Here is a 70990-nt window from a genome sequence, read left to right as displayed (position 1 = left end):
TGCTGGGGGAATATCTGAATTCCTTTATTTTTCAAGTTAATAATGATATTCAGCATGATGTAGCATGCTGCTAACTTAGGACTTAGTCAAGTTGGTTGCCTGTGTTGCAGCAGTTCCTTTGAATATATGGGGTTGAATATCCTTTATTACTTTCATAATCAACTGAAACATTTTTATGACATCTCCTTTGCACACGTAAAATAAAATGTCTTCGAAGAAAATTATGACAAATAAATTAGAGTAAGAGTTGAGGTAGAAGTGGAAGTAATTCTGCAAAGCATACTTATTATATTTATGATCAATGCTGCTTTTGGATGCAAAAATATTGATTCCCTATAAATATCCATAAATCTTAAAAATGTGCATTGAGGTTCTCTTATTTGTTTATTAATCTCCCCCCCCCCCCGGTCAGTTGTATGCAAAGAGCAAAATATGACATTGGAGAAGAGGCAGTTCATCGGTTTTCATTGTCTGCAGAAGACAGAGCTACCCTTGAATTAGCTGAGTGGGTTGATAACGCATTTGGAAATGTGCATGTAAGTGCCAGATCATTTACCGGCTAATTTCTTTAGATTTATTTTCACATTATACTCTTTATAACTTAGGGTTCTTGTTATGGTACTTGTGAATTGTTCTCCCTGCTTTTCTGAATTTAATCAACTTGTGGAGGGTAATCTTATTTTGAATTTAGTTCGAGTCAGGTGTCATTTCACAATGTTCTATGCATATCTGGCTGTGGGTTTTCTTATGCCAAGTAGGTTTAAACAATGTCTTAACAATGATTGAGAGATGAAGAACTTAATCAAATATTGTTTTGGCATTCTTAGTCTGTGAGAAAAACCTTGTTTGTCCAAGTGGTCATGTGTCCCTTTAGCAGCATGTCTGGAAGGATCTAGGTTCAATCCTTGCCTCTGGAAAATGGCCATGGGGTTTTGTGCTCAATTATATTCTTTAAGCTTCTTTTTCTAATATAGTTGGTTATATTTTTTTCTTGAAGATTGCATCTGAAATGTTCCTAGGTCTTGGGCTAAAAATATGACTTGGGAAGGTAGAGCCTAGTTTTCAAATCTTATTAAACTTTCTTACCTATAGGTCATCAAATAAAATGTTGCATGTGCGTATTTCCTAGCAACATGATTGTTTCCCCTCTGGTTGGCCGTGATATGAAGATGATCATATGGGATCTTGTTTCTGTTGTAGATATTGTGCTTTCTTTTGTAGATGTCACTTCTTATCACACTATCGTATTTTAATGAGAACTTTTAAATGATCAATCTAGCCATCTTGATCCCAGCAGTTTTCCATATTTTGAGTGGTGATTTTGACTTTACAAAAATTACTTTGTTTGGTGGTGCCTCCTCTGAGGTCATCTGCTTTAATTTAAATTGAAAAGAGACACAGGTCATTTGCTAATACAACTTAATGGTTCTTGTGGCTCATGCACTTGGGTCTTATCACCCCTGTTATAAACTTCCTAGCTCATATATGTGCTTTATGCAGGTAGAAAATGCAGTGTCTCGGGCAGCTAATGGGAGTTCTCCGGTACAGGATTTGGATTTTTCATTGTTGTGCTCTCAATTGGGTCCTTTGGCTACCGTAAGTGCTTACTTACATTGTTAATTCTTTCTTCCCTTTTCATATCTCTAGTTTGGAAAATATTAAACCTTTCATATGTCCTGCAGATTTTTCTGTGCATTGATGTTGCTGCAACGTCAGCTAGGTCTGCCAGTATGTCTCTACTGCTTCTGGATCAGGCAATTTTCATTTTACCTATGAACTTAAAACTTTGAGTTTTTAATAGTCAAGTGTTATCTTTTTCATTAACATTGGTGGTTTAGCATTATTGCTGTAATTTAGTTGGCCGTATTGATTACAATTTTATTTTTTCAGAATTATATGAGAACTTGTGGAACTACCTTTCCTCTTCTAGTTCTTTTTGCAATTTCTTACAGCGTTGACTGATGATTACAACTCTAGCCCTAGCTTCCAACATGATCCCAAATAGTAGTATGTGGAAGGGCCATTGTTAAGGCTAAAACAAACCAAGTTAAACCAATGTGGGATTTAGAAAGATCATTTAACATGTTCTTGTATTAAATATGGCTTGATAAGTGATATTTCAGTGTGAAACAAAATAGTATTCTATTTTCGTCATTATTCATGATCTTATTATGTTCTCTTAGGGGAAGAAATCTTGTAGACTTTAACTTCCCTTTCTACTTCTAATCTAACAAGATTCTAATCTTAAGAGATTCTAGTGTATTAGTTGATGCGTTTTGTGGTTATGTTATTGACTCTATTCATGTTCAGGCTCAAGTTATGTTATCTGAGATATATCCAGGAGGTTCACCAAAGGTGGGTTCCACTTACTGGGATCAGATCCATGAAGTTGGAGCTATTTCTGTATTACGACGTGTCCTGAAACGTCTGCATGAGTTATTGGAACAGGCAAGTGTTTGAATTTCTTGGATGCTCATTTTGCCTGCATTTTCCTCTTTGCTTCCTTTCCTGTGTCCTCTTTTCTAGTTGATATAGGAAACAAATTATTTGCTTTTCAAAAATTGCATTCTGTATTTCCTTCAAAAGTTGTCTGGATGGTGCTTTATATATTTCACTGGAGAATTTCAAGTATAGTTTATATGGTGTGCTTTTCTTAGGAGATGATTGTAGGATTTCTGATTGTTCTGTGTGACCTTCCAGGATAGTCCTCCAGTTCTTCATGCCATTCTGACAGGGGAGATCTCCATTTCAGCAGCTAAGGACTCTCATCGACTGGGACAAAAAGAACGTGCCCTTGCACTTCTACATCAGATGATTGAAGATGCTCATATGGGCAAGCGGCAGTTTCTTAGTGGTACTTGTTCTTTTTTAGGTTCTTCAGGGAAAAGGGATCCTAAACTATTTTATTTGCAGTGCCTGTTGTTATTTTGATTTTTGCTGCAGTAAATATGTTCTATTGCTTCTCATGTGTCCTTGTGCTGTGAAACCTTAGGTAAGCTTCACAATCTAGCCAGAGCTATTACTGATGAAGAAATGGAAGTCAATTTTGCTAAAGAGGAAGGACCAGGAAGTGATCGCAAAGTACAATCCATTCTTGACAAGGATGGTGTTCTTGGGCTTGGGCTAAAAGCTGTCAATCAGACATCAGTAACTTCCACGACTGGAGATAACAGTGTGCAGTCGGTTGGTTATGATATGATGGATGCTGGGAAGAGGCTTTTTGGTCCTTTAAGTGCAAAGCCCACAACCTATTTGTCACAATTTATTCTCCATATTGCTGCAATAGGTGACATAGTGGATGGAACAGATACAACTCATGACTTTAACTTTTTCTCACTTGTATATGAATGGCCTAAAGATGTAAGGAATTTTCTTACCTTCCTTCCTATATCATTTTACTGAAGCTGAGGTTCTTGCTATGCGTTTCAATGGTTTCTTTTTTACTTGCTATATATTCACTGTTTACTATTTTGCTTTTCAGCTTTTAACTCGTTTGGTCTTTGACCGAGGCAGCACAGATGCAGCTGGAAAAGTAGCAGAGATAATGTCTGCTGACTTTGTTCATGAAGTGATTTCAGCATGTGTACCCCCGGTTTATCCTCCACGGTCTGGTAATGGTTGGGCATGTATTCCTGTCATCCCCACATGCCCTCGTAGTTGTTCAGAAAATAAAGTACTTTCTCCTTCTGCTAAAGACGCTAAGCCTAGCTGTTACAGTCGTTCCTCTGCAACGCCCGGGATCCCCCTTTACCCTCTACAATTGGATATTGTGAAACATTTGGTTAAAATATCTCCTGTCAGGGTTGTATTGGCTTGTGTTTTTGGAAGCAGTATGTTACACAGCGGCAGTGACTCTTCTATATCTAGCTCCTTGGATGATGATTTATTGCAGGCACCTGATGCTGATCGGTTGTTTTATGAGTTTGCTCTTGATCAATCTGAAAGGTGCCCAGCATGCCTTGCAGAATGTTAATGCGCATCTATCTCATTTGCTTCACAATTTTGTTTAATTTCCATTTTTCTGAAACAGGTTCCCTACTTTGAATAGATGGATACAAATGCAGACTAATCTTCATAGAGTTTCAGAATTTGCCGTGACAGCTATGCGAAGAGATGATGATGGCAAGGTTAAACCTGAAACAAGAACTGTTATTAAAAGACTGCGAGAATCTGACAGTGACACTGAGTCAGAAGTTGATGAAACTGTCAATAATTCTAACGTCACAACATCCTTGGACCTAAATGTTAAAGATAACACTTCTCCAGACCCATGGCATGACTCCTTAAAACCTGAAACAGCTGAAGATAGTACAGTTTTTCTTTCTTTTGGTTTAGAGAATGAAGATCCATATGAGAAAGCTGTGGAACGGTACTATCCCTTTGTCTATGTATTTGTTGCAAATTGTGACAGTTAATATGTTACTTTCCAGCTCCATATGATTGTTAACATTTACAAGTATCACCGTATGAGGTTTCAGTTTTTGCACTAGCACCCTTATTTGAGGAGCAAAGATTTGAGCTACTGGTAGTTAAAAATAGTATTTGACACTCGTGATTAGTGTGTCATACTACTTATCATTTTGTTCCCTCTCTTAGGTTGATTGATGAAGGAAAGTTAATGGATGCTCTTGCACTCTCTGATCGCTTTCTGCGTAATGGAGCTTCAGACCGGTTGCTTCAACTACTAATTGAACGAGGAGAAGGAAGCCATTCAGCCTCTGGGCAACCTCAGGGTTATGGGGGGCATGGCACCTGGAGCAATAGTTGGCAGTATTGCCTGCGGTTGAAGGACAAGCAACTGGCAGCTGGACTTGCCCTCAAGTATGTAAAAGCTCCAATCTTTTTTTCTCTGCTGCAATGATGGCTGCTTAATGTAATCTATTAAGAGATGATTTTGCAGTATGAGGGTACAAAAAGGGCTAGAAAGAATGTTTTGTTTCTAATCCATTATAGTTGTTATCTTCATAATATATGATACCTAAGATCTCTAAACTTGGACATTTTGCTTCCTTGCATGGTAGGTTTGTCACTTTATGGTATTGGGTACATACTTTTGTATCAAATTCATCATATGTGGGCACACTTTCTTTTGCTTTTTCCCCCTGTTTTAAGTTGTTTCATGTCAGAATTTCAAAATATGAAAATCACTATTCCTCTTTTAAAGTGGCTAAGGTATTGTTTGTTGGCCTTGAGGAGGCAAAATACACTAGTCAATTGGTGTTGTAATAAGGTGGCTGTTCTAGGTTGTTTGGCTACTACGACATATCTCCCCTCTTGACGTACAGCATGGAACAAAACCCAGCGGTTTGCTTTCTACAAGATTGCCTGAATAAGAGCAGTTGAAAAAGTATCTTATGGGCCCTACAATGAAGGGGATTGAGTATAGTAATCCGTGTCTTGTAGCATTATTTATCTGAAGCCTGTTTTAGCAACTGCCAATACTTGCACTTCATGGAAGATTTATAATGTGCCTGGACTCGTGGGCTCTCAAATCTCAATTTCTTTCCCAGGTACATGCACAGATGGGAACTTGATGCTGCTTTGGATGTTCTGACCATGTGCAGCTGCCACCTGCCTCAAAATGATCCAGTTAGGAATGAGGTTCTGGATTTGATAGTAAATGCTTTGTTTTTCCCTGGATGCTTGAACTTGTGTTCTTATTTCCTCTTGATATGATTTCTTTGCTTTTTTGTAATAACTTATTGGAAAATGATACGTTCTTTGGATCATGCAGGTCCTGCAAAGGAGACAAGCTTTGCAGCGGTACAGCCATATATTAAGTGTAGATCATCACCATGGAAGCTGGCAAGAGGTTGTATTCTTTTCAGTGCCTGAACTAAGTGAGAAAGTACTCTAGTCTCTAACTAACCATCTTATGCTTCTTTCATTTTCCTGAAAATTTCAGGTTGAAGCTGAGTGTAAGGAAGATCCTGAAGGCTTAGCGCTAAGATTAGCTGAGAAAGGAGCTGTTTCTGCTGCTTTAGAAGTTGCTGAAAGTGCTGGATTATCAGCAGAACTGCGGAGAGAACTTCAGGGCCGACAGCTTGTGAAGCTTCTCACAGCGGATCCTTTGAATGGTGGAGGACCAGCAGAAGCTTCCCGTTTTTTATCATCACTAGGTGACTCTGATGATGCTCTACCAGTCGCTATGGGTGCAATGCAACTATTACCCAACCTACGGTCAAAACAACTTCTTGTAATTAATTGTTTTCATCAGCCTCCTTTTTGGGATTTGACTGTCCTGTACGTAAAGCTTATTGAGTTTGAAAACAATCTGTAAATGATTCATTTCTGTCCATTTGTAAAGGTTCACTTCTTCTTGAAGCGAAGAGATGGGAGTCTGTCAGATGTTGAGGTTTCTCGACTTAACTCGTGGGCTTTAGGCCTTCGTGTTCTAGCTGCCTTACCACTGCCTTGGCAGCAACGATGTTCTTCCTTGCATGAGCACCCACATTTAATATTGGAGGTTCTACTGATGAGGAAACAACTGCAATCTGCCTCACAGGTATTACACTTAAAGAACACTTTAGATGCATTTTATGGCTTTTAATTTCAAATTAAATTCTGTAGTTTCTAAATGATACTATTTGTGATCTCATGGGAGGTTGACTACTGGTTCCTGGTTCCTCATCTTGAAACTTGAGAGCAAAGATTATGGCACCTTTTGATTCTTCTTTCACTTTTTTTTTTTCTCCTTTGAACTTGTTTTTTGCTTATATTTCCCATTTATATGAATCCTGAATCTTATCTTTGATATTATGTCTGACAGATCCTTAAAGAGTTTCCTTCTTTGAGAAACAACAGTGTTATCATATCATATGCTGCTAAAGCTGTTGCTGTTAGTATTAGCTCTCCAATTCGGGAGCCTCGGATATCTGTTTCTGGAACACGGCCAAAACCAAAACAAAATCAGGTGTACCTGCAAGGTCATCCTTCACTAGTAGTTTAAGCAACTTGCAAAAGGAGGCTCGTAGAGCTTTTCCTGGGCTCCACGTAATACTGGAGACAAGACTGCCCCAAAGATGTTTATCGGAAAAGAAAGAATTCTGGTCTGCCACCTTCTGAAAGAGTTACTTGGAGGCAATGGCTGGGATTCAAGAGGATCGGGTATCAGCGTATGCGGATGGGCAAGAGCGGTTTCCTTCTGTCTCAATTGCTGAGGAATGGATGCTAACAGGTGATGCTGGTAAAGATGAAGCTGTTCGAGCATCTCACAGATACGAAACTTCCCCTGACATTATTCTCTTCAAGGTTTGGTAATTGAACAGGCAAATAGTTCTAATTAATGCGGTTGAACTGTGTATAGGCATTGTCTATTCGTTGCTAGCTCAAAAATTATGGTACAGATCCTTGTAGAATGTCAGTTTTCTGGGAATGTTTATGCTATCGCACTGTGGGATCAGTTGGGTTGGATCTCTGGGGTTGAGTATTTCTGTAACAAATTTCTATGCATATCTGTCTAGAGCAGAACTCATGTCAGGCTTTCTTTAATCAACTATGCTAGTATCATGTGTGATTTATAGCGCTTTTTTTTTTTTCTGATCATTGGACCTTTTGATCTGCTGATTCTTCTTTTTGCTTGTTTCTAGGCGTTGCTTTCCTTATGTTCTGATGAGTTTGTGTCTGCGAAGAGTGCCCTAGACTTATGTGTTAATCAGATGAAAAATGTTTTGGGCTCCAAGCAGTTGCCTGAGAATGCATCAATGGAAACAATTGGTCGAGCATATCATGCTACTGAGACATTTGTCCAGGTATTTGGCTATTCCAATCCCCTTCAACTGCCAATAGCTAGAAGTAGTTATATAACTGATTGTGGGTTTATTGTTCTTTAAATGCCACCTCCACCAAATCAATGATGTATGTTCTTTTTCATTGTCTTCTTTTTTTTTTTTTTTTTTAACTTGCATAATGGAAGAGTTAATTATCCAAGGTAGTTATCAATCTTTCTTATTTTGCATGTGCAGGGACTAATATATGCTAAATCGCTGTTGAGGAAACTCACTGGTGGCAACGATTTGTCCAGTAATTCTGAAAGAAGCAAGGATGCTGATGATGCATACTCTGATGCTGGTAGCTCAAGTGTGGGTAGCCAGACGGATGAGTTATCTGAAGTTTTGTCACAAGCAGATGTTTGGCTGGGACGTGCTGAGCTTCTTCAAAGCCTTCTGGGATCTGGCATAGCTGCTTCTCTTGATGATATTGCTGACAAGGACTCATCTGGCCGTCTCCGTGACAGGTTGATTGTTGATGAACAGTATAGCATGGCTGTGTATACTTGCAAGAAATGCAAGGTAACTATTTTGTGCAGATATTGCAGTAATTGATTCTAATATTTTCCTCAAATCTACTCTATTTGGATGTCTTGGAGTTATGAATTCTTTGATCTCGCAGATTGATGTTTTTCCTGTATGGAATGCATGGGGACATGCTTTGATTCGGATGGAGCATTATGCGCAAGCGCGTGTGAAGTTTAAGTATGTCAAGCATTATGTAGTATGCTAGGAGATTGTTAATTCTACGCTGGGTTCTTGCAATGCTGAATTTCTTCTTATTCTTTCGCTAATTTTATGGCTCAGGCAAGCTCTTCAACTTTACAAGGGTGATCCTGCACCTGTCATTCTAGAGATCATTAATACAATTGAAGGAGGACCACCTGTGGACGTGTCAGCTGTTCGTTCCATGTAAGATGACGTGCAACTTGAGTCACTATAGATTAGCAAGAAGCTGATTGTTCTGGTCCAAATCTTTAACATGAAGCAGGGTTCAATTATTGAATGATGGACCCTGCATCTATTTTTCTGAGGCCTCTACTTCCATACCTCTATCATAGTTACATTTCAGCTATTGATAACTTGATCAGTGAAAAGAAAAAGTGAGATGAAACATTTGGTTGTTTGTGGTAATGGAATTGCCTGATGCAATTTATGCTGCAGGTATGAACATTTGGCCAAAAGTGCACCAACAATCTTGGATGATTCTCTTTCTGCCGATTCATATCTCAATGTTCTGTACATGCCATCTACCTTCCCTCGTTCAGAGAGATCAAGGCGGTCTCTAGAATCTTCAAATAGTAATTCTCCATATGGCCCTGACTCTGAAGATGGACCACGTAGTAACTTGGACAGTGCTCGTTATACTGAGTGTGTTAGCTATTTGCAAGAAGTAAGTTGAAATTAATTCTTTTCACATGCTTGGTTATGTGTTGGTGTTAAATTTGTTGCATTTTAACTACCATCTATGATTAAGCTTTCTTGTCATTTATGTTTCTCTTTCCATAAATGTCACAGATACCTACCTACATATGCATTGTTTTAGTCAGTTTCCATCCCAGTGATAAGATCTTTGATTTGATTGTCCTTTTTTTGTTATTGTAGTATGCTCGTCAGGATTTGCTTGGATTTATGTTTAAGCATGGTCACTTCAATGATGCATGCTTGTTATTCTTTCCTCCTAATGGTGTTCCTACACCTGCTCAACCTTCAACAATGGGAGTAGTAACTTCATCATCGTCCCCTCAAAGATCAGACCCCTTGACAACTGATTATGGAACCATTGATGATTTGTGTGACTTGTGCGTTGGGTATGGTGCTATGTCAGTTCTGGAGGAAGTGATTTCACAAAGAATTTCAGTTGCGAAACAGCAGAATGCATTGATAAATCAATATACAGCTGCTGCTCTTGGCCGTATTTGCACTTATTGTGAAACTCATAAGCACTTTAATTATCTATACAAATTTCAGGTAACTGATATGGAATGTTAACAAGTTCTGTACATGTTGCTAAACAGCTGCATTTACTTTTTTTTTTTTCTGAACTTATTTGATGGCTTAGGTAATCAAGAAGGATCATGTTGCAGCCGGACTCTGTTGTATCCAGTTATTTATGAATTCTTTGTCTCAAGAGGAAGCTATCAGACATTTGGAACATGCTAAGGTAACTGTGCATTACAAACTCCTCTTTTTTCATTATTTCACTGAAATGCCTATTATATGTAAGAGAATCCACGAAAAACCAACACTAATGTAGATTGATGTTCGAAAAAGTACAATCCTGAGAAAGTTGCATGGTATTATAGATTGTTTTTTCTAAAAGTGTAATTATCCAAAAGAAGAAGAAGAAGAAGAAAAAAGGTGTTTCAAAAATTACAATTCAGAAAAACTTACTTAGTATTGTAGATTGATTTTTCAAACAGTATAATTATCCAAAAAAAAGAAAAAAGAAAGATGCTCCAAAAAGTAAAAGTATTAACCGTTGAGATATCTCAGGTATTAGTAAGGCTAGTTGGGCATACAAAATCACATGAAACTGAATGGTGGTAAATGCTCCTGTTACTCATGCTTTCTTTTGTTACAGATGCATTTTGATGAGGGGTTATCAGCACGATACAAAGGTGGAGAATCTACCAAGCTGATCACAAAGGGCGTTAGAGGAAGAAGTGCCTCTGAGAAACTTACAGAAGAAGGACTTGTCAAGTTTTCTGCTAGAGTGGCAATCCAGGTAATAATAGCTACAGAAAAGATATTCTGCTTGTAATGAATGGATTTAGAAAAGATATTCTGCTTGTAATTGAATTCTTTTCCTTTTTGAAAGTCTAAATACACATATCACTACCTTCTATTATGCTGAAACCCCACCTTTGCCTACACCAAAAAATTGAAATAGAAAATATGAAACCCTTTGTGAAATAAAATTTCGGCAGCTAAGGAACCTAGAAATTTCTTTTTTTTTTTTCAGATATTGAATTTGTATGAACAAGTCCATGGCAATACTCAGTATACTGTTATGTTTTAGTTGCCATCTTAGTAGCTTGCCAGCATTTGATTAAACTGGATATCAGTTACTGTATTTCACAAAGAATAAATTCAAGCTCCAATTGCTTTCATTTAATGTCAGTTTAATTGGTAAGTCTCATGTTTAGTTTATATTTGTCGGGCTTTGCAGGTGGAAGTTGTGAAAACCTTTAATGACGCAGATGGACCACAGTGGAGACATTCACTTTTTGGGAATCCAAATGATCAAGAAACCTTTAGGTTATTCTCATCTTTAATTATGTTTAGGCATGAGAGTAGCCAAAATTTTTTTCTGATGTTTCAACTTGTTGGAATATTTGGTTAACAACTAGGCAACCATGATTGGCTCCTTAGTTAATTATTATTTATCAGAAATGAGAAAATGCAGCTAGTTTAAATATATTTCAATCACTGGTGTATATTACTTGAAGTTTTTTGTCTAAGGCATTTTAATTCAAACAATAATGCATAAAGTGAAAAGGCCTTTTAAGCTTTATTATTATTTGGGGAAAAATTCAATTCAGTGGTTAGTAATTATGTCTTTGTCAAATAATTGCCAGCAGTGGTGGAACATTAGTTGTATCGTGTTATGCTGAAGTTAATCAAGGCTAATGAAATTTGCTTACTTGTTAGTATCCATCTCATAAGGTGGTTAACTATATTAATTACATTCATTAAGCATCCATATGAGGATGCTATACCATGCATAGAATTACTCTACACTTTAGAATGTATCACCTTCTTTGTGCGGATCCATTGTTAGTGGAATGCACATTGCTGTCGATGTTGACTGGTTTGTGATGCTTGCTGCATTTCAGGAGGAGGTGTGAGATTGCAGAAACTCTTGTCGAGAGGAACTTTGATTTGGCATTCCAAGTTATTTATGAATTTAATCTTCCAGGTGGCTGCACATTTTTTCCTTTTTGTCAATTTCTTAAAGTTATCTAAGTTAATGCAGTTCTGCTTTTAACATTTGGCGTATTTTCCATGCAGCTGTTGACATATATGCTGCTGTTGCTGCATCGCTTGCTGAAAGGAAAAAGGGCAGCCAGTTGACGGAATTTTTCAGAAACATTAAAGGAACAATTGATGATGATGATTGGGACCAGGTAGTGCACTTTCTTTTGATGTGGTCTAGTGAACACAATAGTACTTACCAGAGGGCCAACACTTTTTGAATTTATGTTCTGATAGTTCCAGAGGTCCTTTAGTTGAAAATACAATATTAGACTTTTTAAAGTTGTATGCTATGGAAGGAACCACAGTAATTAAGAAATTAGTGTTTGGATTCTGTTGGCAATATTGACAAATTAAAAGCACTAAAAGGCATTCAGTTGAACTTTTGAGCTATAAATTCTGTCTATTACCCATTAGCTTGTGCTGATGCTCTAAATCGAAACTTTTATGAAAAACGGGTCCCACTAGCATCTTCTTGGTATACAAGTTACTTAGAATATTAGTTCCTACTGAATATACTTTATGCAGATCAAAATATTAAACAAACTTGCCAAAGGCTGGTGCATGCTCTGGTTATTTGTATTGTTTAGTCGTCAAAAGGCAGAGGTGCCATAAGCATGGTTGCATGTTAGCTTCTTCATTTGAGTTCAGCCAATAAGTTCTTGTTGTCTAGCTGAATCTGAAAGGCGATCCAATCCATTAAATGAAGCAAGTTTATTCAAATTGAGCTCAATGGTGACCTTTTAGTGTATTTGGTAGTTTCTTGATAAAATGAAATAAGCAATTATGTGAAACGACCAGAATATAGGTTCCCCCCCGCCCCCCAAAAAAAATGTTTCTTTTGTTTCATGAATGAGTGATCCTGTGACTTCTGGAATTTGTAGGTATTGGGGGCTGCTATTAATGTGTATGCTAACAAACACAAGGAACGCCCAGACCGTCTCATTGACATGCTGACTAGTAGTCACAGGTAATCTTTTTTTGGATATTTCAAGTTTTTGTTGTTGTCACTTTGCATTTTTTTCTAGGTACAGCAGATCATACACAGTATGTATTCATTTAAGGCTATTGTATTGGATCCTCAAATAGGTGGACTAGTCTGCTAGGTAATATTCTAACTAGAAAAAGGTTTCTAAAAGGCAACTGTTCGAAGGACTTGTGCCTGGCAATCCAACCTTCACCCACTGAGCTAGTCAATGTTCTATTTATGAAATAGATTCATGCATGCTATTTATCTCCAACCTGTCCTTTTTCTTCCTTGCCTACAAAATAATAAAGCTGGTTTGGCTCATTAATTTAAGTGAATCAGTTGAATATTGTGATGGTCACCTGATAGTAGACTCCTCCAGATGTACTGTTATGTTTTAATTGCAACTGAAAAAGCGATAGGTTTTGCAGTTAGTTGTCACTAGTTCATTACGACAAAACCCAAGTTAGTTGATAGATGGTTAATACTTACAGGAGATGCCTCACTTCTAATATTCTTTGCTGTTATATCCATAATCTTTTTCTTACAGCAATTACCGAGAAATAGAAAACTTTGAACTGGGAATTAGCCATTTAATGGGAAAAGGGTTCATCTTTTGTTACTTTTTAGTGGAGATTTAGAATATTTATAGTTTTTAATTTCTGCTAAAAGATGTCATATAGTTGGAGGTAAGCAGCCTCCTTGGTTTCATTACTTATATTTGTATTAGTTGCTAAAAACTGCATCGGATAACTTTTGTGTGCTTTTCAATTCCTAACTCCTCTTTGCAGGAAAGTGCTGGCATGTGTGGTTTGTGGTCGCCTAAAAAGTGCTTTCCAAATTGCATCTCGAAGTGGAAGCGTGGCCGATGTTCAATATGTTGCACATCAGGTTGTCCTCCTTTTCTCTAGTGTCACAATTTATGAGTTAGTCTTTCATGAAGGTCCTCTGAAGTTAAAAACTGTAAATGTGTGACATTCTTCAACCGATTTTCGAGTGGTATCTTATGCCCATTAACTCTAATCTGATATAATCATTCAGAGCTGACGAGAAAGTGCCGATGTTGTTTTAATACCTTTCAGGCTTTACATGCCAATGCTCTTCCCGTGCTTGATATGTGTAAACAATGGCTGTCTCAGTACATGTAACATGTATTTCTGCTACTTCATATTCACGTGTTTGCTAAGTCCACTATTACAAGAACCCGATTTCACAACTCTGGAAGCGGATGCGATTGGCTGATTCAGATTCTGGCAACCATTTTCTTATAAATAATATGAATATATTTTTTTGTATATATATTCTCCAATTCATTGGGCAAAATCAAATACATGTATTGATTTCTTTGAACTTTAAAGTTTTGATGGCTTCTCGGGCTTATGGTCATTGATGAGTTCTGTTCAGAGGGGGTGTGTGTATGCGCGCAACTGGGTTTTAATTTTATGTACTAAATAATTTTGTAAATTATTATGACATGAAACCACCCATCCAATAAAGATAATAGGATAGCATGCAGTAGCTTCATAATTTTTAGTATGTGGAGCTATTTGCATGGTTTTATCCATACCATATTATAGAAGCTCTCAATTTTCAATCACCTTTTAAAGCAGAGGAATTTGTTGTGGAGGAGCTTAATTCTGTCTTTTGCTATGTAAAGAATGAGAAAGAAATAGGGAACATATGGGGAAAAATGAGAAATATGTCTACTGTTGTTCAATTATATTTAAACTATTAAAAATTTATATTTTTTACATGCAAATGTTTAAACCATTAAAAGATTTTATCTTTTTCGTTCTGTTCATATTAATGCATTCGATTTTTTTTTTAAATATGTGAAATTTTGGTTTTGTATATATATTGATAAAATTAAAGGGATATGATTACGTAAATAAAACCGTGGTTGTCGGCAGATTAAAAGCAGTCGGTAAGTCTCGCAGTTTAATCGGTATTATATAACTGGAAAAGAAATGTATGAGTAAATAATCAATAAAAAGAATTTAGAATTTTTTAAATGTTTCATTTTCATCGTTATAGGTTTAAAAGGGGGTGTTTTATTTCATTCATCTAATTTTAGAATTTTTAATTTATTTTTCAAAAAAAAAATACCAATTACATCATAACTATTTTTGGTGTCATAACTATTTTTGGTGTTCTTATTCAATCTAGCTACACAATTCAATTTCATTATTAATGTTTTAGAAATTTTAATTTATTTAAAAATATATATCAATTACATCATAAGTATTTTTGGTTAAGCCAAGCATTGACAACCATGTAACTCTTGAACAACTTTCGTGGGTGAAATTCAAACAAATTTAATATTTCATCACTTTATTGTTAAATAGTTAATTAAACATAGAATTAATTTTTTAATGATATAATAATAAATTTAATCTTTTAAAATTTATATATATTATCAAGTTATATTCTTTTTGCTCATTTCTTACATTTCAATCATTAAATTCCAAAAAAGAAAAAATGTTATCAAATATAAAGATAGAGAAGTCAATATATAAAACCAATGCCAAAGAGATCAAACCCAATGACTTAAAACCATAAAAGAAGTGAAACCTAGTTTTCATTAAAAATCTTGGATATTTACAATCTTTTCTATGCATTGAGGTCAACATAATTCACAATGAATCTATATTTTTTCAAGCTATATATGTATCTAATATTTTGTTTAACCCAAAATGCAATGCTGTAAATATACGTTCTTATGTTTTTATTTTTTGTATAGGATTCTGCTAAATCTATTATTAATAAAATTATATATCGTTGCGTTTTAGAAAACTTTCATATTTACATGTTAATAAATCAGTTCAACCCGTATATGTTCCTACAAGACTTCATTAGCAAGTCATAAAACAACTACTTTGATATCTTAAAAATACAACTCATAATGAATTTTGATTTGAATTTTTACATTTCATAATGTATCAATATCTATATATATATATGTGTGTGTGAATGTCGATTAAATAAGAAGCCTCAAGACAAAATTTTCATCTCTATTAATCTATTATTTTGGTTCTCACTAAGCATATGTTTAAATTTTATAGTCTATCATTCATTTTGAATTTGTTGATAGTATCATTTGTTTTGAATTTTGTTATTTGTTAGGGTTATCGTTTTCTTTTTTGGTCATTGTGACTTGCATTTATACCCCTGTGTTTCAATACACTGAGATTCAACATAATTTACAGCTTGACCCGACGAATTGGATTGGATCATAGTGGAAACTCGAAAACAAAAATGAGTTTTCCAACATATAAGTGGGCCTAAAAGGCCCATAAACACTCCCTTTACTCTATCATTAACGTGACAGGCAGAGCATGGTTAAATTCTGAAATTTGACAGTCCCATATGAATTTAACCCTAACCACGCCATCAGTTTCAGTATTCTGAGGTAATATTCATTTAGGCGGGAAAAATCCCTTACTTCTCCTCCACCCACCCCTAAACCCTCACACTGTCTCCAACGACCCTTTTCTAGTTTTCTTATGTGAATCTTTACTCTTCGTTTTCTCTATCTAGAAATGGTCGTTGATCGCCGAAAACCCTCTCTCGGACCAATGCCGTCTCTGGAAGGCAAAGAAACCCGAGACGACTCGGTCTTGATTTTGGACGACTCGTTTTTCAATTCGGAGGTCACCAAGCTACGTAACAGATGGGAACTCGCCTCGGTTCTCAATTTCCTTATTGTAAGAGAAATCTTCTTTTTTTCTTTTGATCATTCTTTTCCTTTAGGAGGCAACGTTTAACCGTAGATCATGAGATGAGAGAACATATATTAGTGTTTGCAATTGATATTGGGTTTTGACAGGTTTTTGAGCCATTGATCGGGACTGATTTGAAGCTGACAGCGGAAGAGATCGAGTTAGGGCTGGTTAAACCTAATACCTCAATTGCCGCACTTCATGTCAAACTTTTGAAGGTCCAAACTTTCTTCTTTGCATTTGATAAATCCGCATTAAATCTTTTTATTGCTTTTCCTGAAACATGTTTTTGTTATAAGTACATTGAGTCTAGTCTTTATAGAAATATTTTACATTACTAGCATTAGACCACCTTTACTTATGTAATGTGTTTGTTCTTTGTTGGATTGTGGAGCTATTGCTCCCTGGTTTTGGCATTTTCCCCTGTAATAAAAAGTTTCGTGTCTGGGGATTTTTTTTTCTTTACTATGTCTTAAGTGGAACTGTTTGTTGACAGGGGACACCACCTATGAGTAAATTGTTGAATGTTTCTGATGGATGGGTGACCGTACTTTGCAAGAAACTTGCCGTGTGGTGGCCATGGGTGAGGCAAATTTTTTCTATTGGATGTGCCACCTTCATGGTAATCTGGATGATTTGATGAGTTTTGTACTCATTCATCTATTACTGCAGGTTGCTGAAGGAGAGATTCCACTCACTGCTCGCAATGGGTATTAATGAATAAAACCAAAGTTGCTTACTTAATCCTTGATAGTGGATCATGCTTTTAACGAGGTTGTTTTGCTTTGTTATTTTATTGTTTTGCAGAGAGGAGATATCTAAATACAAAGAACTTGATCCAACTAGCCGCTTGCTTCTCCTAAAAGCACTTTGTGAAATTCGAGCAGATGTAATCTATCATCCTTTTGAATTCTGTTCTGTTTTAATTGAATTAGTGATTGTGTCTCTATCTATCATCATGTTCGTCCATGTGCTTTTGAAATGGTTTCTTTGTATCATCCCAAAATCAATGTCTAATTTCTATTTTTGTAAGTTTTGAGATGAATGTTTGTAGTAATTCCATATCATTTTGACTTTTCTTTTATGGATCCTATTATCCTACAGCAAGATGATGCAGTGTCATACATTAATGATGCTATGAAAAGTAATAAAGAAATTTCTTGCTTCCGGAAAGAGAAGATAGGGGCGAATGGAAATGTTTTGTACTGGTAATTGTTGACTGTATTCTGGATTCTGTAAAATCAGTTGTGTGATTTACACTAATAAGTTCAAATTTGTTTGTAGGTATGATGGAAATACAGTCTTTGGTTATAGATTGTACAAGGAAATAAACAGGACTGAATCTAAATCAAAAGCAAAGGGGAAAGCAAGTTCAACCTTACCAACTGTCTGTTCTCACTGGGAAACACTTGCAGTGGATTTCAAGGAATTCCGTGAAGTTGTGGTAAGTTCACAATAGTTGTTTTTCTCTCAATGCTGAAATGCTAAGCAATTATTTTCTTTCATGCTATAAATGGCAGGATAAACTCTTGGCTAGCAGGACTGCAGCAGAAGTTGCTATTGGCAAGACTATCAATAATGATGTCATTCCTGTTGTGGAGAAATTTCAAAAGGTAAGCTTGACAGGTCCTTTATCTTCTACTAAATCTTGGTGTATCTCACTGTTCCTATGCTTCTGTTTTATTTCTGTTGGTAAACCTGTTCAATTTATTGTGTTATATAGAAGAAAGACAGGGCACTGAAACGGAAGGAAAGGCAAGAAATGCTCCTAAATGACTTGAGAAATTCTTCTGGTACTGAGATTACCCGCTCATGTCGCAATCGTAGGCCTGTCAGTTACACATTTGGTATGATGGAAACTTCTTTCCTGCTATTGTTACAATCCGATGATCCTTTTAGCTATAAACCTGTAAAAATTGCTTTATCTTTATTTGGACATGCATTCTATAAAGGTCAAGTTAATAACTTCACTTGAATCTATGGTGATTGGAAATGCTGAAAGTTCCTACCTGAGTTAAGCTATTGTTGATTTATGTTGAATTTACATTCTACTTAATATTTTAAAAGGAAAAACAAAGGGTTTATGTTCTCTTCCTCTGTAAACTTAACACTATGGTAGGAGAGAAAAGATGGATGGTGAGAGAAAAAACTGCCTCCTTCATTTCCTTCATTTGGTAAGACAGCAATAGGAAGATGGAAGGAAACTGAGTAGATTTCCATTTTTCCTTCATCCAAACCCAATCCTTCCAATTGTGGGATGAAAACACTATTTCAACTTAACAATTTTATTTACTGCTTTAACCTTGTTTTCTTTATTTCCTGTCATACATGCCTAACAGGATGAAGGAAATATGTCTCTTTAGCGTCTCCTTTGTCATATCTTCATCTATTCCATTTCCTCCATTTTCCTTACCATTTGTAGTGTAAGGCTTAGGCAGGCCAATCAGGTGTAGTTGAATCTTAGCTGTGATCTGCTCAGCTTTTGCTCGTAGTCTAGTTAAACTGTAGCATTTGTTTTTTTATTAAATGCACATTGATCGACTTATGATGAGTTTATAATCATGCAGATAAATATGATCATCAATAGTATTGATCTACTCGGCTTTTGCTCTTAGTCTAGTTAAACTTTAGCATTTGTTTTTTATTAAATGCACATTGATCGACTTATGATGGGTTTATAATCATGCAGATGAATATGATCGTGCTATTGATGAGGCTATAGAATTAACAAAGTAAGACTTGTTTAATCTATTTACATTTGTTGTTTATAGTAAGACTTGTTTAATCTATTTACATTTGTTGTTTATCTTCATCTTCTTAATTATCTTAATTAATCATACGCACATCTGATCTGTAGAAGTGCATATGTCTTTCTGTCTGGGTTATTAAGTAATAGTAGGTTCTCTAAACATGTCAAGTTAACTGATTTATTTATTTTGTTTCGAGAACTGTTAAACTTTTGGTTACTGGGCATTTTTGTCTGCTGTCGTCTTTTGGGTTTTGTGTTATTTGATTAATGTATGCTTGTTTGTGTATTGTGCTTCCGGCGCAACTGAAATCACTGTAAAACCCCAACTAGTATTACATTGTACCAAAAGCAAAAAAAATTCTATAAAGCATTTACTCTTGAGATAGGAGGTCAACGCCAAAGAGTGGCTTCTACTTGAATTGAACTGAATGCCCTTAAGAATTTCTGTCAGAAGGGAGTTTACAGTTACACTAAACTGTCAATCGTGTGTTCTTCTTTGATGGTTTGACCATTAATTGGTTGTGACTTCAATTCAATTTTGATACAGGAAAAGGAAGACTGTTGAGGAACAAAGCCATGGACAGAAGCTTCCAAGACAATCTTTTGCCCTCGACGGAGGTTCAGACGTGGAAGGCTCTGTCTCAAAAGGCAGTTCAGATGGGAAAGCAAACTCCTCGGGTAGTGACACTGAAGATGACAAGCTACACGAAGCTGGCGGTGATGGTAATGGGAAGGATGATGATGATGATGATGATTATAGTAGCGGAACAGATGGTGATGACAGCAATGGTAGTGACTCATGCAATTCTGCAGATGAAAATGAAAATTTGAACGATGAGGACCACAAGAAAGACGTGTTAATGGGATTGTGCCAGAGTAAGAGATTGGCTGGAGGTGCCATCCATCCTGGCATAAGAACTGGAAATTTGGGCACAAAGAATAGGTTGAGGCAAAGGCCAATGGTTAACTCTGCCCTTGAAATTATCGTGTCTGATTCAGAGGATGATGTCCCATCTGATCATACAACATAAGCATCGGGATACGAGGTCCTGAAAGCTTGCCTGGAGATTACTAACAGCCGAAAGCTTGAGAATTAACCAAGTCAGCGGATATGCAGATGCTGAAAGCGTTTGTCCTTCTCACTCTTTTTGGAAATTTTTGTATAGTGGCAAGCCTCGTACCTATCGGTTTTTGGGTGTAATTTATGAGAACCATTCTTCTTTAAGTTCTTCGAAGTATCCTAACATCATTGCCTTAGACCTTAGTTTGATCTTAAGTCAAAGTAGTACTTTATCAATTTTTCCTTTTTAGCACCCTTTGCTGGTATCTTCTCTCCTTCATCTATTGCTTGCTAGAAAAAACCCTACTGCTAAAATTTTCACTTGAAAAGTAAACAATAATAGCTAACGATTACTGATACTGACAAAAAATATTTACGGCAGGATGGCTAAGTGGTGTAAGGCGTAAGACTCAAAGTTCTAGTCGTGAAAGGCCTCTCTCATTTATTAATATTCTAATGGTTCCAATTATTGGTTTCTACTTGTGTTGAGCATTATATGTTTGGCTCCACGTCAAAACTAAAACGCAATTTTGTGGAGCGATCAATGACTGTCTAACTGCGTTCAGATTCATGTTGAGTTGCATGTTTTTCCAATATCCATATTTTATTAACAACCATATGATAAAAGCATCTAATGGTAGGGGCGTGCAAATTTCTAAGTAAAATTGAATTAATTTAATTAACTGGTTAATTGATTGGTTAATCGAATTAATTCAGTCGAAGTCAGTTAATTTTTTAAAAATTCGGTTAACAATTAATTCTATTCAAAATCAGTCGGTTAACCGAATTAACTAAATTTACTAAATAATATTATAATATGTAAGTATTCAGTCAATTCAGTTAATTTTTTAAAAATACAAATTAATCGATCAGTTAAGTCGGTTAATTTTTAATATGTTTTATACTTATTTTAACCAAAAATAAATATATATATATATAAATTTCAATTAATTCGATTAACTAACCGAATTAACCAAAAAAATTCTGTTCAATTAATTTTTTTTTAAATTTCAGTTCTATTAACAGTTTAGAAAGATTAATTAATAATAGTAATTCAAATCAGTTAACCGATTATACACCCCTATCTAATGGTCTTGGTAAGATTAGAGAAGAATCTGAGGTTGCATATTTTTTGAGCTCTAGCGGATTTCCATGTCCGGCTAAGGCATCCACTGTTATTGATTTGTATGTGAAATGTTGTACTTAGTTTAATCAGATTGAAGAGAAAAACGTAGTATCTTGGAGTGGATTAATTCTGGTGCTTGGCAGAGGTCATTGAGTTGTTCAGACTGCTTCAAAATGCACTAATTGGATGGGAGTGCTTCGCTGATTTTGCACTTCTGGAGCAAGGCAACCAAATGCATTCATACGCAGTTAAGATTCCTTCTTCAATTATAGATATTAAAGCACCTCAACCTCAGAATCCTACACGAGGCAGAAAGCCAGGGACGTCACTGAAAGCATGCTTTTTAAAGCCAAATGAAGGGTAGGAAATCGCACACTTAGCTCGGTGCTTGTAGTGTTCTTGGAAACCTGCAAATGTGAAAAAAGAGGGCAAACCCCTTTTGATATTGAATGGCTTATGACAAGCAAGTCCACCTTATCTATGGTGGACATTATAAAAAAAACTCGTTAAGTACTCGGATATGGAGAGAAGGACGAAACCCGAAACTTAGAACAAGGACTTCAAAGAAGACGCAGCTTCTTCCATATTTTGATAAACCAACATTATTAGTATACAAACAAGGGAATCTCAAAATTTCAGGCCTTCGCCATTTGTCTCCCATAAACATCAAAGCACTACGGAACCGTTAATTTACTCTTTCAAGCTAATTTGGATACCTAAAAAATGGATGATTTAGAGCTTGGCGTGCAGTGAGCCGTTCGGATGGATCATATTTCAATAATCCTTCCAACATGTCTGCGAGTGAATATCTTGAGCTCTCTACATACTGTGATACTATATTCTGAAATAAACCCGAGTTTCGATCAGAGAACGACAACATGTCAATTGTCAAAAGCAGATAAACGAAAGGAAATCATACCTTCAGCCGATCAAGCTTCCTAACAGCTCTAATACTCTCCCTAGATACTGCTCCTTCAGGCCAATTTAGTCTTGAGCCTCTCCGGAAATATTTTTCAGCACCCCGGCTGTGTTTAAACCCACACTAGGGTGAGACATCTGATTACAACAAGTTGATTATGAGATTAGAAGTCAAGCCATAACTTACTTGGCCCTTCGAATCATGTGCTCTGGAAGAGGTCCTAACACCCTCTCCATCATTGCTAAATGCTCCAAGTTCTCATGGGTCTGAAATAATGCCTCACCCTGCACATGATTCAAACAATATTAAATCCCGTGTTCCACATATGAATTGAGATAAATGTGTCTGAAGAAAAGGAGGACTAACCGTGCATAGTTCAATCAGTATACAACCAACACTCCACAGATCACATGGATAACTCCAACCTAGACCTGCGCCAAGTATTTATTTGTCTCAAAACAGTCAGTGCCACTAGAAACTTGAAAGGTATCAGAGTAATTCAAAGTACATGTGGAAACAAGCTTGGTAATTAGGAACCAACAGAAAAAAAAAATCAAATTAAAAATCCAGACCAGCAATTGAATAACATAATCCAAGATGAGCAATAGAAAGAGCGGACTAATTAAACTTCCGGTTAGTATTTTCAGTTGAAATCATTATTAGTCATTCTAGTATCGTTGGACTCTTAAAATTCTATGATGTAATCCTCAAACAGGCTTCACTCAATTAGAACCTGGGAGTTCATCATTGGAAAGTGAACTTCTTTACTTATCCTGAAAAGGGGAATAGAGCAGAAGACTACTGATGGCTCTGTAATACTCGTACAAAACAAAGAAACAAAGGGAAAACCACATTCTCATTTTCCAACACAATAATCGGTTACCTAGAATAATCTCAGGGGCTCTGTAATGCCTCGTAGAAACAATGGAGCTATGATTCTGATTATCAAATGCAGTACTACCAAAATCAATCAGCTTAATGGCACTTGACTTTGGCAAGCACCTGAAATGTGTTTCATCTGAAGAACCCCTCTGTACCATTCCAAGCATTTTCATTGTCATACCTGAGTTTGTACCCCAAATCTAGAATGGTATAAATCATCAATTATAGAAGGCCAAATACCTTGCAACCAGGAAGCTTTACATATTCAGAAGATACAAGAAGAATATTTTCTGGCTTCAGGTCAGTGTGGATTAAGCGTAAATCATGCATATCTGCCAGATATATTAAAAGCATAGAAAGACGTTAAACACAAGGACCAGAATAAGCGATCCAACACTAAGCCTGAACAACAAAACAGGCCGTGAAACAGAACAGGGTGAGTGGTTAGAAGATGAGATATGATAAAACAGGAGGCAAGAACAATCCACACACATGCTACAGATTCCAAAAGCTGACGTCCAAATTCCCGAACAAGATCCACAGGAAATGGGCAGTATTTATTTCTCTTTAGAAAATCAAATAAACTTGGTCCAAGCCTCTCAAATACCTGGTAACACCATTAAAATGCATCCACAGGAAGGTTCTTGTTTAGTCCCAATTTACATGAATGAAGTCCACAAGGGCAAAATATAATCAAGGAATTATAACTGATTCAACTATCTCATCAAAGCTTTCAATTTCAACTAGTTCGCCTAAAAAGATCCACGGCAAACTGAGAAGGAGACAAACACCATTCAGTCTAAAAGAACAAGCAAATTCAACACTTCAGCCACTTCTTTCTTATCAAAATGTCAAGCTAATCTTCTTGCTTGAAATAAAAAGTTCCCAATACTACAATTTCCAAATGCACGACTGAAAAGAAATAGATAATGCTAAAAGTTCATTGAATACTTACTATACAAATGTGATTGCGGTAATCAAACCAATTGCGAATCTGCACAAAGCTGCAAGAAGTAACCAAAAGAGTCTATTAGCATGAATGAGACGAGATGCAATATCCATAAACTAAAAATGGGAAGAGACATACTGTGAGGTGCCTTTATCATTCTTAGCCAGATGTTCAAGAACATCAACTTCAATCATTGCTGCATCACGGTACTTACGGATGCTTCTGACTACTTTAATTGCAACATACTCTCGATTTTGACGGTCCCAACATTCCAAAACTCGACCAAATGTGCCTACAACACTAGCAATTTTGGCTGAAATGTGCTACAACCAGAATCACAAAAATTAAAAGATCTCACAGCAGAGCACTTTGACGGCTAACCTTCACCCATCTTACTAAGAATTTTATCTGTCAAAACAATAATTACAAACAATCATAGATGAAGAATATAAAAAAAAAGTGAAGAATTGAGGTTAGAACCCAAAAAAAAAAAAAAACGAAGCTTACATCTTGGAGTGAGATTTTCACCGAGATTAAAGACGTAATGGCCTTCGTGATCATCATCCCTCTTGGGCGGTGAAGAACGCCGAGATGTCACCAAAGCTCGTTGTGCCTACAAACAATTCCCACCCCACAAAAGGTCAAATTTTCATTTCACACCATTTAAACAACTTTTGTCCCTTTAGGTTAGCTTTCTCCCTTCTAAACCTAGCTGTGCCCTAACCTTTTTTTTTTTTTTGATATAAGGAACCAACCTCTGGACGAGACGGTGCCACGTCCCAACCAAGACGAGGCCGTTTCCTGATTCGCGCCTTCTCCATTTCTTCCACTTCCATTGCCATCGTTAAATTGTCGCGCCTCAGATCCCTCTATATATCTGCAACACAAAAGCTATAAACTTTGCAAGATGAAAACAATCGTAGATGTTTTAGATTATTTTAACGAGAAGGTTCGCCAGTTAGGGTTTTTTTAAATATGGATTTTGGGATTTTTTTTTTTAATTTTTGCGCGGATTTGCTGATTGCAATGTATATATATATTTCCTTACTTCTCTCCCAGTATGGCGGTTTCGTATTTCGGTTACTTCATTTGGGCCCAAAATGCTTATTTTAAGCCTCTCCCCTGTTTAGCCCAATATTTTCAGGCTTTTATAGGCTCTAAAAACCATCAACAGTGTCTTTGTTTGGAAAAATTAATTACTACTTAACGTATAAGACAATATTTAAGTATTTATACAATATATAATCTATAATATTATAGAAAAATAGAAAAAAATTTGAACTCCCACGAAAATACTCTTTATTTTTATTATATTATTAAATTCACAATTAAAAATAAAAAATAGAAATAAAATAGAAATTGTGATCATTATTATTAATTAAAAAATTATACTAATTTTAAAATAGAGTTATTATAAAAAAATAAGTTGTGCTAATTTTATTTAGGTAAAATAGATTTATTACTTAAATATAAATTTAATTATATTAATCATCACTTAATTAATATTATATTTAATTATGTTAATTGATTATTATTTTGAATAATATTATTTTGCATTAATTTTTTAAAGTAAAACTATAATATATGTTAAATATGTTAAAAGTGCTGTAATTATATTGAAAATTTTCTATTATAATATTTGAATTTGTAAGTTAATATATTTTAATTATATTTAATAATTTAAATAATATTATTTTACATTAATTAACAAAATTGATAATATAATATTTAAAAAACTGATTAAATATTAAACACATAAAATCACATTTAACTTATGTAATGTTAGAAGCTAATTTTTTAAGTGTTTCAACATTTTTACTATAAATTGATATTTCAATAATTAAAATTTATAATTACTTGTCTATCTTGTAAATATAGGCTTTTTTTAGGAATACCCTATAAGTTTAAAAAATTATGAAAATAACTTAACTTTAAGATTAATTATGCGAATGTAACACCCCCTACCCGTATCCGTCACCGGAATAAAGTACGAGGCATTACCGAGGAGTACGAAACACTTACAGATAATTTAAATATATTTTCATAACAAGGTACATAATTCCATAATTACGTAAATAGCACACATGAGGTACATAATTCCATAATTATGAATGAACACATTTATTAAACATATTCCATATTCATATATTGTAACACCCTCTAACCCCAAGCCGTCACCGGAATAGGGCTACGAGGTATTACCAGACTTATACACTAACATTTATACAAAACCGAGACATAAACTTTACATTTCACATCAATTTTTATCAAATTACATCTTAGAGTCCTTAATTTGGGCCTACGGGGCCTAAAATATACTTAGAAAGTATTTTGGAACCAAAACGGGTACTTTGGAAACTTTTCTTTGAGAATAGGGGCACACGCCCGTGTGACCTGGACATGCCCGTGTGGCCTGCCCGTGGGCTCAACATGGCCGTGAGGCCAGCCCGTGGGTAGATCTATTTTTCTTACACGGCCGTGGGACTAACCCGTGGCCAATTCTGACTTTGCCACACGGCCTGGGCACACGCCCATGTGGCTTGGCCGTGTGAAAACCTAATTTTTCACCATTTTTAAGCTATTTTTACATACTAAACACACCCTATTCATGCCCAAAACATTTACTTACATACCTTGACCAAATAACATTCATCAAACCTTTCAGACTTAGCAAATTCTCATTCATTCAGTTCATTACTTCTTAAGAATTATGCACTATATTTACATTCAAAATATAAAACATTTATAAGTGACAAACACCAAACCTAGTACATGCCACATTTCTAAAAGATAAATGCATCACCAAAATTGAGCTGAGGTCGGGATTGACTTGGATGCTTGACTGAACTTCAACTCTACCTAACTTGCGCACGGAAAACAACCGTACGCTAAGTATTGGAAATACTCAGTGGTATTATCATAATTCAAATTATAACAACAATTAAAATATCATAACATACATAGATAATTAACAAATCATCCATACAAATCATATATATAAATTCATACTAAACTATCATATTTCTATTATATCATTTTTTTTAAAGGTTAGATCCAGTAAATCATCAATGGGATTTCAATTAACTCATGAACCTTTGATTCATCTCTCAACCGCATATAATTATTCAATTCACATTTCAAATATAAACACTTCATAAACCTTTTGTCCATGCCTTCAATCTCTTTACAAATTTCATCTCACATTCCATCTTACAATATCACTTTCTCATTTTATTTGATAGCTCAATTAATCAAATTCATTTGATTTTTATTATTTCACTTATTTTCCCTATTAACATGACTCGGACTTTGGCGGATACACGGATCCAACCAAACACACCAGAATGGCGACCAAGGCCTCATCGGATAGTTCGAAGCAAATAAGTGATGACCAACGTCTCATCGGCTAAGCCGAAGCAAAGTGGCGACCAACGCCTCATCGAATCTATCCGAAGTAAATATGACACACTAAGTGTCCCATCGACTCGAGGTCAAAGAATCCCTGAATTCTTCATATCCTATGGCATGCCAACTATATCCACCCTAGCCCGACTAATTAATAGGGTATCAAAATCACATATATACATTCATCAATCAAATCCAATTCAAATATCACTACTTACCTCTCATTCAAATTCCACACACACATATTAAAATTAAACATTTAATAAGAAATAACTTGAATTATGATAATACAAACCGATATTTTCTCGAGCTATTCCTCGATCACTTTTTCCTTTCCGTTCTCCTTCAACGACAGTTCCGGTGCTACGTTAGCTATGAACAATTATACAATTAAAATTTATCAATACACTAATTCATAAATCACATTTTCACTTTCTATCGAACTTTTACAAAAATTCCAATTTCGTCATTTTTCCATAACCAATTTTTTCTTTAACTTAATCTCCATATTTTCATTTAATCATCTCATTAATAAATCCTAGCTCATAAAATTCATCATAAAACATAACTTTTGAGCTCCTTTCAATTTAGTCCCTACTTAAACCTAACTTAAAATTCTTTTAACAATTCACTCATTTTTCACTTCTAACTTAAATTTCTATCAAATTAACCCATAAATCCTCAAATTATTCATCTAAACAAACATCTAAAAATTCATTATTTTTCTTCATATTAACCTCATACATGTAGAACTTTGAATTCGGATTCCATACACATAAAAATCACAAGAAAAAGAACTAAATCAACTTACCAATCAAGCTTTAAGCCCTTAACCTTCAATTTTCCCTTTTTCTTTTCTTTTCTTCTTTCTTTCTTCCTATTTCGTTTGGTTCTCTGTAATTTTTCTTGTTTTTCTTTCCTTTATTCATTTTATTATTCTTTATTTCATTTTATTTACTTAATTAATATTTAATTATAAAATAACTATATAATAACAAATAAAAATACTACATATGTATTCATACACACATGTACACATGAAAATATTCATCACCACACATTTGTCATTATCTCAATTATTAGATAAAATATACTTATAATAATAATAATAATAATAATAATAATAAGTAAATATCTTTTACTTAATAAATAAGTAAATATACATATAACATACATTTGTACTAATAATTTAAAAATACATGCGTTTATTCTCTATCTTACACATGTCACTAATTTGGTTTAATTACTAATTTAATCCTTTATCCTTTCTCTATTCTATTATTTAGCTTTTATGCTCTATTCAATTTAGTCCTTTCTACTAATTACTTCTAATTAAACTAAATTCACCTAATCAAAATCTAATTCAACCCATAACTAACTTCATAAATATTTTTAATAAATATTTACGGACTCGTTTTCCTAAGACGGAGGCCCTAAATTCACTTTTTCGGTGCCCGTGAAATATGGGTCGTTACATATATCAATGTCCCATGTCTCCATATATCAATAACCGTCATTTTTCTTGTTTTTCAGATAAATATGTGTAACCATTTATAAGCATGCAATTCACTGTTTCTTCTTGTCAATCACAATTTCAAATGACAAATTCATGTGAATGAGCTCAACCTCATTAGTTGTTTAAATATTGTCACTTTGATTCACATACTCATAATTTACTAACATAACATGTCAAACACAATTTCCGAATGATGAGATCACATAATTGAGCTCAATTTCAATGTTCATTAAAATCTGTCATATAAATTCAAATAATAATTACCAAAACTTTGTCAAATTGGATAACGTTTTACGTTCATTGGTCTGCACCGGTATGCACTGAATTTCACTGATAATCACTGATGCCGTAGCATAGCTATGGTCATTTCACTAAAATGCCATAGCTCAGCTATGGTCTTACATCTTTATTATCATAATACCATGGTGAAACCATGGACTTATCCATCAATTCATCACTTTTTTTACTAAAATGCCATAGCCCAGCTATGGTCTTACATCTTAAACACATATCACACCACTGTCATATCCCAGATATGGTCTTACACAGAAATCACTTGTCACTTGTAGCCGAAGCTACCACTATTCACTGATCAAATAGCCGAAGCTACCAGTTCTCACTTATCAGATTACTTATTATCAAATTAGGAAACGTCTTACGGAATTGAGTACGTCATTGCTCTGTGCCACAATTCACAACTTAGTATGGTTTTCCTTATTGAAATACCATACCTATATTTCACAACTCGGTATGGGAAATGTCATACCTACGTTTCTTAACTCAATATGGATAATACCATCCCTCCATTTCACAACTCAGTATGGTTAATACCATACCTACGTTTCACAACTCAGTATGGTTAATACTATACCTACGTTTCACAACTCAGTATGGATAATACCATACCTACGTTTCACAACTCAGTATGGATAATACCATACCTAAGTTTCACAACTCAATATGGTTAATACTATACCTACGTTTCACAACTCAGTATGGATGATACCATACATACGTTTCACAACTCAGCATGGTTAATGTCATACCTCCATTTCACACTTTGCCATGGATCAACCATGGTCTTTTCCATTAATTAATCTTCTCACTGAACTGTAGTCTCAATTTGATCATTTATTCAATTTTCATGCTTTTACATTATTCACAATTTTATCATCAATACATATGAAATAACACATCATGAAATTCATAAAATTAACAAATGATCACTAAAATTTAGTTATATAAACTTACAAGTTCGATTTTTGTATTATAACAATAATCATAATTTCGTAATAAATATTCCAAATAAAACATTATATCATTTCTAATTCAACATTTATCGATTATAATCGGGCATGTGATCAATTTATACACAAGTCATTCATGTTTTTTTTCCTCCTCCTCCTCTCCATCCACACCCTTAGTATAAATATCACACTTGTAAGTAACATTATCCATAATTTTTACTATTTACTTATGTGAATATTTAAGCTATCCATCACGATTATTAATATATGGAGACATGAGACATTGATATATGAATATGGAATATGTTTGATAAATGTATTCATTCATAATTATGGAATTATGTACCTCATGTGTGCTATTTGCATAAAGATGATATTTCAAATACTTTGGTGAGTAAAGCTTAAATATGAAATAGTATGAAATCGAGACAAGTTGTTATGAAAATAAATTTAAATTATTTGTAAGTGTTTCGTACTCTTCGGTAATGCCTCGTACTCTATTTCGATGACGGATACGGTTAGGGGGTGTTACATTTCACAACTTCAGTTTAGCCGATTCTCGGATGGAATGAGATGTGTAAAGTGTTTAGAAATACATTCCATATAAATCTGTGATAGTGTGATGTGTATGATCCGATCTAATTTTTATTTTACTTATAGACAGAAATACTTTTCAATCGAGTTATTTCAGAAGGTGTTGAAAGTGGCACTAAAGTGTTTGAATAAAAATGTGTTTATGATGAGTCGAAACTTAGAAAGGTATGAAAAAGAGTTAATAATATGGATGGATGATGTACGAAATGAAACAATCATAAATCGAGAAATATGGGAAAAGAGAAATGAAATAAAAGTTTATCATGTGATGAACTCGTCTATGTTGTTTGGTATTTATATGATGTTATGTTGTTGATAAATGCTATGTTAGATATGTGTACATATATAAGAGTTAAAAGTCGAGGTTTTACAATCTTTACCCCCTATCATTATGGTGTTATATAATAAAGTTTATGAAATTTATATCGAATAAGTTCACAAGTTTGAAACAAAAGAGTTCAATAAGTGGAATAATTAATATTGTGGTCAGAGATGAGAATGGTTTAGCAAGTAAAAACGGTTCTGGAATAGATGATAGATTGTTCTGAAAATCATTCAAATTAAGCAATGCCACAGTTAAAGAAGAGAACAATTGACTCATACAGGTATGATATCTAAAGAATGTGTTATCAGGAATATTTCGAGTTTTCTTGAGAAGATTGACATCGACAAAGTGTGGATTGTGACTGTTCAAGCTAAATTTGTATATTGGTTTTCTTTTCTTAGGTAAGATTGATTAAGATCAATGAAATAAATCGAGATGTGGTGTTTTGTTTGAGCTAATGCCGTTAGTAAAGCTTTTTGACTAGCATGTTACGGAAATTATGAAAAATTATGTGTTTGAGTTGTTCTAACAGCTTGAAGAGGAAATTATTTTGCAAGGTTATTATTGTTTGATAGTTAAGATTGACTCAGATGTTTTAATTAGTACAAGTTATTCAGTTGAAAGGTAAATTAAGATATATGCATGTAAATCGATCCTCGAGTTTGGAAATGAATTTTATGTATTTATGGGTAAATAGACATATAGTCTGGAAAAAAATGCTACATACTTCTTGATCCCAAGAGTTTAAAGTGTCGAATATCACAGAAATATTTGAATTTAAGACAACAATGATGATTTGAGCTATTGAAAGATTGTGAGTAGCTATCTATTAACCTTTGAGAGGAGTAAATGTAGATATGTATGCTCTGAGTAGTGAAGTATTTGTTTACTTTGCGAACGATGATTACTCAATTGATCTTGTATAATGACAGTTCGATCCTAACTGAGATAAAGGTTGAAATTGATGCTTTTATTTCGAATTTGCGAATTTTAGTAATGTGTTAGTAAATTGAAAGTAATTGAGTATAGTGCAAGTCGACTTCTAATTCAGAGTATAAGAATAAACCCAATGATTGTTTGACATTCTGAGAAAAAGTTTGCTTACCGAGGAATCCCTAGCTATACGGGAAATTTTTAGTACGAAGCTCATTACGGTAATTTGTCTGTTCATTCAGAAAGTAACGTGATGTATGGTGATTTGATATAGATGTAATGGTAGTCAGTTATGAAATACGACATTTCTGAATCCGTGTTCAGGTATTTGACTTGTCAACAGGTTAAGCCAAATGTACAGTGTTTTTAAGATTATTGCAACCAGTGATGATACTGAAGTAGAAACGAGATAAAGTTATTGTAAACTTCATAACGGGACTTTCCTATCTCTGAAAAATATTGAGATTACCTGGACTGTTATTGATTGATTGACCCATGATGGATTGAATGAGTGTATGTTTCAGAGATTATCCGATTGCGCGGAGTGTTAGTCTTTATTAATCGGGTAAAAATTCGAGGGTTATATTGTGAATTTGGAGAAAACTACTGGAAACTCTGAATAAGCAATTGTATTATTGGCATTGCATTTCACCTTCAAACTGATGGTCAGTTTAAAAAGTGATTCAGAATATTGAAAATATGTTCCATTTCTATTCCAGAGGTTTAAGGTAACTGGAAAGTTGAGTCTGTAATTTATCGGGTAATATGAGATTATAAAAAGTATAAGACTAGTGATGTATTGATAAAGAGTATAAGACCAGTGATGTATTGACTAACTTCACAGTTAGAGTTAGAAAGGTTCAAAATGTGTTTTGTGTATCTATGTTGTGATTGTTCCGATCAGATTTCTTTGTATATTCATTCTCTAGAGGTCAAGATTCAGCCGACGTGTCGCTTAGGAAAGGATTGATCTAAATTTTTTATGTGAGAGATTAAAAAGTCAATATATAAAAGCATAAACTTAGTGAAGGTTCTTAGGCAACATTACTGGATGGAGGAGTTATGCAGAAACCTTAACCTTTTCTGGTAAGATTTTCAGGGACGAAAATCTCTAAAGAGTGGAGAGTTGTAGCAGCCTAATTTTCAGTGGTGTCAAGAACAGTGATTTGAGATCACTAAATCTGACGAGTGAGTCAAAAATTTAATAAATTAATACCTATGAATCAAGTGTGACTATAGAAGTATTTTTGAATTAGTGAATTTGGTAATTTAAAAGAATTAATCAGGTAAATTGGGTCGAGAATGAGATATCGAGACCTCGACTTCATAAACTGAGCCATAAATATTTTTAGAAATATTTATGGAGTGTTACTGAGGTAGTATTAAAATTTCGTCAAAAAATTTTGACGTTTGGGTGATTAATTAAATAAAAAAGACTAAATTGAAAAAGGTATAAAAGTTGCTAAAAGGATTAAATAGCTCAATTGTCAAATGAGGAAGGACCTAAAGTGCAAATAAGCTCAAAGGAGATATTTTAGGTGGCAATATTTGAGAAAAATCAGGAAATGGTTGAAATAAGGGTAAAATCAGAAAATTGCCAAAATTAGCTAAATAAAAATGGGACCAAATTGGAATATCTAGAATTCTCTTCATTTTTCTTTATTTTCATCAGCTGAAAAACAGCCATGGAAGAGGGTTCAAGCTGGTTTTCATACTCTAGCTTCATGTAAGTTTAATTCTTGCTTTCTCCTTGAAATTTCTAAGATTTTGGACTTTTACAATTGGGTCCAACTTACTATGTCATTAGTTTTTGATTCCATGGCTAATTTTTAAAGTTTTTATGGGTAAGTGTTGGAAGCATATGATGAATGAACATAGAATTTAAGCTTTAATTTTGATATATAGTGATTTTATCAAGTAAAATTGATGGAAATTGGTTTTAGGACCTAATTGTGAAAGAGTTTGGAATTAAGGTCTAGTGCTAAAGTTCTGACTTTCAAGGGTTATGAAGTAGTTTAAAATGATAGAATAAAGTATTAAATGAGAAAAAATTAGCTCAATTGAGGGGTTAATTGAGCAAGGATTGAATTGTATGAACTGTGAAATTTGGGGCAAAATAGAAATCAACATTTTTGCACTAAATCTGTTTTGGCCAGCAGCAGTAGTCTAACTTTGAAAATCATCAAAAATTATAGAAATCTAATTATAGGATGAATAAAATATGAAATTAAAGCTTATTGAGTCTAGTTTCTTATAGAAGAAACGATGTAACCAATGAAATTGTAAATCATGAGATATAATAAATTTTGTGAAATAAGGTCAGAATGATTTCGGGTTTCCCTGTTCTGAATTTCGAAAATCATCAAAAATTGGAGAAAAATAATTAGGGGCTTAAATTTATATGTTTAGAATCCTGAATGAGTCTATTTTCAAGAGAAACAAATTAGAACATCATTCAAATCCTGTACGATGAGATAATTAATTTTTAGTGAAGAAGGGTCAGAATTGTCAGATAGCAGAACAGGGGTGACTTTAAAGAATAAATTGTACTTATTGGTTAAATCAAAATTTCTATAAATTTTTATGGTCTAGTTTCAGGGAAAATTAGCGGATCTTAATTTGGAGTTCTGTAGCTTAAGATAAAAATAATTTAGTGACTATGACAGGGAATGACCTGATTTTTACAGTAGATTGAGTGTCGTCACTTTCTCGAGTGGCACCACCCTAAAAATCCCCCCAAGTCCATTCTTTGATCATTATAAAAAAATAATAATAATTTTTTTAGTGCAGCCTAACAAATTGGCGGCACCTGACTGAAGCGTGTAAGGGTAAAATATTGAGGGATCTAATGAAGTAATTACCCTTCTTAGATTGGCTGAGGGAATGAGTTGGAAATGTTCAAATTTAAATGAACTTGAGGAATTTTTTTAGGGATATATTTGAGCAATTTAAATAACAAGTTTATATATATTATTAATTTTGTTGTTTTTAAAAAATAAAAAAACGAGAATGGTTTATTTTTGTTATTCTTGTATCTTTTAAAGACTATTTAAATTTAATTTTAAAATAAGACAGACCTAACATGTAAATATACTAAAAGTTTAATTTGTTGCGGCCATACTATCATGCACACCCTTCTTTTCAATCAATCTAAAAGGGATAACTAATTCATCAGGTCCTTGAACGTTTTGTCCTTGCACACTTTAGTTTGGTACTATCAATTTATTAGGTGACACAAAATTTTTTTAATGATTAAAATATTATTAGGGGGAATTTTTAGAGTAATGATGCTTAAAAAAGTGGCAACATTCAACTATACTATAAAAATTAGATCATTCCCATAATTAATCTTAAAATTGAGTCATTTTCAATTGAGTCATTTTCATAATTTTTTTAATCTTTTAAGATAAGATTGCAAAAAAGCCACTTATACAATATATACTATAAAAGGCATAAAGAACAGTTTGTACACTTATTTTGGATTCCATAATTTAAGAAAGTTTATTGGAAAAAGGAAAGTTAATTGTAAAAATGGAAAAAGGGAAGTTACTGGTCGACAGTAGTTTTATACAGGTATACATATTAATTTATATATAAATTTTGATTTAATGTATAATTTAATATATAAATTTTAACTTGGTGTAATTATACATATAAAATTTGAATTGTGATTCATATGTATATATAAAATTTTAATTTTGATTCAATTGTATACATTTAAAAAAATTAATACATATATTTATTTTTATTTTGGATTAATATAATTATTTGTGTAACAATATATCAACATAAAATAGTGTTAATTCGATAATACTAATAATAATATATAAAAATTAAATCAAAATAAAATTTCATCTATAAAATCTCACAAAATTAAAACTTATTTATATAAACAGTAAAATACAAAACAAAACCATCGGCCACACAGCCCAGGGATTTCATTTCAGATTTTACTCGTTTTAAATCACTATAAAAGAAATTATAGTTAAAATATATTATAAATACTTGTATTCTTCACAAATTTATAATTTAGTTTTGATACTTTTATTTTTATAAATTTAATTTCTCTATTTTTTTAGATTTCAAATTTTAATACAATTAATTTTTTTGGTAAATTTATTGATGCCATACTTTAAAATAAAAAAAAAATACTCATTTGGTAAATAGTTATGTAACTAAAAATGATCTTGTAATAAACTTAAATCAAATAAAATAATTTTAATTATACCATCAATTGAATCTGAATTTTAAAATGACTAAATTCCAAGAACTAATTTCATATTTGATAAGAGTAGATGGACCTATAACAGAATTTAGCCACACATTTTTCCAGTATATGTATGTAGTCCAGCGACAACACAAGTAAAACTTGAACTGATATTCTGTTCATTTGCTTCCTTTGTAGTTGGAGCCAAAAACACAACAAAAAAAGGCATGCATTAACTTCGGCAAAAGGCTTCGGAGTGGAGCGGCATTGATACTGCCGATGCCTTTGCCATCGACGATACTAATCTCTTCCATAAATTGGGTCTTCAAACTTTCATCAACCTTTCCACCAATTTTTACACCAGGTATCTTCTGTTCTTTCTCAAACGGGTCTTTTTTGGAATTCAATATCTAGTTCTTTTTTATTGATTGCCTTGGAAATTAGGGTTTACAATGACGAAGAAGAGTGGTTTCGATCAATATTTGCTAATTCCAAGAAAGAAGAAGCCATTCAGAATCAATATGAATTCTTTGTGGAACGAATGGGAGGACCTGCCCTTTATTCCGAGAGGGAAGGTTGGGGAACTTCCTATTTTATTTATTTTCATTATTGCATCGTCAACTGCTTCTATTATTTGTTTCAAAATTAAGCTTTTATCAAAATCTTTCCACTGGTTTTGGGAGTTTGTTTTAGTGAACATTAGTTCAAGAATGTGAAACTGAAAGAAAAGAATTCTTGAGTAAATATTGTGAACATGAGATCCAATTTTTCAACGGTAAATGTAAGCTCAACTCTTTGTTGGTTTATCCCTTCTTTTTTTTTTTTATTCTATAAGTTAGAATCACCTTTATCAGGCTTGGCAAAAGCAGAGTCTTCCATACCCTGGTTTGGCCTTTTTCAAACATGTTTCTTTTTTCCTTGACAAAATTGTATTTAAAAAAAAAAGATACAGTATTTCTATTTATTCAAGAAAAAAAAAACAAGTTAGAATGGAAACACGACCCTCTAAACAAGAGTAATTAAGTGCAAACATAAAAAGACACCAGATTTAGAACCTTCTGTTCCCATGGTTCTAAAGTTGCATGCTGTGGTCTTAATAAAAGCCCAGTGGAAGAGAGAGATATACATAACAAGGACCGCCAAATTGACAATACCAAAAAGTTACCCGAGGTGCACCGCCACGATCAACCGTTAGTTTTTAACTGACTTCGCAATCACATTAACCTACTGTCAAATTGCAACCTAAAATATCTTCCGGCTGTCACAAATTTTTTTCCTTGATTTTCCTTGTGAGACATTACAATGAGAAAGCCAAAAGCAAACCATCATAGCCTTACTTTTAATTTCATAGCTTTGACATTTATGTATATTTGATGGCTCTAGGTGCAGCCTTGCTTTTTTACACGCTTTAATGGCTTTATGTTTAGTCTTGTATCATGTGAGAGTGATATAAAAGGATAAAGTTTCCCTTTTAATGTTGCGGTTGCATGGGGTAATAAATCATAAAGAATAAAAGTTTTGGAAATAATGCTTCTATCCTTTATTGTTTTAACAATTTCATGGACTGGATTTATGTTGCTGTTTTCAGCTTTTCTTGTGATGCCTTGGCAGGTGACCCTGCGTTGATTGGGCGTCATAGGCCATTTCCAGTCACGCACTAAGCTGCAGAGAGGTGGTTGCATCATATGGAGAAGGCATTAGAGAGCACCCCATACATCGATGCCAATTCAAAACTCAAAATGATGAAATTTTTTAGGTACAAATTTTTATCTTCCTTCATCTTTGTTTGTTCCTAATATATTGTGCTTTTCCTTATAATTTGTTTTCTCAGGCACACTGCATTCTTTCTCGTGGCTGGTGATGAGTTGAAGAATCAAAACCAACGAGTTCCATGAGAGCATGGGGCCAGCAAACCAGCTGCATCATAAATTTACTAACGGGAATCCTTACGCAGCCATGGATGTCGGCTTTCATTAACCATGTATCGCTGTAACTTGTAACATACACAGTCGTTTTATATGAATAAATCGTGAACCTTTTACATTAATACTGATTGTTTTATACTGGTTGTCCATGATTCCGTGCACTCGAACTGAACTGATATTGATTAAGGTTCTGCTACATGGTAACACGGTCGCAGCTGTAGCTAAACTGGCTTTTGCAAATCTACAAGGACCACAACTCATGGGATGGGATGGGATGGGATGGGACGGGCCTCGAAGTCTCCAACCATGTGAGCTACATGTTTAAGACACTCATTCCAAAGTGATTTAAGTTGGCTTCATGAGTCGCTAATGTGATGCTCATACTCTTTACCAATTTATTGATAAAATATAGTATTCTAAATGTAAGTTCAAATTTGAGAAATGATATTATTAAGAGGAGTCGTAAACTCCGAACATTAATACTAAAACGGATATGAAAAATAAAAAAAATAAAGTTTTCTTACTTTTTTTTCCTTCGGAATCTATGATTTTCAATTTCCAACGCTGATTTGTGTGAAAAAGAAGAATGATTAAACCCTGCTTAGGAGATAAATTATAAACAATCTATACTAAAAAGTTAAGGCATCAAGGTTTATGTCATCATCATGAAAGGAATCCTTTTAAAAATAGTAAACTTGTAACAGCTTAATTTTCAGTGGTGTCGGAACAGTGATTCGAGATCACTAAATCTGACAAATGAGTAGGAAAATATTATTAATTTAGTGAGTATAAGTTAAATGTGAAGTTAGGAAAAATTTGGAAATAGTGAAATGTACAAAATACATATATATTAAAATAATTAGAATTGAAAAAGAGGTATCGAGACCTCGGAAATTTTAAATCGAGCCATAAATATTTTTATAAATATTTATGGAGTGTTAATAATTTAGTATTAAAGTTTCGTCAAGAAATTTTAAAGTACTGATAGCTAATTGAACAAAAAGGACTAAATTGTATCAAATGCAAAATTGTGAGAAATGATTAAATAGCTTAAATGATAAAATAAAGAGGGTTTAAAAGGAAAATAGACCCAAGGTCTATTTGGGCTGGACGGCAAGAGCATGAAATCACCAAGAAAATAAGGGAAAAATTGCAAAATTGCAAAATTTACTTAATAAAGCTAGGACTAAAGTGGAATTATCTAGATTTCTCTTTATTTTTCTGCATTCTCATCAGAAAAAACACCATGGAAGAGTTTCCTTAAGCTGGTTTTTCAATTTTTCATATTTTTACTGAAAGTAAGTTCAATTCTTGATTATTTCTTAAAATTTTTGTGTTTTTGTGACTTTTACAACTAGGTCCATTTGTTGAATTCATTAGTTCTTGATTCTATGAAAGAAATTGAAAGTTTATATGAATATGTGTTGGAAGTATATGATGATTTGACATAGAATTAGAGCTTTAAATTGTTTATATGCTGATTTTATTGAAAGAATTGAATAGAAAGTGAATGTTTGGGACCTAAATTGTAAAAGAGTTTGAAGTTAGAGTTTTATGTGGAAATTCTGAATTTCAATAGTTATGAAATAACTTATAATGTGTAGAAAAAGTATTAATTGAGAAAATTAGTTTAATTGAGGGGTTAATTAAGTAAGGACTGAATTGTATGAACTGTGAAATTTGGGGCAAAATGAAAATCAACATTTTGCACTAAAACAGTTTTGGACAGCAGCAATAGTCTAACTTTGAAAAATCTCAAAAATCTAATTATAGGATGAATAAAATATGAAATTAAAGCTTATTGAGTCTAGTTTCTTATAGAAGAAACGGTGTAAGCAATGAAATTGTAAATCATGATATATAATAAGTTTTGTGAGACAATGTCAGAATGATTTTGGGTTCCCCTGTTCTGACTTTGGAAAATCATAAAAAATTTCAGAAAAATAATTAAGGAATTAAATTTATATGTTTAAAATCCTTAAAGAGTCTATTTTCAATAGAAATAAGCGGGAACATCATCCGAATCTCGTACGATGAGATAATTAATTCTTAGTGAAGAAGGGTCGGAATTGTCAGACAGCAGAACAAGGGCAACTTTAAAGAATAAACTGTACTTATTGGCTAAACCAAAAATTATGAAAATTTTATGGTAATAAGATAAGTAAGTCTAGTTTTAGGGAAAATTAGCGGATCTTAATTTCGAGTTCTGTAGCTTAAGATATAAATAATTTAGTGACTATGACACAAATGGACAGTTTTGAATATACATAAGTAAATAGTGAAATTATTGATAATGTTACTTGTTGCATGTTATATAAATTAAGGATGTGGAATGGAGAGGAGGAGGAGGAAAATATGTATGAATATTCAGCTAGCATGGTTAATTTGTATGTTTTAAGCTCATGGACTAAATTGAATAAAAGTAAAATTTTATGGGCAATTTTGTAAAAAAATGTTAGAAATGACCAATTTGCATGAAATGGATTATTTTATTATTTAAATTACAAAATTGAATGAAATTATTAATTTAGTTCAAGATCAGGGAAAAACATGTTTTAAGGATTAAATTGAAAAGTGTTGAAATTATAGAAAATTCTGACATTTTATAGAATTCATAAGTTGTTATCAATTTGTGTGAGAATAACAGCTGGAAATAAGGATTAAATTACAATAATTTTATTTTATTTTAACCTAAGGATGAAATCGTCATTAATTAAAAGTTTAGGGGTAAAATGATAATTTTGTTTAGAGCATTAGTTGAATGTTTTATAACATGAAATAAATGAAAACGACGATCAAATTTCTTTATAATTTCCGGATGACTTGAATACGAGACTTGAACGTGAAAAAAAAAAGATATCGGATTAATGAAATATCTGATAAATGAATCGATAACTCCAGTAATGCTTTGTAACTCTATTTCAGTGACGGATTCGAGTTAAGGACGTTACATCAAGGAATATATGATCATCGTACCTTTTTTCTTAATCAGTATTCTTTCTAGATTTGTTATAAGGAAAAAAAGTTGTTTATTTTGCTTGATGAACTTTACGCATAATTGATTGACTGACAATGGACTCCAAGTGGATCCACCATCAAGGATGGTTTGGCACTGGCAGTGCCAAATGACTAGAATCAGATCTATATGAATATGTATGACTATATCCATAAAATACAAAGGAAACAAACACTAAAGTACTGCAAGATTCTCTTTGCTTTTTATATCATGGTGCCTTCCACTAGTGAACAGTAAGAAATGAGGGATGAACTGAAGTCTCTCAAAAAAAGTATCTTCTTCTACTTGTGAATAAAGCAAAGAGCAAGTGAAAGCTGAAACATTCCGTTTCTTTTTTCTCCGTTTTGTGTTCATCATTTTGTATTGAGACCACAACATAGAAACACTCAAACATGCTTTGGAACATATTATCTAGGTTTAAATGATCAGCTAAAGTAATAGTTTTGGACCAAAATCAGAACATGGGTTTGACTCAAATAATGGCTTGAATCACTTATACATTAATGTTGTAAGAATTTACCATCTTTAATTCTAATTGTTGACTTGAATCCAATATAATTGCAGAGAAAAGATCAGTCCAAACTACGTAAATGATCTTATAATCAAAATTTAGAGTAGCAACAAGAAGAGAAATATTTATACAAAACCAGGAGATCAAGCTGAGAAGATAAGTAAAACACACACAGCAGAGCAGAACATTCTTAGCTGTCATTCATTTTCCAATCACATGAACGCAACGGGTTCCTTCTTGAGATCCTAGATGGATCAGCAAACCGAGCTGAGAAAGACCGAGAAAGATTATCCGGTTCAGCCCAACCGGTTCCTTGATCAAAATTCTGTGAATATTCATCTGGGTCATAAGAAGCCTGGAATCCAACTGGAGAAGCGAAGATTTTCTTCCTTTCTCTTGTGAATATCTTCCAAAACGTTCTCCACTTGGGCTTCGAATGTTCATCGTGGCCACGTTGCGTGTAGCTCCGGCCTAATTTGATGGTTTCCAATCTGCTTGAGCTTTGCCTGTGCCATATTTTGATTTCCATGGCTAAGCTAGAAATGAAGAAACTATGACTTTTTTTTTTTTGGCATTAAAGTCACGTTCTAGGCTTGGGTGAGAATGGGATGATAAGGTTTATATAAATGCATGTAACGTGACTGTATAATTTAATTATATATATAATCATGATTTAAGTAACTACATTTTATCATTTCGTCTTTAAAAAAAAGAGAAATGTCCATTGATGACGTTATGTTTTGAGAATGTTTAAAACCAAACTAACTTGGCTGCAAAAACGGCTTGGCTATCCATATTTTGCATGAAAAGAATGCTAAAAAAGATAACAGCTTTTGACCAACTTAAGAATAATTCAATGTAATTTTTTTAATTTTGCTTAAGAGATAATGATGAAATTGGAATAAATAAAGAAAAATTAGACCCGGAAGAAGAAAAAAATGAGGAATGAATGGAAATAAGGTTAAAGGCTTGACCTTGAGTGAGTTTAAAGGTAAGCAACAAGACTAATATAAGTATGATTAAGCCAGAAACTAGAAAGTTTGAAGCTTTAACAGTCAAAAAGTTAAAAACTTAAACCGCCAAAAGAGTCATCCTTTGCTAGCGGCGTGCCCATTTTTGCATTTTGTTTTATATAAAATATATAGATAGATTAATGTTGAAGAGAGCTGAAAGTGACACGATTTTTCCAAGGATTAGAAATTGAATTAGAATGGAAATCAATTATTTGAGAAGTTTGATCTCGTGAGTATACCCTAAATATATATTTTTATATTTGTAAAAAAATAATTTATATCATTTTTAAAAGTGAATAATTAATCATAACATTGTATATTTTAATGGGTATAATAAATTTTACTCTCAAAATTTACATATATGTAAACCACAATTATAATTGACAGAACATATTAATGCCTTACCTACTCAATATTAAAATTTTGGAAGATGGAAAAGACGTTTTTACCCCATATATATACATATATAAATGTTGGCTTGCAACAGCAAACGGATAATGTTTTAGAAAGTCATATTTTATCAGCTATTAAGTCGCTATCATTGCTGCATAACATACATCTAGAAGATTTGAGATTCAAAATATTGCACTCGTTTTTCATATTTTGGGATATCACGTGCTCATCCTTTCAGATACCAAATTACGTCCCTATCCTTAGATGGGAATTAGAGTCAAAATCAAAATCAGTAACCTTACCAGCATAGCACATGTTCTTTTGCACATAGATATTAAATTACACGTTGCTCTATTGCATTGCCTAAAGCTGCAGTTAACTGAGATGATATAAGTTAATAGGAAATTACTAGCAAAACAGAGCTGATTCTATTTTGAGGGAGCAGTATTTGGTTTTTGTGACTGGATAACAGTCCTTAACTTCTCATAAGCATCAGAGCAGGCATGAGAATAGTCCGACATAGCCCGGAATAGCTCAGGCAGTCGGATTTTAAGGCTTCCCAAAGATTTCTCTCTCACTTGAATGCAATGCTTTTCGTGAGCTTCGACTTCCTCTTCCAACCTCTTTTTCAAGCTCTCAACCACAAACTGCCTCTCCGATACAGGATCCTTTGCGTTTGCATCTTCCCCTCTTTCAGCATCCATCTCATCTGATCCAGATCTCCGTTGCCTATACTTATGATACCATTCCTCGAAAGCCTGACTCTTTCGCAGAAATTCCTTCCGGGTTTCCTCACACTTTTCTTTTAGTTTCATCTCTTCCTCTTGATGGATGATTATGGTTTTTATCACAGCAGCAAACGAAGAGATAGCAGATTTAGCAACCTCATCGGGAAGCTTTTCAAGATAATCATGCCATGTATGAAGGAGTTTTTGGATGGGAGGATTCTGTGCACGTGGAGGAGACGAGACTTTCTCTTTCAGGCTGCTTTCAATAGGGATCAGATTCAACTTTAACCAGTTGTTGAGAGCTTGGATGTATTGCTTTTGATGAGTGACAAGCTTATCAAACTGAGAATACCATTCTTGGACAACATTATGAAGTTGGATGGTGCGCTCGTGGTGGTGCTTTGTTGTTTCTTTGGAGGCAAAGGCAATGTCGAGAGATTTAAGCTTTTCAACAATCTTCAGCTGGCTATCATGATGCATGCACATCCTTGCCCACATGTTAGCCATCCTGCAAATTAGAATGTCAAATTTTATGGCAATGATAAAATTCACTTCATACAAAAACAATTTGGGATTAACTTATAAAAGAACGATGCCAAATACAACGAAAGCAATATTAGAAGCAATATGCGGGCCTTTTTCTAGATATTTTCATACAAAAACTTACCCATCAACAAGCATAAAAAGTTTTGGATACAACTGCTCATCACGTATTTGGTTAACTTCCGATACTGTTGAATCCATGGACTGCATGTCAACTATGTATCTCGTGTGCAAATGACTTACAGCTGCTTTTGCTTTTTCCAATGATTCGGCACTAGCTCCATGTTTCTTCTGCTTGTTTAACGAAGCAACCTTCCGTTTATATTCGAGCTTCATCATCTCTCCTTGCTACAACAGGGACCAAATTCCATAAGATTCAGAAGAACACCAAACCAAAGAAAAGAATAGCTTTTCAATATTACAGTTAAAAATACTCTTTTCATTCATCCAATAGATTTAGCAGAAAAGAACTTCACAATGGTGCTTATAAAGGAATCTCTATAGACTGCTATCGGAAGCAGCGGGCAGTATAATTTGAACAGAGAAACAATAAAGCCAATATCTAAAGTGCACCTTCACTTCATCATAGAGTTTCTTCTCCCATGCTAGCAACTTGTCCAGAATAGTGGCATGAGTCTCAGACTCATCAGAATCGAATTCACCCTTCCGGTTTTCACCATTCATCGCACCTCTGAAAGACCTATTCCATGTAATGACACGCATTACCCTTTCAGAATGATCAATATGTCCTACAATCAACAGGATCCGAATATGATCAACATATGTCCACAATATAAAGACATTAAAGCATTTATTTTTCCATTTTCTCTTAGGATAATTATTCAAGCATTTCTCATTAGAACTGCAATTACAACCTGTAAGAGAAGATTATAAGCCAAAATTCATATTCTTAGTTCTCTATCCAAGAGAATGATGACTCTTTCAAACTATTAGAAACTTTAGAATTGTCAACTAGGCACCATTTGACCCCAAAAATATTAATATATGTAAAACTACAAAAGAAAAGAAAAGGAAAGATCTAAGGTCAAGGTCAGATTCTCACATAAAAATAAAGGACAACAAGATCTAAATGTAAAGCCACCTTACACCAAAAAAAGCGTATTAAATAATTCAAAAAAAATCAGATAAAAAAACAAGCTTCAAGCTTCAATCTTTCTGACAAAAGATGTTGACAGATTCCTGCCTTTGATCAAACAATGAAAAACCAAAGTAAATTACCTCGATTATCAGCAAAATTGGAATGATAATGCAACCTTGTGGCCTCCAGCATCTTAGAAACCTCTTGAGCACTCTCTGAGCCTTTCAAGAAATGGTCATCAATCTCATTCAAAACCTGCATTAAATTCACACCGGAAACAGCCTTCACCATTCTTCTGAAATCTGCCGGAGCCGTTTTCGAGTGCTCGATATGTACCTGTTGCTTCCCTTTGTCGTCAGCCTCAGCTGCCATCGCAACCTTATCCGGCCTCTCCGGCGTCTTTGGCTCAATCTCACCATCAACTTCGACGTGGCCCACACCACTGACATTGTTCTCTAAAGCATCGACATTCGGATTAGTAGATTCTTCGTCATTGTCGTCGTGCAAATCCAAGCTCGGACCCGGCATGTTATCGTCGACCATGAAGAAGTAATCCCAAGCCACGTTTTTAGCTTCCGGCATCGGAGGCGTGTGGTGGTCCACATTGTTGTTCTCAGGAGTCCTTGGTGGAGTTATCTCCTCCCTATGGGACCCTCGTGAATCTTTTCTCAAATCTTCCTTATTATTACCGGCACGCACTTCGTGTCCCTCGTGATGTTCTTCATCTTCTTCTTCTTCTTCCTCCTCCTCTTCTTCTTCAATAGCGAGGGAAGCATCGAACTCCTTACGACTCTTGACGGGCATTGCGGGCATACTAACGGCGCGTTTGATGGGGACAACGGGGCTAGGAGAGAAGTTAGGAAGCGGAGGCGGTGGAGGGAGGTTGTCCATCATCGGAGGCGGTGGAGGCGGTTGAGGGGTAGAGTCGAGGGGAGGGATCTGGTGAGGGTGTTGGAGAGGCACTTCCGCTTCACCATGACCATAGTCACTCAAAGCAGCACCGGTATTTTTCAAAGAAATGGCGTAGCCAGAATGAGCAGCTGCAAAAGCGTTGCGAGCTACCACCGCTTCTTTCATTAAGATTTTCCGGTCCTTGCAACGAGCCACTGATTCTTCGTTATCTATTCTGGATTGGGCGCAACCCATTTGCGAGAAAGGGGAAAATATATAAAAACCTTTCCGTTTCCACCAACTGGGATAGTGAGCACCGAACGGCAGACGGTGCTTCGGTTTTCCTTCTTTCTTATTAGTTTGAAAATGGGTCGGAGTTAGATGTGACAGAAAACAAAGAGGATTAGGAACAGAGATGAGAAGTAAACAAGGCAAGGCAAAGCAAGGTGCAGACTGCGAGAGCAGAGAGGGAAAGAAAGAAATAAAGAAAGAAATGAGAGAAGGGGTAGGGCAGGGTGATACCTTTGTACTCGCTCTAATTGATTACCAGGTGTCTTTTCTCTTTCTTATATGAAATATTTAAATAACGGTCATATTAAAGGGAAAAAAAATGGTATTACGACGCCGTTTATTTTGTTAACCTTGCAATTTTGTCCTCTTGATTGACGTCTCTCATCCCCTTCAAGTTTTGATGAATCAAATCTTACGATTTTTAAATTGCACTCTTAAGTTTCTTTCTTTTTCTGGGCTCTAATATTCAGTATTATTATTATGTTTAAGAATTAGAAGATTGAAAAGAAACAGAAGCAAGCAAAAGAGAAGACCCTACAAATTAAGTTAACCATTAATCTCCATGAATTAGGTATTAGGTGAGCGGATTCAGCTGGAATATTTTTTGTGTGACTACTTCAACTTCAACTTCAACAGTTAAATTTTAACAATGTTGGAAAAAGAAGAGTTGAAATTTGAAGAAAAAAGAAACTCGGTGAAAGTAGTGTTTAGATTTTTATTATTTAAAATAAATAATGAAACTTTGTGATCTAAGATTCTAAAGCAACAATAGCATGACTCTGGCACTTTGCAACTAGATGCCAACAGCCAGATGTCATTTATTATAAAAGCGAATCCTCGATTGAAAAATTATGCCTCCACCCTCATTTTTTAAAGAAAAAGACTAACTTCTGAGTTTTAAGCCACGTTACTTGCCTTCATTTTATGTTTTTGACAGAATAAAATAGTCACGGGGATTGAAATGAACAAAAGTTGTCTTGATATTCTTCTTGGCAAAGCATGTCCAATGTCAGTTTATCTTATTAATAATAAAATCCAAACTTGGAAAAGTGAAAAGGACAGGTAAATACGGTAGCAGGCATGTCAATATTAAAAAAAAAAACCTACCCATGAAAAACATTCTTTGTATCATTACTTACAAGCAACGTACGCAAAAGATCATAAGTTGTATTTGTTGACAAACACCCAGCGCCTCCATGGGCCGTAGCTACCATTTAGAAACACTCAAATGTTGGTAAGAACAAGTTTTAGATTATTATTTCTGAAAGTTTTAACCCATAATTGAGTAGCTTGTAGGATTAAGCATATTATGTTTTCAGTTGAAAGTTCCAAACATGGAAGTTAGTTGTAATCTGCAAAAAACAACCCAAGAGTGTTCGGCAGGAGGAAACAAAACTAAACAACAGCCAGAGCTAGGAAAACCTATCCTAGCAAAAAAGAGGGCATCGCAGAAAGGATTATACAAATTGCCCATAATCGAGAAACTATATGTATATGAGAGGATCTAACCATCTTGCTAAAACTGAACTGCATGTCATAATTACGCTTCCCAAAATTTGCCTGAATACCGAACACAGCTCGGGCCTCCATTTTTGCATACCCCGTCTGTTGCACCGCCTAATTGAAGTGCACCTGAGAACACAACTAAAATCAAGTTTCCACACTTCCATCAACTTGACAACTGCACAACATTTTTCAGAAGAAAATGGCAGCATAAACTTGAGAAACAAAACCAGTAATATCAAAGATGTTTCAATTGAAGTTTCAGGACCCTAGGACGAAGTTTCCAACATGAAGAAAAGCAGTTCACATGCAGCACCAGATTGCCTATGGATAACTCAAACAACAACAGCAAAATGGTGAAAAGTAGGGAAATGGTATAGTGTAACCGCGATCATACCTTCATATCAGAGGTCTAAACAGAACTCCGCATTAGTGGTTTGCTTCATAAAATGGCTTCCTTTTAATTCAAAGGAACATACTATACAGAAAATTGGCACTTTAGAAACCATATCGTTTATAAACGAGATGCACTAATATGCTTACAACAGAAGTGGGTGGTATAGCAAGTAGGTTGCTTTAGAAGTTACTCACCAAAATCAGGGGAAGACAAAATTATTAGTGCTCATTTGGACTTAAAGTTAACCCTCAGTTTTTTTAGCTCTTTCCCTTGTTGCTGAAAATCCAAAAATACTTAGTTAGCAAAAACAAAGCAGGAAAAGGCAGAAACAAAAATAAAAGTTAACAGAAGCATAAAACCTCGTATAATTTTTTCCAGAACTGATTGGATCTTTCAGTCATTAAAAACCATTCCATGGCCATATCATATTCAACTGTGTTAGGCTGGGAAGAATGTGAAGTAGATACTGCTTCTTTCTGTGAGGGGGAAAAGGGAACATCCGGTAACAAATTAAAAGAAAGAGGAGTAAACCACAAAATAAATCAAATTTACTACATCCATGTGGCAGTGGGTGTAATTAACCAAGCAAACATGCTAACACCTAACAGACACCTACAATGAGAAAGAGAGAGAGAGAGAGTACCATCTCCCTTTGGGATTTGAGTTTATCAACAATAAGATGGCCTGCAAACATTGACTGCTTCCTTGAGAAGCAAGGATTCGGAATGCTGGCTACAAGCGGCCTACACAACAAGAAATAAAAGAAAATAAAGAGTACCCTCACTTTCTCTTAAAGCCAGTTCTGCATGCTGAAAATTAATCTAAAGGTCATTAATAAGACGGGAATTCACAATAGACGGACCAGCATAGAGCCAATGAGGTGAAGGCACAACAGAATATAAGATCATATGACCAGAAAACCTAGAACTATATCTTTTTGTAGGACCAAAAGGCAAAAGGAAAGCTGGTCAAGAACTAGTTCATCAAAAAAAAGAAGGATAAACACGAAAATGCCCAAGTTGTGAAAAGAAACATCTCAATGGTTTGGGTCATAAGGGGCATACCAGTGTTTTTTGGTACCGAAACAAAAGCATATACAAATTCTACAATATTTTTTTTGGGGAGGCGAGATGGGTTTGCTAGACCAGTAGCTCATCAGCAGGGCATACAGTACTTGATGCAACATACTCTAACCAACATGAGCTCAAGCAAATCACAGCATAGCTTTACAATGGATGCTGAACCCACAGGTTCAAGAAGCATCAGACCAGGTATTGACTGATTAAATATGTACAGCACCAGTTATTAATAATGATTACATACCTCCGATTTGGTAGCAACAGGCATCTCTCATCCAATTTTTTAATAACATCCTCTGCAACTTCCCTTGACTTGAATATAGCAAAAGCTTGTCCTACAACATGAACCAACTAATGTCCTTAAATCCACAATTTATCAACTGCATGCTATATTTGAGGGCACCAAAAATTCTGCTTTAGTTCTACAGAAGGCTTTAGACATTGGTATATTGATAACCTATGTTAGGAAGAAGAAGCAAGTATGACACACACATCACTACAAAAAATCACTTAAGGCAAACACCAATGGCAATAACCATAATACTCAGTCCACCTTTCTTGAAACCTTCACTGACATATCCAGTTTGATATTTCAAAATATTGACTATACATCTTGACCTAATGAGAGTAATAGCAAAGTTTTGTATCGGGACTCTAGATAATCAAAATATCAGAAAATATTTCCTATTATTTTGGCAACATTTCTGTTTCATACTTCAGATAATCCATATTACTTCTTCAAGTTGCAAGAGGAAAACTGTTTCCCATCATAGTTCCACATGGGAAAGGTTTATACCAAAATGAGGGCTAGAATATGCAGTCTGCTGCACCATCTTTGCTCTGCAAGTTTCACTGAAGGCATTCCAAACTATATCCTGCAATATAAATATGCATTATTCATAAGAAAGATAAAAGGTACAAACCACACATGTAGGGAGAGGAAAAGTGAAAGAAAACAGAAATTTATGCATGTAAATACAAAATGCTTCAAACACAACCTAATTGTGATTCATAATAAATATTACCTCCACTTCTGCTGAAGAGTAAGCTGGATCCAAGTTCTGAAACAGAACAAGTTTTCCAAACTCGTGTGCATCTGGCAAACTTTCTTCCCAAGGCTGAAACAATGTAGGAAGCAGTTTAAGATCAGCTTAAAGAATGTAGACTAATTTTCCCACAAATGACAGCAATCAAAGTAGGCTATGAAAATAATTTAAACAACTGGTTTAGGAGTGACAAAGCAGTGCTTACGAGTTCTCCAAACCATTTGCTCCTATCCTGTAAGCATGAATAAACAGCAAAATGTAAGTACTTCTTCACAAGAAATTTACACATCAAGGAGAACAACAGAGGGATAACAGGATAGTAAATCCACAATAAGGAGGAAAGCAGAAACTTGCAAGCATGATATTGTACAGGATGATGAGGATTACACAAATAAATTTATTCATCCAAAAAGAAATTCGAGTAGAAGCAAGAACCAGGTAGGAGAAACAATCACATGAGACCACATTATTCTTCCATTAAATGTTAAAAGAAATTGAAATTTGAGGTCATGTGATTTTAAAAATAAAAAAAAAAAGATCCAAGGCAGGAGGGAAAAAAAATAGGCTATAAAATGAAGTGAACAAAGAAAGAAAAGGTGTCACAAGATTTACCTATCACCTATATAGTAATACAAGAACTGCAACAAAGCCATCACGTCAAACAATAGCATAATAACAATTGAATTTTTGCAAAGTAATCACATCTTTCTTAACAAATTAGTTACAACCCCATGCTTTGTGCGTAACGTGAAATAAAGCCTCCCATTCGTTCAACATAAGACGCTTTTAAATGAAATTGACACGAATATTAAAGGGAAAGAAGAAGACAACCCCAAAATAACACTTACAGAATCAGGCCTACGGGTAACTTCCATAGCTTTGTCACCAGTTTTAATACCATCATTTGAAGGCACTGCAGGAGATTTGCAGTTATTAGATTTTTTGAATTTATCATCAATCTTCAGCTTTTTGGAAGGGATTTTGGCTGTCCCACAAGGTTCTGTAGCACATTTTGTAGTTTCCTTGTCACTGTAGACTTTCACAGAATTATCAAGCTTTGCTTTCTTATGTGGCCTCTCATCCAACTCAACTGTATCCTTAACGGATTTTAATTTTTCTTCACTTTTGACTTGATTGACACAACCTATCTCCTCACCAGAAGGATTTTTCAGTTTAGAGTCTGCATTTGCTTTAATTTTAAGGCTCAAACCTGTCCTATCACCAGATCTGTCATTGGTTTTGGCCAGTTCACCTGACTCTGAAACTACACCAGGAACAACTTCCTGTTGCAGGGAGAGATTCGGTTTAACTGATGAAGCTTTTACATCTGAATTCTCTTCAGCTTTGTGGTTAAAGCCATTCTCTGCAACCACAGGTTTCTGTTCCACTTGTCTATCATCTTCAGAAATTTGGTTCTCAGATGAGTTTAGCTTAGACATAACCACTCTTCCATTTGTTTCAATAGCATTTTCACTAGCAGGTTCATCCACACTAAAGTTATGAATAGAACAAGGCTTCAGAGAACCCGATTGGTTAAAAATAAATTTAACTGCAAGAATTTGAGAAACAGCAGGAAGTTCAACAATCAAAACAACCAGCATCACCAAAAAAAAAATCACAATGAAGAGAAATGAGATGACTGAAAATAAATACCATCAATTCCAGCAATTTTTCCATCTATCTTGTCCAAAATAATGCGCTGCCCGACATCAAATGTACGGTAAAACACATAGTCAGCCATTTGGATATCTTCGTCTGAAGGTTGTGGATTTCTGTCATCCTTTGAAATGCAAACTACATTGCATTTTCCAGCAATTGCTTCCTGTATTAATGTAAACTGAATTAATAGCTAAGTAGATAAATGTATGTTTAACACTGTCAAAAACACAAGATATTTCAATTGTATATGCTTATATACTGTACCTTACTGATTGACAAAATTACATTTTAAAAATATAACCTGAAGTGCCAAGAAAACTTTAAAACTGAACCACATCTAACAAGATAAGTTAGCTAAAAAAAAAAAAACAACAACAAGGTCCGTGATGCTACTTCAGACATAAACTGACAAACAATTCAATTCAAAGATTTAATATCCTTGAGGCTAAAGTGAATTGGACACCAGTTGCCCTTTTCAGACAAATTCCAGTCCAACTGTGAACTACCTCCTTCATGGAAGAAATTTAACAATATATCAACAGCTAAGCAAAAAAGGGGAAATTAACACTTGAGTAGTCACTATTAAAACTCACGAAATCAAACTGTAAATTACAAGTCACACCGCCCACATAAACTAGAACTGTTGATTTCCAGAAAATGAAATATCAGAGTACTGAATTTTATAAAATCCCAATTACCAATGGATTAATGTTGGCAAGGCCTACTCCTTCACCAGATGCCAAAAATACTTCATTTGGATGCGCCAATTCAACGAAAAGATAATTTGAGATCTCAGAAGGTTGGAAAAACCATAAAACCTTCACTTTCTTCAACCGACTAGCAGTCTCCCATATTTTTATAAGTTTTCCAAGATATGGCAATGGTTCACCTTCCTTGTGAAGATAAACATTGTCATAAAGAGTGTAGTCAAGACCGTCATAAGTAAATGATTCGTAAAACTGAACTTTCGTATTTGTCCCCCCAGTTCCTCTTTTTTTACCCCACTTGAATTCAAGGTTCTCTATTCCATCGACTTCTACCATACTCGCACAGCAGGCCTCGACTTAACCAGAAATAACAAAACCTGAAAAAATAATAATAAAATGGCGGAAATATTCAACATATAAATAAAACATTCCAGTGATATTTTCACGTATTTTGTTAAAATAAAACAAAAAAGAAGTAGCCGGACCCAATATTATCAATTACAAAAACACATAGGATGAAAATTGAATATCAATGAGGTTAGGAACGACCGCAAAGAAAACAATTTCTTACTGTAAAATATCATCCAGAAACTACATTCCGGGAGGGGGGGGACCAAAAGCCGCAAAAAAACCCTAAAATTGATTCGTATAAACCAATGCCGTGAGCACTAGCTACTAATGTCTTGGATAAATAGAAAGATTCTTGAGAAATTATCTTACGTTTTCAGAAGAGACCAAGAGTAAGGAGTGATTGCCTTCGCAATTGTTTTCTTTGTTTTTAAACCCTAGCGAGTCGCACCCTTAATGTCCCGCCTTCGTCTCGCTCGCTTTAGTTAACTCTATCTTTAACCTTCCTCTTCTTGTAATCTTTTAAAACCAAAAATAATAATCTTATTTATATGTCTGCTTGTGACGTCTTTCTTCCTGGATTCTCTTCATTCACCATCGGTCTCAACTCAACAACTCTTCAGCAGTTATACTAATGGGCAGTCTTTTTTGTATAATGAGAATATGAGATAATAATAAAATAAACACAATTTTAATCAAAATCAAATTAATTAATCATATTTAAAAAAATTTAATTATAAAAAAAACATTTTTTTATTAGGTTGCTATTTAATGGGTAATTATTTTTTAAATAAAAAATTTAAGTATTTCTGATTTTTTATTATTATAAATTATGTATAATATTACCTTAAAACCGATAGCAAAAATAATAATAATATCCTAAATAGATTAGCTTTTATTTTATTTTTAATTCGTAGATCAACTTTAGAATGTCTTTTTTTTTTAATGTATTTTTAGGTTTTTTTCCGGAGTGCATTTTTTTTTAAGAAATGAATATTTTACTACATACATCGTTATTATTCATTTTTAAATATTAATATTTATTGCCTTAAATAAAGATTCTATCATTCAATTTACATTAAAGCACTCTTAATTGTAATTTGTGTAAATTATATAGTAAATTTATGCATCTGAAAATTACGTATTAAAAATATAGAAATTAATTTAAAAAATATATATGTTAAATAGTGAAATGTATGGTTTAATATACGTAGGTAATATGTATTATATTAAAAGGAAAACTAGATTAAATTGTGAATAAAATGAAATGTATACACTTAAATATATCATATTAAAAATATTAAATGTACTACAATTGTTTATCATTGTATTGTCATAAATATTGAGGAATTGTTGAGTTGATTTGTGACACCAACTTATTTAACTATATTTTCAATACTAGAAATTATGTCGCACACGGATACGTATGAAATCCACCTATTTAGAACGCAATTGTGTGTTTAAAAAACATAAAATAAATAATAAATGTATGGTTTGGAACTAGTAATATTGACAATACATAGGCAGTATGTACAAAATAAAAAAGAAAGAGAGTTTAACTTATGAGTAAAAGAAAATTGAAATAGGTAAATATATAAAATTAAGAATATTAAATGCACTCCAACTGTTTATCATGGTATTGCAATTTTCTACAATACGTCAAAAAACTATGAAGTTAGTGAGAAGAAAAATCAATATTGGAAATCTATTTTTAAAAATTAACTATAGAGTTGACTTGTGACACTAATGCAATTAGTAATATTATATATATTCAAAATTTTGGTAAGAGAAAATATTTTTATGTTAATTTTTTAAGTTCATTCAAGAATTATTAATGATTTGGTGGTAAAGAATTTGTTTTAAAATTTTATTAAACATGGGTTCAATCATTTAGATATGTTAATTTTTGCTCTTTTATCTTAAAACTATATAAGAGTATGAAAAGACAAAATGGTACTAAAATAATAATAGTAGTAATTTAATAAAAGGATGTATTAATCATTTTCTATCCGAGTTAACTTATGACACTAACTTAATCAGGAGTTTTATTAAAAGTTATCAATAATTATACAATTTACGGAGCTAATACACTAATACAGTCTGCATAGTAAAATTAAAATGTTAATATTATATTAAAATAAAATTTTAAATTTTTTTGTAAAATTAATATTTTATTAATGTGAATAGCATAGGTTTAAATTAAACTATATACAAATTTTTTATTAGATTTTTTAAATTAAAAAGACTAAAATTTCTCATAAAATATAATTTATTTTAATTACGAATGAGTATTTTTATAATTTCTCAAATTTACTCTCCAATTGACCCGTAATATCAACTCAATTAAGAATCTAAATAATAGTATAAATAACTATCATAAAATTTATTGCATTTACTTTATTTTTTACATTATTTCATTTACTAGCGTATAATACAATGGGTTTATATGATATATGTAATTTATGTACTAGAATGTGTTTTGGTTGGGCTTAAAATTTCAAATTGCGATTAAAATTCTAATATATGCTTATTAAAATAATTAATATAGATTAAATCTTAAACTTTAGTGAGAGGGAAATTTCTTGACCTGATGGTTAAGGTGTTCACCATCCTAGGTGTGACTTGGTTTCAAGTTGCACTAGTCACTTTGTTATTAATGTTTTGCCCTCTTATTATAATTCAAAAAAGAAAAACTTTAATAAGAGGGATTAATATTACAATATTATTATTATTTTATAAGGAAAGAAAAAACTCCTTACTATATCCTAGATTGCATTTTAGCTCATCTACTAATAAAATAGATAAATTAGTGTTTGCGTATTAGATGAGTGAGAAAAACAACCCCATTAGTTAAAAGTGGTGTTTATATGTAAGGCATAATAACAAATCTATCCTTTAACCTTCAAATATTTATTCAATTTGACCCCTACTCTTTTATTGAATATAAATAGAATTTTTTTTAAACTAATAAGGTTAAAGAGTCAAAAGTACATTAGTAACAAATTAAAAAAAATGAGTTAAGCAATTTTAAATTTTAAAAATCATAATAATTATAAACAAAAGGTATAAAAAATTTAAAATTATAAACTTTTTATTAAAATAACAATGTAATAGCTTGATTTTCAGTGATGTCGGAAATAGTAGTTTGAGGTCACCAAATCCGACAAGTAAATTCGTAAATATTATTATTTAATATTTATGGGTCAAATATGATTTTAGAAAGATTTTTGAATTAGTAATCTGTGTTTTATAAAGATTTATTTGGTTAAGTGATTTTAGAAAATAAAGTGTTCTATAAACCGAGTCATAAATATTTTTATAAATATTTACGGAGTGTCATTAAGGTAGTATTAAATTTTGTTAAGAAATTTTAACGTTTCGATAATTAATTAATTAAAAAGGACTAAATTGCATAAAGGGTGAAAGTTGAATTATAGATTAAGAAAAAATTAAAGGGACCAAAGAAGTAATTATGCCATTGCTTAAAGTTGAGGCGGCAAAAGTAGATATTTATTTAAAAATCTAAAATTAAAATATCTTATAATATTACTTAAAAGTTAAGTATATATTATATATTATATATGTTATATTATATTATATAATAAAAACAAACAAATAGAAAAGAAGGAAAGAAACAGAACTGAAAAAGGAGAGAGAAAACAAAAAGGGGAGAATTGGGGTTATTGAGGTTCAAGCTTAATTTGGTAAGTTAATTTAGTTCTTTTTTCTTATAATTTTAATGTTTTCGGAATCCTAAAATAAAATACTACTTAATTTAAGTTGAAATATTGAAAGTTTGTGAATTTTTAGATGTTGTTCATGTTGAATAAATTGAAGAATCAGGGATTAAATTGATAGAATTTTAAGTTAGAATAAAGAAATGGATTAAATTGTAAAATAAATTATAGGGTTTAAATTAATAGGGACTAAATTGAGAGAATTTTGAAATTAGATATTTATGGTGAAATTAAAGAGTTAAATTAATTTAAAGTGGGAATGGAATGAAAATATGAAATTAGTTTTGAGAATAAAAGTTAGCTTCGGTCAGGGACTAAATTGGAATTTAGGCAAATATTGAGTAAAAATTGAAATATTTAATGTGAGATTGAATTGTGTTGTATCGATGATTTTTAATTGTTTTAATTTCGTAGTTAGCGTCATACTGGAATTCTTGACTAAAAAGGGGGAAAATTATAGTCGACGAGGAATAACTCAGAATTCCTGGTTTGTATTTCTATAATTCAAATATAATTATTAATTGTTGTATTTAGATTAAATGTTGTGGTAAGTGATTAAGGTGAGAATTATTGTGTTTTATAATTGAAATGGATTGATTTGGTATGTGATGAATTTATATTGGTTGAATTGAATTGGTATATATATTATGAATATATATATACATGTGTGTGTGTAAATGTGAAATTGTGCAACTATGATAATTGAATTATTTTTATATGTATGAAATTCAATTTTAATGCCCAAGTAGACGGCATGCCATTAAGGAACTTTAGCGCGCTCTTTGATTATTAGCACGTTAGTGCTCTCTGATTATTAGCACGTTATTGCTATCTGTTTAGTACATTCGTGCTCTCTGTATGGCACTTCAATTGTCTCTGTTCATTAGTGCATAATAATGCACCTCTGTATTTGTTCCGTATATCCGGTGTGTTTTATAAAGTCTACTTTGGGCTAAGAATATGAGATAGTGAATTGAAAATAGAATGTGAAATATGATAATGAATTGAAAATATAAAGTGAAATATGTTGTAAATACATGGAATACACAAGCTATATACTCATGAATTGAATGTGGAATGGATAGTATCATTGTTTAAATGATATGTGAACAAATTATGGAAAGCTATTATTTATAGCAAGTGATGATAATTGAGTATCGTATGGTTTTAAATGTTCAATTGTGCTTGACATTTTATTATACATATTATATTGTTTTATTTTTAAATATTTGGATTATAGAAATACCACTGAGTTTATATTCAATGTACAGTTTGTTCTCGTGCACAAGTTAAGTTAAAGTCAGATAATTGAATCAGCATCCAAAGCCGATCCCGAACTCATTGTGGTGATGAACATTTATTTTGGTAATGGCACGAACCTAGGATGTCATATATGTCATTTTACAAAATAATTGTAAACAATGTTAATGATGACATTGGTTACTTTATGCATTAATATATGTATGTTATATTGTGATTAAGGAAGAATATGTTGAAGTTGTTATTTAAGTGGATATTAAATAAGGGACAATATGATTAAATTATGATGTGAATGTTAAATAATTATGTAATGTTTGTATTTGTACCGAAATGTCTGGTAATGCTCCGTAACTCTGTTTCGGCGACGAATACGAGTTGGGAGTGCTACAAACAATATATCAACCCAATAAAAGAGTAGGGGTCAATTTTTTTTTATAACCATTAAAATTTAATGGATCGGTATTATTAAATTTTAATAAAACAAATTTAAAATTTTAAAGTTTTCATAAAATTTTATGATTTTTTAATAAATTTTAAACTTTAAAATGGCTTAATTGATTTTTTTTTTCATTTGTTATGGAAGCCTTTTTTGCCATTTAGCTTTATTAGTTTTAAAAATTCCCAATTTACTTTCAATAAAATAGTATGGGTCAATTTGAATAAATATGTAAAGGTTGAGAGTTAACTTGTTGCTATACCTTGTATACAACAAATTTTAACGAAATGTTTGTTTTGCCTACCCATCTAATATATATGGGCTAATTTGTCTATTTTTTTCAATAAAAAATTAAAATACAATCTAAAGTATAGTATAAGGGGTCTTGTGATACTTTTACCAAAAAGCCTTGGATAAGTGTCAAAGAAGGGACTTCATTTTATATATAGTGCAGATAGGGTGATGTAACGCCCCCACGCCCGAGACCGTCGCCGGAGTTGAGCTTGAGGTATTACCGAACATAATTTATCGAATTAAGAACTTCGAATCATTTATTTCTACATTCACAGTTTTCTAGCTACCTACGTCACAGTTACAAGAAAAATCATATCTCGAGTTACAAAACTCGAAATCAAGATCCATAAATTTTCCTTAAATCTAGACTCATATATCTATTTACTAATTTTTTTCTAGAATTTTTGGTTGGGCCAATTAATACAGTTTATTAGTTAAAGTTACCCCTGTTTCAGGACTTGACTGGACTGACCTCTGTTTACTACGAACCATATTTCTCTCTGTGAAAAGTTTATATAACTATGCTGTTTATTTATTCCGAAACTAGACTCAATAAGGATTCCAAGAATATAAAATACACCACCTAATTATTTTTGTACAATTTATGGTAAATTTCTAAAGTTGGAACAGAGGATCCAGAAATCGCTCTGGCCCTGTTTCACTAAAATTCAAATATCTTATAACATATAATTCCTTTACTTGTTTCATTTGTTTTATATGAAACTAGACATACTAGGATTCAATGTCATATTTAATCCATCACCAATTTCAATTTCTATGATTTTTAGTAAATTTTCAAACTCATGTCAGTGTTGCTGCAATATTCTGTTTATGGCAAATTTCATCTTTTCATGAGCTTTTATGATCTAGATAACATATTAAACTTCCATGACATCAAACATGATCTAACTTAGCATTTTCCATGACTTATCATTATTAAGCATTTTCTCAACCAAATCATGGCTATATCACAAAATTATTTACACAAAATAGGTGTATTGCTATACATGCCATATTTAAGTTTTACAAGCCATTTACCAAAAAGAGTCCTTCGGATAGTGTGATCGAACCTTCGACCTGTCCCGATTCCTAAGCCGGCTTGTTCAAAACTAAAGTGAACGAAAAGGAGGGAGTAAGCATAAATGCTTAGTAAGTCATATGCAAATAACAAGTAACATAACAATAGAATTATACCAAACAACCTTAGCATGGTATCACCAAAACATATATCACATTTCTAAACATCATTAATCATCTTACCACCTTATCGTTGTTGTATCTATTTTCAACCCGAAGGTTAAGTACATACCTGTCCAAAGTGTCCATTTCACAATACTTACCAATATGTCACCTGCATCTTAAGTGTTCTTCCATTTCACTGGAAATTTTACCCGTTGAACACATCGGAATATAACTCGGATACATGGATAATTTGCACATAAGTGCCACATTTGTAGCCAAGCTACCATGTAACCCGCCCATAAGTGAACTCGGACTCAACTCAACGAGCTCGGGCGTTCACATCCATAAGTGAACTCGGACTCAACTCAACGAGTTCGGACATTTCACATCCATAAGTGAACTCGGACTCAACTCAACGAGTTCGGATGTTCAACCATCCTAGTGACATGTCACTTGTATCCTAATCTATTCCTAAGGTTCAAACGGGATTTTTCTCGAACACATCTCCTTGCCATCTTTCGTAAAATACTGAAACCAATACTCGGTAGCACTTTATATTTAACAAATAATACACTTAATTTGTATTTTATTCGAAAATAACACAAAGCATATATTTAATGATAAAAATCAGCATATCATATATTTAACATCAATAACTTAAAAATAACAATTATGTTACATTATTTACACATGAACTTACCTCGGTACAAAATTTTTAACAATCGAGCCTATTCCTCGTAAACTTTGTTTTTCCCTCGATAACGACTTGAATCTCGTTTCTCTTGATCTATAATACCAAATTAATCTTATTTAATACATACATTCATTAAAACAGTCCTTAATACGAACTTTGGCAAAATTACCATTTTGCCCCTAAACTTTTGCATAATTACACTTTTGCCCCTAGACTCGGGAATTAATCTTCATCCCTTATTATTATGTTTTATGACATTATGATAATTTTTCCCTTCTATGGCAACATCAAATTCTCACTCTAACATGTATTTATGACTACTAAATATTTTTACCGATTAAGTCTTTTTACTCGTTTTTACTCAAAACCGAGTAGCACAAGTTGTCTAACAAAATTTAAAACCTCATATTCTGTCATAAAACACCAAAATACACAAATTTCACCTATGGGTATTTTTCCAAATATGAACCATAGGTTGAATTATTGTTAACATAAGCTAAATCGAGCTACCGGGATTTCAAAAACATAAAAATCATTAAAAACGGGGCTTGAAATCACTTACTATGAAGTTTGAAAGTTGAAGAAACCCCAGCTATGGAGGAGAGCAAAAATCGGCAGAACAATATGGAGAAGATGATCATTTTGGGTTATTTTTCCTATTTTTATTTAATTTATTATCCAAATGACCAAAATGCCCTTACTACTAAACTTTCCAAAAATTCCTTTCATGTCCTAATTTTGTCCATGAACTTAAAATTGGTAAAATTACCATTTAAGACCTCCTAATTAATATTTCAAAGCAATTTCATACTAAAAACTTCTAGAATGCAAGTTTTGCAACTTATTCGATTTAGTCCCTAACTTTAAATTAAACTCGTTATGCCAAAAATTTCTTCACGAAATTTTCACACAATTATGCGATCATATCATAAACCTCAAAATAATTATAAAATAATTATTTCTATCTCAGATTTGTGGTTACGAAACCACTATTTCGATTAGGCCTTAATTCGGGATATTACAACTCACCCCCCCTTTAAGGATTTTCATCCTCGAAAATCTTACCGGTAAACAAGTGTGGGTATTGGTTTCTCATAGTTTCTTCAGGTTCCCATGTAGTCTCTTCTACCCCGTGCTTTTACCACAATACTTTCACGAGAGCGACACTTTTATTTCTTAGTTTCTTGACCTCTTGAGCTAAAATCTTAATCGGCTCTTCTTTGTAAGTCATATTCGGTCGTAGTTCAATTTCTATCGGTGAAATTATATGTGAAGGATCTGAACGATACCGACGTAACATAGATACGTGGAACACATCATGGATCTTTCTAATTCAGGTGGTAATGCTAGCCGATATGCTACCGGTCCAACTTTTTCAATTATTTCATATGGTCCAATAAAACGCGGACTTAACTTGCCTTTCCGGCCAAATCTAAGGACTTTCTTCCATGGAAACACTTTTAAGAATACCTTATCACCAACTTGAAACTCGATTTCCCTTCGTTTCAAATCCGCATAAGATTTTTGTCTATCTGAAGCAGCTTTCAAACAATCTCGAATCACTTTCACATTTTCTTCGGTTTCTTTTATTAGATCAACTCCATAAATCTGATTTTCCTTGAGTTCAGTCCAATACAATGGCGTCCGACATTTACGACCATACAATGCTTCATAAGGTGCCATCTTCAAACTCGTCTGATAACTATTATTATAAGCAAATTCTACCAACGGTAAGTACCTTTCCCAACTACCTTGAAATTCCAATACGCAACATCTGAGCATGTATTCAAGAATCTGAATTACTTTCTCTGATTGTCCATCAGTTTGTGGATGAAAGGCAGTGTTGAAATTTAACTTTGTACCTAATGCCTCTTGCAACTTTCGCCAAAACCGTGAAGTAAATCTCAGATCTCTATCTAAAATGATTGACAAAGGTATTCCATGAAGTCTAACAATCTCACGGATATACAATTCAGCCAACTTATTAAGAGAATAATCCGTACGTACCGGAATAAAATGAGCAGATTTAGTCAGTTTGTTAACTATTACCCAGATGGCATTTTTCTTCCCCGGAGTTAACGGCAACCCTGATATAAAATCCATGGTAATTCGATCCCATTTCCATTCAGGAACCATTTAGGCACATCCGACTCTTTTACTCGCAGCTGATAGTATCCAGATCTCAAGTCAACCTTTAAAAACCATGTCGCTCCTTTTAGCTGATCAAATAAATCATCAATTCTTGGCAACGGATACTTGTTCTTGATTGTCACCCTGTTTAATTGCCGATAGTCAACACACAATCTCATAGAACCATCCTTCTTTTTCACAAATAACACGGGAGCACCCCAAGGTGAAAAACTTGGTCTCACAAAACCTTTATCAGTCAACTCTTACAACTGCAACTTTAATTCTTTCAACTCTGCTGGTGCCATTCTATATGGAGCAATCGAGATCGGAACTGTTCCCGGTATCAAATCAATACCAAATTCTACTTCCCTGACTGGAGGCAAACCTGACAATTCTTCTGGAAATACGTCCGCAAATTCACACACAACCGGCACTGATTCAACTTTCTTTTCAGCTTCTTTTGTATTAATTACATACGCCAAATAAGCTTCATAACCCTTTCTCAAATATCTTTGAGCCGACATTGAAGAAATCACACTAGACAATGCCTCTGATTTATTTGATTCAACCCGCAGAGTTTCACCATTTTCACACTTTAATTCTATAACCTTTTCTTTGCAATTTACTATAGCATCATGCAATGTCAACCAATCCATACCCAAAATAATATCAAATTCATCAAATGGCAACAACATCAAGTCGACCAGAAAGTAATGACCCCGAATCATTAAAGGGCATTTCTTGCATACTTTATCAACTATCACACATTTGCCTAGTGGATTCGACACTCTAATCATAAATTCTGTGTTCTCAACAGGTATATTCATACTAGACACCAGTTTCATGCATACATATGAATGAGTAGAACCGGGATCAATCAAAGCATTAACATTAACATCATAAAGAGAAAATATACCAGTAATCACATCGGGTGATGAAATATCTTCACGCGCTTTAATAGCATAAGTTCTAGCCGGAGCCCTACCTTCAGATCTAACTGCTGCATCTCTGGCTACATTCTTACTGCTTGCTTCATTCCCAGCTTTTCTTGGATACCTTCCCCTCGAATCCGCACCACTTGCTTTTGTATACTGAAATTTTTTCTTTCTCAGCTCTCTCTGGGCAGTCTCTAATAAAATGATCCGGAGAACCACATCGAAAACATTCATTTGCTCTGCACGGACCATAATGATTTCTACCACACCGCTGGCACTCGGGTTTAATGTAACACCCCTTACCCGTATCCAACACCAGAATAGGGTACAAGGCATTACCAAAACACATACACTTGTAAACGTATTTAACCGAGTTATAAAATTTCATCAAAATTAAAACTTTCAAAATAATTAACATATTTCTATAACTTTTCCCAATATATCCTCAAAATATTATAATCATAATAATTAGGGCCCGCGAGACCCGATACATACTCATGCAATTTAATGCTTCATTTCCATTTCATTCAATTCGCAATTTCTCATGCTCATAATTTAAATCATATCACTAGCAATTTCCATTTAATTCACGTGCAATTCAATGACATCAAATTCAAAACTAATACGTATTTACCATTTAACTCAATGTTTATTGATTATACCATTCAATAACACATTTATGAAATTCTCAATTTAGCAATGAAAATATCACTTTAGTTTGAATAACAACATCGTCCTGATATAAATACACTACCACTTATCCATTTACTTTAATTCTTTTGGGCCCATTTGTCACTTACCATCCTTAATCAAATTAGGGAACGGTCACGGAAAATTGAGTACTTCACTTTCACTTTGCCATAGTATAACTATGGTCTTACGTATGATCACTTATCACTTGTCCCTGATCAGATAAGTGTAGCCACCTATCACTTTGTTTCTTGATCAGATAAGTGTAGCCACTTATCACTTTGTTTCTTGATCAGATAAGTGTAGCCACCTATCACTTTGTTTCTTGATCAGATAAGTATAGCCGAAGCTATTACTTATCACTTTCCACTTGTCACTTGATCAGATAAGTGTAGCTAAAGCTACCACTTATCACTTTGTCACTTGATCAGATAAGTATAGCCGAAGCTATTACTTATCACTTTCCACTTGTCACTTGATCAGATAAGTATAGCCGAAGCTATTACTTATCACTTTCCACTTGTCACTTGATCAGATAAGTGTAGCTAAAGCTACCACTTATCACTTTGTCACTTGATCAGAAGTACTCAAATCCGGCGTTCTGCTCAATTTGATCATTTATTCATATATCAGGCTTACCAACATGTGTTAATTCATAAACCATTCATGGTATTATTTCATGCCAAATCATATACTGAATATACCATACACACATACTATGAAACTTTATTTTCACACATGAGCTTAAACCATGACCAATAATGCACAAAAATAAGCATCATTCATATTTCATCGTTTATGAGTTATAATCAAACATATGACCATTTATACACGAATCATTCATATATTTCCCAATTTTCCTCCTCCTCCTCTCCATTCCACATCCTTAATGTGTATAACACACTTAAACAACATTAACCATAATTTCAATATTCACTAACATGTATATTCAAAGCAGTTTATCCGAGTCAGAGTCACTAAATTATTTTTATCCGGAGCTACAGAGCTCCAAAGTAAGATCCGTTAATTTTCCCTGAAACTAGACTCACATATCTTCATACCATAAAATTTTCATAATTTTTGGTTCAGCCAAATAGTACAGTTTATTCTTTAAAGTTTCCCCTGTTTCGCTGTTTGACAGTTCCGACCACTCTTCACTAAAAATTAATTATCTCATTGTACAGAATTCGGATGATGTTTTAGCTTGTTTCTTCTAAAAATAGACTCATTAAGGATTCTAACCATATAAACTATAACTCATAATCATTTTTGTACAATTTTTAATGATTTTCCAAAGTCAGAACAGGGGAACCCGAATTCATTCTGACCTTGTCTCACAAAATCTATTATATCTCATGATTTACAATTCCATTGCTCACATCATTTCTTTTATAAGAAACTAGACTCAATAAGCTTTAGTTTCATATTTTATTCATCCTCTAATTCAATCTCTACAATTTTTGGTGATTTTTCAAAGTTACACTACTGCTGCTGTCCAAAACTGCTTTAGTGCAAAATGTTGATTTCCATTTTGCCCCAAATTTCACAGTTTATACAATTCGGTCCTTTCTCAATTAACCCCTCAATTAATCTAATTTTCTCAATTAGTAATTTACTAGACATTATAAGTTGTTACACAACTATTGAAATTCAGAATTTCCACATATAACTCTATCTTCAAACTCTTTTACTATTAGGTCCCAAACATTCACTTTCTATTCAATTCTTTCAATAAAATCAGCATATGAACAATTTAAAGCTCTAATTTCATGCTAAATCATCATATACTTCCAGCACATATTCATATCAACTTTCAACTTCTTTCATAAAATAAAAAACTAATGGATTTAACAAGTGGGCCTAGTTGTAAAAGTCATAAAAATACAAAAATTTCAAGAAATAGTCAAGAATTGAACTTACTTGTAATAAAAATATGAAGAACCAGCTTGAAGAAGCCCTTCCATGGTGTTTTAGCTGATGAGAATTCAGAAAAATGAAGAGAAATCTGGATAATTCCACTTGGGTCCTAACTTTATTAAGCAAATTTTGCAATTTTCCAATTTTGCCCTTAATTCTCCTTACTTTCTTGCTGATTTCATGCCTCTGCCGTCCAGCCCAAATAGACCTTGGGTCTATTTGCCTTTAAAGCCCTCTTCCTTTTATCATTTAAGCTATTTAATCATTTCCCAAAATTTTGCATTTGTTACAATTTAGTCCTTTTTGTTCAATTAATTATCGGAACTTTAAAATTTCTTAACGAAACTTTAATACTAACTTTTTAACACTCCATGAATATTTATAAAAATATTTATGGCTCAGTTTAAAATCCTCGAGGTCTTGATACCTCATTTCGATTCTAATTATTTTAATATTTATTTCTAGTGCACTATTCACTATTTCAAAAATTTTCCTAACTTCATATTTAACTTATACTTACTAAATTAATAATATTTTCTACCCATTTGTCGAATTTAGTGATCTCGAATCACCGTTCCGACACCTCTAAAAATTCAAGCCATTACATTTTTTTTTCGTCGGATTTGTGGTCCCGAAACCACTGTTCCGACTAAGCCTAAAATCGGGCTATTACATTTAACAAATCTCGAGTTCCCTACACTGGCTGCCGAAGTAGTCTGTTGCTTCTTAGATTGCCCAGCTGAAACTTGGGAATGAGGATTCATATTTCTTGACTTTCCGGGTTGTTGTGAGGGTGCATTACTCATTGGTCTTTTCTTCCAATTTCGTGTCTCAGATTCTACCTTTTTTTTTCCTTAAGTAGTTCTTCAGCCTTGCAAGCTCGATTGACAAGTACCACCATTTCTTTTAGTTCAAGGATCCCAACAAATACCTTGATGTCTTTGTTGAGCCCGTCTTCAAATCGTCGGCACATCTTGGCCTCTGTAGGAACATATTATCTAGCATACTTACTCAATCGAACAAACTCTCTTTCATATTCTGTGACTGTCATATTACCTTGCTTCAGCTCAAGAAACTCTTTACGTTTATGATCAATAAATCTTTCACTAATATTTCTTTCGAAACTCTTCTTGAAAAAATTCCCAGGTTACCATCTCTTTCGGTACCACCGAAATCAAAGTCTTCCACCAATTATAAGCTGAATCCCTCAACAAAGATATAGCACATTTCAAACATTCTTCAGGTGTACAAGATAATTCATCAAATACCCGGATAGAATTTTCAAGCTAGAACTCTGCTTTTTCGGCATCGTCATCAATATTTGCCCTAAATTCTTCGGCCCCTTGTTTATGAATTCTATCAACCGGAGTTCTGTGAAATTTTATCATATCCACACCCTGAAGCATCGGGGGTATAGGTTGAGGAATTGGGGGAGGTGGGGGAGGTTGTTCATTTGGGTTCGTACGAACGAACTCAGTATACCAAGCATTCATCATTTAGAGAAAGGCTTCCCGAGCCCCTTCTCCTCCTCCTTGACCAACAGTAGGAGGTGGATTTTCAGTTGGCACCGCCCCTTCAGTCGGAGCTGGTGCATTACTCTCTACATCATCAGCTGCAGTTGGATCGGGATCCATTTACTATAAAAAAAATCAATTAATAGGTCAGAAGTCGTCACACTATCACAATTTATACATATGGCATGTATAGCAAAATCCGTACATACAACACGTAGTCCGAGAACCGACTAAACTTGCTCTGATACCACTAAATGTAACGCCCCCACGCTCGAGACCATCGCCGGAGTCGAGCTTGAGGTATTACCGAACATAATTTATAGAATTAAGAACTTCGAATAATTTATTTCTACATTCACAGCTTTCTAACTACCTGCGTCACAGTTACAAGAAAAATCATATCTCGAGTTAAAAAACTCGAAATCAAGATCCGTAAATTTTCCTTAAATCTAAACTCATATATCTATTACTAATTTTTTCTAGAATTTTTGGTTGGGCCAATTAATACAGTTTATTAGTTAAAGTTACCCCTGTTTTAGGACTTGACTAGACTGACCTCTGTTTACTACGAACCATATTTCTCTCTGTGAAAAGTTTATATGACTATGTAGTTTATTTATTCCGAAACTAGACTCAATAAGGATTCCAAGAATATAAAATACACCACCTAATTATTTTTTTAAAATTTATGGTAAATTTCTAAAGTTGGAACATGGGATCCAGAAATCGCTCTGGCCCTGTTTCACTAAAATTCAAATATCTTATAACATATAATTCCTTTACTTGTTTCATTTGTTTTATATGAAACTAGACATATCGGGCTTCAATGTCATATTTAATCCATCACCAAATTCAATTTCTATGATTTTTAGTAAATTTTCAAACTCATGTCAATGTTGCTGCAATATTCTGTTTATGGCAAATTTCATCTTTTCATGAGTTTTTATGATCTAGATAACATATTAAACTTCCATGACATCAAACATGATCTAACTTAGCATTTTCCATGACTTATCATTATTAAGCATTTTCTCAACCAAATCATGGCTATATCACAAAATTATTTACACAAAATAGGTGTATTGCTATACATGCCATACTTAAGTTTTACAAGCCATACTTAAGTTTTACAAGCCATTTACCAAAAAGAGTCCTTCGGATAGTGTGATCGAACCTTCGACCTGTCGCGATTCCTAAGCCGGCTTGTTCAAAACTACAGTGAATGAAAAGGAGGGAGTAAGCATAAATACTTAGTAAGTCATATGCAAATAACAAGTAACATAACAATAGAATTATACCAAACAACCTTAGCATGGTATCACCAAAACATATATCACATTTCTAAACATCATTAATCATCTTACCACCTTATCGTTGTTGTATCTATTTTCAACCGAAGGTTAAGTACATACCTGTCCAAAGTGTTCATTTCACAATACTTACCAATACGTCACCTGCATCTTAAGTGTTCTTCCATTTCACTAGAAATTTTACCCGTTGAACACATCGGAATATAACTCGGATACATGGATAATTTGCACATAAGTTGTAACACCCCTAACCCGTCTCCGTCGCCGAATCAGGGTTACGAGGAATTACGAAACCAAGCTCACATAAACATAACTTTAATATCTAATTCCAAATGCAAGTCCAATTCATGAACATATATAATCAAATTCAAGCATGGAAGTTAAACTCTTTTCGCATTGCTATTTACACAATAGGATTCAAAATTTTCCAAAACATTATCAAGCCTATACATGCCATAAGATCGAGTTCAAATATTTAACAAAATACCAAAAGAAGTCGATAGTGTGATGGCGGTGCTGATGATCCTCGAGCTCGTAACGCGTCTCCAAAAAAAAAATCTATAAAAACGAACGAACGAAAGCAAACAAAGTAAGCTTTTATAGCTTAGTAAGTCTACAGCATATCTATAATACATATAAAAGAATCATATAATTCTTTAAGTAAATTTATTGAAATTACAATCATCAAATATGATTACTAATCAAACACTACTTTATTGAGTCATTTTGTTTAAGTCTAAAAGGATGTATATTTATCTAATACACATAAACGGACAAATGTATATACATTATATGCATATAATCAAGTTACTAGCATAATCCTTAACAGCATATACTGATTTCTAGAGTACTTATTGTTCGTACTTCATCGAATCCATTTAAATACAACTATTCAACTACATATATCAAAAGCCAAATTTTTATGCTTATCATCCATAAATGCCGAATGCACATATGCACCTATACCCATCTATGCCGAATGCATAGATACATACACTTATTTTCACCTATGCCGAATGCATACACATAAATATATCCACCTATGCCGAATGCAACATATATATATATATACATATCTATCAATTGCTTAGACCAAATATATGTATATATATATGCTCATCAAGTTAATATGACTAAAATCATGTGATTGAACATTTATGTATACATCGATTTCATATAATCAAAATCATAGAGGTATCAATTGTATATTATCACATGCTTTAAACGGATTCACCGGCATTTAGCCTGCTAGGTTTTAAAACCTGATTCAATACACCGGCTCTTAGCCTGCTAGACTTATAGTCCGAAATGTGTCACCGACATTAAGCCTGCTAGACTTATAGTCTGAAATGTGTCACCGGCATTAAGCCTGCTAGACTTATAGTCTGAAATGTGTC

The 70990-nt window shown here is 33.6% G+C and overlaps 5 protein-coding genes and 1 pseudogene across 15 annotated transcripts in view; 3 read left to right on the top strand and 3 right to left on the bottom strand.

Moving 5' to 3' along the window:
- Positions 1–14278, top strand: part of LOC107958901 (uncharacterized) — a 21121-nt gene extending 6843 nt beyond the window's left edge. Inside the window, 32 exon segments of the mRNA XM_016894809.2 lie at positions 413–536; positions 1501–1596; positions 1683–1754; positions 2311–2448; positions 2701–2854; positions 2993–3360; positions 3482–3945; positions 4031–4369; positions 4597–4821; positions 5511–5601; positions 5735–5812; positions 5906–6196; positions 6308–6505; positions 6770–6890; positions 6893–6973; positions 6976–7014; positions 7017–7076; positions 7079–7251; positions 7590–7751; positions 7965–8291; positions 8392–8474; positions 8577–8681; positions 8934–9162; positions 9375–9740; positions 9832–9933; positions 10354–10497; positions 10942–11030; positions 11609–11691; positions 11784–11899; positions 12632–12717; positions 13506–13605; positions 13797–14278. Of these exon segments, the coding sequence (XP_016750298.2) occupies positions 413–536; positions 1501–1596; positions 1683–1754; positions 2311–2448; positions 2701–2854; positions 2993–3360; positions 3482–3945; positions 4031–4369; positions 4597–4821; positions 5511–5601; positions 5735–5812; positions 5906–6196; positions 6308–6505; positions 6770–6890; positions 6893–6973; positions 6976–7014; positions 7017–7076; positions 7079–7251; positions 7590–7751; positions 7965–8291; positions 8392–8474; positions 8577–8681; positions 8934–9162; positions 9375–9740; positions 9832–9933; positions 10354–10497; positions 10942–11030; positions 11609–11691; positions 11784–11899; positions 12632–12717; positions 13506–13605; positions 13797–13862 (5170 nt within the window). The 3' untranslated portion in view covers positions 13863–14278.
- A 1809-nt stretch (positions 14279–16087) lies between these two features.
- On the top strand, positions 16088–20479 carry LOC107958900 (DDT domain-containing protein DDR4). Its single transcript, XM_016894808.2, has 11 exons — positions 16088–16418; positions 16541–16651; positions 16930–17016; positions 17106–17143; positions 17241–17322; positions 17538–17641; positions 17718–17877; positions 17954–18046; positions 18157–18280; positions 19123–19165; positions 19730–20479. The coding sequence occupies exons 1-11, from the start codon at positions 16254–16256 to the stop codon at positions 20211–20213; spliced, it is 1491 nt and encodes a 496-aa protein (XP_016750297.1). The 5' UTR covers positions 16088–16253; the 3' UTR covers positions 20214–20479.
- Positions 20480–21211: 732 nt separating this feature from the next.
- LOC107958899 (serine/threonine-protein kinase AFC3) lies at positions 21212–25138 on the bottom strand. 4 transcript variants are annotated; one of them, XM_016894805.2, is made up of 13 exons: positions 24874–25138; positions 24626–24731; positions 24500–24526; positions 24257–24410; positions 24125–24173; positions 23662–23776; positions 23410–23501; positions 23171–23318; positions 22654–22718; positions 22474–22571; positions 22288–22393; positions 22085–22209; positions 21212–21775 (listed from the first exon to the last, which is right to left on the bottom strand). In XM_016894805.2, exons 1-13 carry the CDS (start codon positions 24958–24960, stop codon positions 21745–21747), a joined length of 1203 nt encoding a protein of 400 aa, XP_016750294.2. In that variant the 5' UTR covers positions 24961–25138; the 3' UTR covers positions 21212–21744. The 4 variants fall into 4 exon arrangements, with proteins under 4 accessions (XP_016750294.2, XP_016750295.1, XP_040968890.1 ...); XM_016894806.2 differs by lacking the exons at positions 23410–23501; positions 23662–23776 and having other exon boundaries at positions 23171–23369; XM_041112956.1 differs by lacking the exons at positions 23662–23776; positions 24874–25138 and having other exon boundaries at positions 24257–24526; positions 24626–24737.
- Positions 25139–36572: 11434 nt separating this feature from the next.
- On the top strand, positions 36573–38752 carry LOC121229248 (two-on-two hemoglobin-3-like; annotated as a pseudogene).
- Positions 38753–43384: 4632 nt separating this feature from the next.
- On the bottom strand, positions 43385–47011 carry LOC107958898 (protein ALTERED PHOSPHATE STARVATION RESPONSE 1). Its single transcript, XM_016894804.2, has 4 exons — positions 45714–47011; positions 45048–45223; positions 44599–44822; positions 43385–44439 (listed from the first exon to the last, which is right to left on the bottom strand). Exons 1-4 carry the CDS (start codon positions 46717–46719, stop codon positions 43632–43634), a joined length of 2214 nt encoding a protein of 737 aa, XP_016750293.2. The 5' UTR covers positions 46720–47011; the 3' UTR covers positions 43385–43631.
- Positions 47012–47986: 975 nt separating this feature from the next.
- Positions 47987–54130, bottom strand: LOC107960811 (protein ANTI-SILENCING 1). Of its 8 annotated transcripts, none has more exons than XR_005926940.1 (14): positions 53867–54130; positions 53718–53779; positions 53138–53523; positions 52434–52602; positions 51629–52329; positions 50986–51012; positions 50760–50852; positions 50531–50609; positions 49979–50069; positions 49299–49398; positions 49015–49131; positions 48850–48931; positions 48656–48736; positions 47987–48387 (listed from the first exon to the last, which is right to left on the bottom strand). XR_005926940.1 is itself a non-coding variant. In XM_041112953.1 (13 exons), the coding sequence occupies exons 3-12, from the start codon at positions 53480–53482 to the stop codon at positions 48881–48883; spliced, it is 1773 nt and encodes a 590-aa protein (XP_040968887.1). In that variant the 5' UTR covers positions 53483–53523; positions 53718–53779; positions 53867–54130; the 3' UTR covers positions 47987–48736; positions 48850–48880. The 8 variants fall into 8 exon arrangements, 3 of the variants coding, with proteins under 3 accessions (XP_040968887.1, XP_040968886.1, XP_040968888.1); XR_005926941.1 differs by lacking the exon at positions 53718–53779 and having other exon boundaries at positions 47987–48177; positions 48265–48387; positions 53867–54129; XR_005926939.1 differs by lacking the exon at positions 53718–53779 and having other exon boundaries at positions 53867–54129.
- Between the last annotated feature and the right edge of the window lie 16860 nt (positions 54131–70990).

This window comes from Gossypium hirsutum, chromosome A05 (genome assembly GCF_007990345.1).
Source record: "Gossypium hirsutum isolate 1008001.06 chromosome A05, Gossypium_hirsutum_v2.1, whole genome shotgun sequence".
Classification (NCBI taxonomy): domain Eukaryota; kingdom Viridiplantae; phylum Streptophyta; class Magnoliopsida; order Malvales; family Malvaceae; genus Gossypium; species Gossypium hirsutum.
This window is presented reverse-complemented; position numbering and strand designations above follow the sequence as displayed.

What these genes read in the sequence shown, in the direction of transcription:
- LOC107958898 (XM_016894804.2), bottom strand. Translation starts at nt 46,719, where the DNA reads ATGGGTTGCGCCCAATCCAGAATAGATAACGAAGAATCAGTGGCTCGT. An exon ending in CAATTTTGCTGATAATCGAG is followed by an intron (nt 45,224 to 45,713) that starts GTAATTTACTTT and finishes TGTTGATTGTAG; the next exon opens with GACATATTGATCATTCTGAA. An exon ending in AACTCTATGATGAAGTGAAG is followed by an intron (nt 44,823 to 45,047) that starts GTGCACTTTAGA and finishes TCCCTGTTGTAG; the next exon opens with CAAGGAGAGATGATGAAGCT.
- LOC107960811 (XM_041112953.1), bottom strand. Translation starts at nt 53,482, where the DNA reads ATGGTAGAAGTCGATGGAATAGAGAACCTTGAATTCAAGTGGGGTAAA. An exon ending in TTGCCAACATTAATCCATTG is followed by an intron (nt 52,603 to 53,137) that starts GTAATTGGGATT and finishes ACATTAATACAG; the next exon opens with GAAGCAATTGCTGGAAAATG. An exon ending in GCAAATGGTTTGGAGAACTC is followed by an intron (nt 50,853 to 50,985) that starts GTAAGCACTGCT and finishes ACATTGTTTCAG; the next exon opens with CCTTGGGAAGAAAGTTTGCC.
- LOC107958899 (XM_016894805.2), bottom strand. Translation starts at nt 24,960, where the DNA reads ATGGCAATGGAAGTGGAAGAAATGGAGAAGGCGCGAATCAGGAAACGG. An exon ending in TGAAAATCTCACTCCAAGAT is followed by an intron (nt 24,527 to 24,625) that starts GTAAGCTTCGTT and finishes TTGTTTTGACAG; the next exon opens with ATAAAATTCTTAGTAAGATG. An exon ending in GGAAGCTTGATCGGCTGAAG is followed by an intron (nt 22,210 to 22,287) that starts GTATGATTTCCT and finishes GGTTTATTTCAG; the next exon opens with AATATAGTATCACAGTATGT.
- LOC107958900 (XM_016894808.2), top strand. Translation starts at nt 16,254, where the DNA reads ATGGTCGTTGATCGCCGAAAACCCTCTCTCGGACCAATGCCGTCTCTG. An exon ending in TTGCCGTGTGGTGGCCATGG is followed by an intron (nt 17,017 to 17,105) that starts GTGAGGCAAATT and finishes CTATTACTGCAG; the next exon opens with GTTGCTGAAGGAGAGATTCC. An exon ending in GCCTGTCAGTTACACATTTG is followed by an intron (nt 18,281 to 19,122) that starts GTATGATGGAAA and finishes ATAATCATGCAG; the next exon opens with ATGAATATGATCGTGCTATT.